Source organism: Sphaerodactylus townsendi, linkage group LG06, assembly GCF_021028975.2.
Source record: "Sphaerodactylus townsendi isolate TG3544 linkage group LG06, MPM_Stown_v2.3, whole genome shotgun sequence".
Lineage (NCBI taxonomy): Eukaryota > Metazoa > Chordata > Lepidosauria > Squamata > Sphaerodactylidae > Sphaerodactylus > Sphaerodactylus townsendi.
The window spans coordinates 121,583,903-121,655,566 of record NC_059430.1 but is presented as its reverse complement, the minus strand read 5'-3'; the positions used below and the strand labels follow the sequence as shown (position 1 = coordinate 121,655,566).

General features: G+C 45.3%; 2 protein-coding genes across 3 annotated transcripts; one reads left to right on the top strand and one right to left on the bottom strand.

Moving 5' to 3' along the window:
- Positions 1 to 987: 987 nt before the first annotated feature.
- On the top strand, positions 988 to 13,722 carry LOC125435487. Its single transcript, XM_048501686.1, has 4 exons — positions 988 to 1,104; positions 4,197 to 4,868; positions 7,198 to 7,812; positions 12,313 to 13,722. The coding sequence occupies exons 2-4, from the start codon at positions 4,222 to 4,224 to the stop codon at positions 13,577 to 13,579; spliced, it is 2,529 nt and encodes an 842-aa protein (XP_048357643.1). The 5' UTR covers positions 988 to 1,104; positions 4,197 to 4,221; the 3' UTR covers positions 13,580 to 13,722.
- A 10,165-nt stretch (positions 13,723 to 23,887) lies between these two features.
- LOC125434529 (interferon-inducible GTPase 5-like) lies at positions 23,888 to 49,168 on the bottom strand. 2 transcript variants are annotated; one of them, XM_048500013.1, is made up of 3 exons: positions 49,073 to 49,168; positions 32,234 to 32,955; positions 23,888 to 25,179 (listed from the first exon to the last, which is right to left on the bottom strand). In XM_048500013.1, exons 2-3 carry the CDS (start codon positions 32,935 to 32,937, stop codon positions 23,964 to 23,966), a joined length of 1,920 nt encoding a protein of 639 aa, XP_048355970.1. In that variant the 5' UTR covers positions 32,938 to 32,955; positions 49,073 to 49,168; the 3' UTR covers positions 23,888 to 23,963. The 2 variants fall into 2 exon arrangements, with proteins under 2 accessions (XP_048355970.1, XP_048355969.1); XM_048500012.1 differs by lacking the exon at positions 49,073 to 49,168 and adding an exon at positions 34,001 to 34,083.
- Between the last annotated feature and the right edge of the window lie 22,496 nt (positions 49,169 to 71,664).

Here is a 71,664-nt window from a genome sequence, read left to right as displayed (position 1 = left end):
GAGCGCAGTGTCATTAAGATTAACTAAAAATCAGAATCTAGATGCAATTTTAGAGATACATGAATGTACATGGGTTATTTATTTATTTATTTATTTATTTATTTATTTATTTATTTATTTATTTATTTATTAATTACATTTATATACCACCCTCCCCCGAAGGGCTCAGAGTGGTGAACATGAATATACAAATAGAGCACAAAATAAAATCAATAAATCTCAGATCATTAAATAAATCATAGTAAATGGCTCTATAGTCTTTGAATCATTAAAACCCCATTAAAACCCCATTAAAGCTGCATATTAAAAGCAGTGTATTAATGTTATGATTTTAACATTGTTCTACTGTATTTTAGAAGAAGAAGAGTTTGGATTTATATCCCCCCTTTCTCTCCTGCAGGAGACTCAAAAGGGCTTCGAGAAGCTGTGACTAGCCCAAGGTCACCCAGCTGGCGTGTGTGGGAGTGTACAGGCTAATCTGAATTCCCCAGATAAGCCTCCACAGCTCAGGCGACACAGCAGGGAATCAAACCCGGTTCCTCCAGATTAGATACACGAGCTCTTAACCTCCTACGCCACTGCTTAGTGTTGTACACTGCCCTGAGCCCTCCGGGAGAGGGCAGTTTATAAATATAATGAATTAAAAAATAAAAAATAAAAAAGAATCTTTAATTTTAACATTGTTTCGACACTTATTTCTAAAGTGGAAGTATGCTCCTTCCTCTTTCTGCAAACCATGACAGACCAACCTGAGTTCTTTATGTAGAATGTACTATAGTGGGAAAGTGGATAATACATAACTCAACTAAATAATAAGAGGGTAGCTGAAGATATAGTTTTCACTTCGGGAGCTGCAAACCAGGCATTTTTTGGTCTTTCTCAGAAGATCTAGACTGTTACTGTCAATTCCCTCCGTCTTCCTGGAATGGTGGACCATACAAAAGGGGAGAGCTGAAACTCTGATCAAACAAAATTTGCTTTCACTTTTGCAACCTGGCAGAAGACTTTGACTCTTCTTTGTCAGAAAACCCAGCAAAGACCAGAGGAGTTTTTAAGGGGGAAAGGGAGAGTCCTGCACCACAACCAAGCAACCAAGTCCACACGGTAAATGTACAGGTTCTGTTGACTCTTCAGCCCCTCAAAGACCACCTTGATCAAGAAGGGTAAGCTGGTCTCTCTTTGCTATTCATCCTCCCCTCTGCTTCTCCTGTTTTGCAGTAGCTGCTGCTCTGTGATCAGCTCAGATAGGATTTTTGAGTACTGTGTTTGTTTTGTTTTTTAAACATGTGAGGGAAGCAGTTTTTACCAAGGGCAAGAAGGACAATCCCTTGGAAATAATGAATCTCGCAGTCCTTTGGAGAGTGGTATGGTTAGATTCTCAGCCATGTGGCAAGCCCTGCTGCCCGAGCTATCCAAGATTCTGTTTCAACAGGGTATTTCAAGAGCATTTCTTATGGCTACTGGCTTAAAAACTGATCAAGACAAAAGTCCAGTGATTGCTTAAATATTTAAAAAATCAGTATGAACTTTTGTAAGTTTGATGAAGTGAGTGATGAAGGTTCATGAAAACTGATACCAGAATGACTGCTTGCCAGAATGAAACAGACATGATAACTAGCAAAGAGCACTGAAGTAAAGAAACTCAGCAACCTTAACTGGAGGTTCCCATAACACAACTGGAAAGTTTCTAAAAGAAAGGGGGAGCATTTCAATGGAAACATCCATTGTGACCCATTGCACTGTGTCTCAGGTAGAATGAAATGTAATGGACAGAGGTGCCCTTATATACCGGTATTGAAAATGAAGGGTTTAGTGCTGTCTCTCAGCCTCAGACTCCAGAGGAAGGTCATAGAAAGTCAGGCCCCTCCCGCACACGCAAAATAATGCGTTTTCAAACCACTTTCACAACTGTTTGCAAGTGGATTTTGCCATTCTGCACAGCTTCAAAGAGCACTGAAAGCAGTTTGAAAGTGCATTATTCTGCATGTGTGGAATGAGCCTCAGAGTGGTAAATAGATCAGGTTGTCTGCATCCCTTCCTTTCTAATTCTAGGCTGCTGTCCCTTTGGCTCATTCAGCACATGCAGAATAATGCACTTTCAAACTGCTTTCAGTGCTCTTTGAAGCTGTGTGGAATGGCAAAATCCACTTGCAAACAGTTGTGAAAGTGGTTTGAAAACGCATTTTTTTGCGTTTGCGGAAGGGGGCCAAGATTCATGGATTGCTATTCTCAGGGGATCTTCCTGCCTCGTGGCTAGCACTTTCTCCCTCTCTCCATCTTGCAGCAGTGACAGCCGGACATGTTTCCTGCATCTGTATCCATCCTTGGTTAGCTAGCCAGCCTAGAATGTTATCTTTGCTCTATCCTGTCTAGAATGAGGGTCCTTACAGTAAAGGACTCATGTTACCTTATTGAAGTAAAAAGGGCTCCATTTGAAATTAATTTCCTTCCGTTGCAGCCTAACACACACTTCTCTATGCGCATGGGTCTTGAGCACTCTGCTGACCCTTATCTGTGCAGTCTGAATCCAGCCCAGCGACAGTTTCCCCATGGCTTGTGGAGAGCTACATTTGCAATGGCCATTAGCCAAAAGAGCCACATCTCTGGTACGAGGGCCTGTTTCTCAAGGAGGGTCACAGCTTACATGTTCTGCTCATCGTACCTTGTTCAAGGTGGGAACCATTTGCTAACTGCAAGCTGCATTGGACAAGTGCCACACTGGGGGAGGGTGCTCAGAAGAGCCCCAGGGGTCATGTCAAAGAGTCAAATGTGGGTCCTGAGCCACTAAGTAAGTGTCACCGACAGGGATGTAGGTAAGGGGGGTTTCATGGGTTCAAACCCCTCCCATTAGATGTCCGGCTTGCTTGAAACAATGTATGGAATAGAACAGCCGGATAGTTGCTCAGTCACAGAACCCACCCCATAAAAATCTATACCTATGGCACTGGTCACTGATCTAGCTTCCTAGTGCATCCTTTGATGGGCAACAAGTATCCGGGTTCTCAGACAAAGAACAGTCTCTCCCAAATCCATCTACTTGAAAGTGACTAAGACAGAACTTGGGACTTGCTTTCACACCAAGCAAATGTTCTGTCACTTCCCTATGAATGACTCTTCTTTTTCTTCCTGAATATAATTAAACAATGCCTATACAGAACCCAAAAGGGAAGCCTGTTTGCTCATTTGAACTTACCTGGATCATGTCTTTGCTTGCAAATTCTCAGAAAATCTGAGCCTTCCCCTGGCTTATGTGCTGTGAGCTCATCCACAACCAGTGAAGTTAAAGAAGGCCAAAATTCAAGGGAAATGGATAATATATTTATAAGGACCAACTAATGTTAAAATACCCTTCAAATAACATAAAATTTATCCTCAGCTCTGTCTCTTAAGAGAACCACCTTGTAATTTCTTGCAGAGAACTTTCCTTTAAAGTTTTCCTGTTTAGGTGTCTTTGTCCTGTATTAGGTTGGATTTAGGTTGACTTGACTGATGACTGCTTTCTTGCTTCAGACATTTTTTTTTGTTTTTTGTAAAAGCAGGGTATAAGTATTTTAATGATTTTTTACTATGATGTTTGCAAACCTGGTTTTCTGCTCTTACAAGGGCCATCAAGGCAGCTAGCAATTTGAAACAGACATGATCAAATTGCATTTCAAAATAATTATAATCAAGTCCCCAACACAGATCACTGAAACAATTAAAAAACAAAGTTGAGATGCATAAAATCAACAATTAAAACATGGGTTAGGAAGGAGAAATCATTGAGAGAATATCCAATGAAACAAATAAAAAAATCTTTACCTGGTGGTGGAAGATCGCAACAAAGGAGTCCAATGACTATCCCTGGAGAGAGAGTTCCAGAGCTTTGGTGCCATGACTGAGCAGGCCTCTTGTGGGTTGCCATCTGCCTGATGTCAGAATGGGGAATCTGAAGCAAGGCTTCTGAAGATGACAGTAGTGGTCCAGCAGGGTTCAGGCGGCGGGGCGGGGAGGGGTAAGTGGTCCTTCAGATGTATTGATCCCAAAATATGTAGGGCTTTGAATATCATAACAAGCAAATGCATCTGATAAGGGTTTATTTTTTCTGCTAATGCTGGAATGTCAGACGTAAATTGATTTTTCCCACACAGCTGAATCTAGGTAATCAGAGGCAAATGACGTGAATATTATGTAGCATATTTGTGTTTATTTTTCAGATCAACTGACTCATCAGAAAGAACCATGGGTGGTAAAAACTCAATTCAACAAGGCCTGAATGCTGATGAAAAAACCACACTTGACATTGCTGTCACAGGGGTGCAGGGTGCCGGTAGATCATCCCTTGTCAAGGCCCTGCGGGGTCTGTTGATTTTTGATGAGGCTGCAGCTGAAATCGGTGTGAAACAACCTGCAGTAAAGCCAGTGGGTTATCCACATCCTGCTTTTCCAGATGTGACAATATGGGACCTACCAGGAATTGGGACACCTGATTTTGAAATAGAGGAATATCTACAAAATGTAAATCATAGCCAATACGATTTCTTCATAATTGTTGCCTCTGAGCATTTCACTATCTATGACATCCAGCTGTCCCATGCAATTCAGAAAATGAAGAAGCAGTTCTATTATGTGCACTCCAAAATGGATGCCAGAATTGAGACTCAAAAACAAAATCCAGAATTCAGTGAGGAAGCAACCCTTCAGCGAGTTAGGAAATATTGCCTTGATACCTTAGTGGAGACAGGTATTGTTCCTTTGCAGGCTTTCCTCATCTCTAGTTGGTACCCGGATAAGTATGATTTTCCCCTCCTGCAAAGGTCTTTACAGAATAAAATTGAAGGACTCAGAAAGTGTATCTTAAGACCAGCTGAAAACAGAAGCCCTGACAGGTACGTTGGGGTTAGCTAAGGGCTTGATGCATGCATTGATATGGTATGTTTTGTGGATGAATAAAAGCTGGATTCTTTTTTTAAAAAAATAGACTCTGGAAGAAAACAACCTGGATGAGTTAAAAGAAATTTGTAAGGTTTGACATCATCATGGTAATTCCCCCATGAACACACACACCCCTCGCGAAAAGACAGCCAATTCAGTAGAACTCAGAGCTGTGATTTAAAACGAATAATAATCCAGTAATATTTTTATTTGCAGATATATTTCTAAAAATGATAGTACGTTGATTTCTATATATTATGAAAAAGGCTAACATTTTATACTACACATATTCTATTTAGCAGCACTACGTATTTGGGTATGTACTGATTATCAACTTGGCAGGTATTCTGGTGTTCTTGGGGATGAAGATTCACCAGAATGGTGTCTCGTGATGTCAAGATATCATTTATGGATGTGGAACTGGAAGTGATGTCACTATGTTGCTGAATGCGCTAGGGTTTACTCAAGACTCTGTGGTGAAACCATAAGGTATTTGGTGAACTCTAGAGTGCCCAGCAGTGCAGTGTCACCACTTCTGGCCACATGGCTGGAAATGACATCATGACCATGCAGGATGCCATTCTGGCCCCTGCCTTCCCCCACCCACTGATCACTGGAGTTAGATGGGAAACAGAGGCAGAGATGGGAGATCCCCAGCCCCAACATGGTCAATGACAACCCTGGTTTTTTTAGATAATTGCTGCTGGACTTCATGGGGTGTGGGTTTTTTTTGCAACTGATAATTTGGGCAAATAAAGTTTTTTTAAAAGTGGGGTTTTTTGTAATCGGTGTTACATGATCAGTCTGTCAAGCTTACCAAGTGACAAAGAAAAGGAAGATACCTCCCCATGAATGAATGACTATAATTTCTGGTAGGTTTCTATTTATTTGTTTATTTATTTGATTTGATTTGATTTTTCTCCTGCCCTAACCCCACGGGGCTCAGGGTGGGTCACAACATAACATTACAATCATTAAAACATAATAAAATCCAAAAATACAACACAAAAATTAGAACAGGATTACTGTAACGCCAAAACTATTAAATCGGTGTTAAAAGCAGATGGCAATACATTATCCCCTCCACCACCTCTTCCCCAGTTTGGAGTAGAAAGTGATTCTTCATTTGAAGAACACTCACTTAACAGGCAGAAACAGAGGCTCATTCCGCACATGCAGAATAATGCACTTTCAAACTGCTTTCAGTGCTCTTTGAAGCTGTGCGGAATAGCAAAATCCACTTGCAAACAGTTGTTAATGTGGTTTGAAAACGCATTATTTTGCATGTGCAGAAGGGGCCCGAGGTTACCAGACAATCATATCCATAACACACAACCTTCTAGATCCAGCAAAAAAGGAATTATTTTATGTTGTGGGGTGGAAAATTCTGCAGCTTGGAAGTGGGGTGGAAAGGGAGAGTTTGGGGAGGGGAGCGAGCTCATCTGGGTGTAGGAATATAGAGTCCAGTCTCCAAACCAAAGCTGCCATTTTATCCAAGGAAACAGATATCTGTCATTTGGAAATCAGTTGTAATTCCAGGAGTTTGCCAGGCTGCACCTGGAAGTTTGCAGCTCTAGCTCTTGGTCTGAGACCACAAGCAATGGCTACAAACGTCTTATTTTCTTCTGCTGTGAGATGAACTCAGTTCAGTAATTTCTTTTGGTCCGGTTTTTTATAACCATTTTGTGATACATTTACAATTTATAGGTTGGTGCCATTTTGTGATAAATATACAATGTATAGGTTGGTTCCTGTCACAGGTAGCCTTTAATATTTTGATTTGTTTTTAGTATTGTCTTAAACTCGTAACGACCATATGCATCTCATGATGGTCCTTTTTTGTACCCAACAGATGAACACCCTAAGTCAAGGGCCCCCCAACCTTTTTGACCACGCAGGTGTTTTTTGAAATTCTGGCATGATATGGTAGGTGCAGCAACAAAATGGCTGCCACAGAATAGCTGCTGCAGGAGAAGGAACCAGCCACAAAATAAGCTGAACCTCAGTAATGCATTGCAGATCCTTGAGCTGGGGAGGCAGCTGCTGCCAAAGCAACATTCTTAAAAAATCTGCACAGTCAATCAAGTCTCCAATAGCTTGTCAGATGTCTTGCAGGGCAAAACTCCCAACTGCCCCACCCACTTGGTTAAAAAAACACCTTGGTGGGTGCCAGAATAATACATCAGTGGGTGCCATGGTGCTAAATCCAGATTATCAAAGGAAAACATCATGCAACATTTATCTAGCTCGAGTTAACTACTACAATGTTATGTTCTTTTTCAGATCAGCCCATCAAAGTCTGAATGTGCTGAACATTGCTGTCACAGGGGTATCAGGTGCTGGTAAATCATCCTTTGTGAACTCCCTGAGAGGGCTGTCCGATTTTGACGAAGATGCCGCCCCAACTGACGTAATAGAGGAAAGAAAAGAGCCGAAGGGTTATCCACACCCCACCTTTCCACATGTAATAATATGGGACCTACCAGGGATTGGGACATCTACATTTAAAGCTGAGGACTATCTAAAGAAGGTAAATTACAGCCAGTATAATTTCTTCATCGTTGTGGCTTCAAATCACTTCACTGAACATGATGCCCAGCTGTCCCGTGCAGTTCAGAAAATGGGGAAGCGGTTCTACTACTTGCGCTCCCAGGTGGATGTCAGCATCAAGAATGAAAAAATAAAACCCAACTTCAATGAGGAAGCAACCCTTCAAAAAATCAGGAAATACTGCCTCGATAATTTGGTGCAGGCTGGCATTTCTTCAACAGAGGTTTTCCTCATCTCCAGTTACTATCGAGAAAAGTATGATTTCCCCCACCTGCGAGAGATCTTAGAGAATGAGATGGAGGACTTTGAGAAACGTGCTTCAGCAGTGGGAAACGAGAGTCGTAAGAGGTATGTTGGGTTTAACTATGCAACAACAGCATCTCATTGCTGACCTGTAATTTGGCAGAAAACCCTGCTTTGGAGGGTAAACTTTATGGCATTATACGCTGCTGTAGTGTGTCGCCTCTCTAAACTCTACCCTCCATAGGGTCTGCTGCCAAATCTCCAGGAATTTACCAAACCAGAGTTAGCAACCTAGGAAGACTATCTGGGTTGCATGGAGAAAATAGCCCAGATTCAATCCCTGGCATCTCCACTTAAAATTATAAAGTAGTATATAATGGGAAAGAGCTGCATCTGAGACTACACTGCCAGTCAGAGTAGACAATACTGAACTTGGTGGACCAATGCTCTGACTCAGTAGGAAGCAACCTCCTGTGTTCATAAATGTATTGAATACTTATAGTCAATTGCAGAGTGCTCGGTCCATTGTGGTAAATGAGAACAATTTGGTTTGAAAACTTGGTCTACTGTTGTCTTTCATAAATTCCATCATTCTCATTTATCAGGAAGAATTCCTAGTTTCTGGACCCTGTATCTAGGGTAGCCAATCTTCCACAATTACAACTGATCTCCAGGCAACCAAGATCCGTTCCCCTGGAGAAAATAGCTGCTTTGGAGGGGGAAATTCTATGGCATTTTTACCTTGCTAAAATCCCTCCCCAAACCCTGCCCTCTCCAAGTTCCATCCCAAAAATCTCCAGGTATTTCTCAACCCAGAGCTGGCAACTCCACTCAGAGGCATGTTACCTAGCCTAACAGGGGTAATAAATTTATTAAAGGGAATCTCCACCAGCTGGTAAGAGTGTAACAGCACACATATGGTTTTAAAATAGCGAAGGGGAATGAACACTCAGCTTTAGCAATGCGAGAGGTGGCTAGGAAGGGATTTTTTAGACTATATATACAGGGAAGTGATTTGGCAAGGAGCGTTCCGCAGAGTAATGCAAGAGTCCAAATTGAGTTTCAAAATATTTATATAAATTTGGTTTAAATTGCATACATACAGCAAGGCATAAGAGCACAAACACACAAGTTCCTAGTATGTAGAAAGGTTGAAAAAATAGGTGGGAGGATAGAGAGGGAATTGGGAAGCAACAGGGTGATATGTTACCTAACAATCTCAAGGAGCAAGCGAAGGCAGGGATTCCACGCCAGCACAGAAACCCAGTTGAAGACAATATCGTGTCTCAAACTGACCAGACCAAGGGAGGCACAGGCTAGTATTGAGCACTGGAGTTGGGGTGCTCACTACTTTTATACACTTTTGCCCAGGTAGGGGTGGGAGCAAGTGAGTTTTAAGTTTCATTTTCCTAAATTCTCTGCAATTTCCCATGCTGGGCTTGCTGGGCTGAGCTAATTAGCAACTCTTCTATTGTTCTAAGTACCAGGAACAATGGGGGTCAATTGCTCTTAGATTAAATCAGGAAGCACAGAATGGCTTTATGCAGAGTAACTCTGTAGAGATACTGCCCAGGTTATTCAGATTTTGCTGAGGCTTGTGATTAGGGAGAGATTGATTGGTTTGGGGAGATTGTATCAATAGGTTGAGGAAATGCAAGGAAGCAACCATTTGTTGCAGAGCCATTTAGCATCAGATACCAAGGAGGTTTTCAGTGTCTATTGTGTCAAACTAGTTCAGTGAGGTGTGGTAATTAAGATCATGTCCATAGTTAATGAGGCTTCCAGATAATTGCCTGGAGTAACTCACAAATCTAATCAGACTGTTTTGCCTTAGGCTTGCTCTCAGTTTGGACACTCTGCTATTCACCCATTCAAACAAGGAAACTGGCATTTTGCAGCACATAGCATAAGAAACAATATGAAATCCAATATTTCATAAGGTAGGGGATGAAGGCCAGGGTTGCAGGCATATCGGGGGGTGGGAGTGCTTGGAGATAACACTTGCTATAGGTACCCACTATCAACCCACACACACACCTTTGCGCTTAGGGGCAGGGCTTGGACGGGTACTGCAGTGCCTGTCCAAGCCCACCCCCACCCCCTGCTGCAGCGTGCCCAGCCTCTCCCCTGAAAGTGCACTTGGCATCTCCAGGGAGATGTTGAGCATGCCTGTGCGGGAGAGGCCAGGTGCCCCACAGAAGGTCTCTCGCACTGGGGCGATTGCTCCACCGCATCAGGCCTCTCTGGAACACATGCACAAGAGGCCTCCCACGGCCTGCAAGGCCTCTCCCCTACCAATGTACCCAGGAGATGCCAGTGGGTGAAAGGCCGGGTGTACTATGGGAGGCCTCTCGCACCAGTGTGATCGCCCCACCACACAAGACTTCTCTGGCGCACCAGCATGAAAGGCCTCCCACGGCCTGCCGGGCCTCTCCCCCGCTGACATGCCCAGGAGATACCTGGCACACCGGCAGGGGAGAGGTCTTGCAGGTCATGGGAGGTCTCTCATACTGGCATGATGCCCCTGCCTCGCATGGTGGAGTGCCCTGGCGCTCGAGGCCTCTCTGGTGCACCCGGCATCTCCCAAGGGTTCGCACCGGAGAGGCCTCGCACAGCACGCTGATGCGCAAGGCTGGGCTTTTTGGTCAAGTACGGAGGGGGGGCATGTGACCAAAAGGCATGTGCCCGGGGACATGAGTGTCCCCATGTGCCTAGCTCCATACGCCACTGACTCTACCTTTATCCATTAAATCACCTGTCACATAATTCTAATATTACAGTTTGGGCCTCTGCCTGTTGGTGGTCTTGAAACAGTTAAAACATATCATTATACACTTTTAAGTAGCAAAAATGGCCAAAAGGTTGCGGATCTCTCTATAGCTTTTGGATAGCATTGCAGTAGTAGGACAGAACTGCAGAAGAAATGGGGATTTTGTTTACAATTAATTTTCTATGCAAAACAAAAAATGATTTTTTTCCAGTTTCATCCTTTGATGCATTTCAGCATTATATAGAAGAAAATTTAACAATAAAAAGATCTTCTTGGTCTTCCATAGGTCTATCAAAACTTTTTTTCCCCTGAAGGTCACCTGGTGGTCACTGGCGTAATGCCCATTGGGCAAGGTGGGCAGCTGCCCAGGGCATCACCTTGTGGGGGGCATCAAAATGCTGGGTTCGTTTTTGGGTATTTTTGTGGTTTTCCATTTTTGGCCTGCAGGGGGCGCAGTTTTTAGGCTAGCGGCATCAAAATTTCAGCGTATCATCAGGAAACTGTCCTTATGCTACTCCCCAAGTTTGGTGAGGTTTGGTTCAGGGAGTCCAAAGTTATGGACTCCCAAAAAGGGTGCCCCTATCCCCCATTGTTTCCAATGGGAGCTAATAGGAGATGGGGGCTACAGTTTTGAGGGTCCATAACTTTGGCCCCCCTGAACCAAACTGCACCAAACTTGGGGGGGTATCATTAGGGCAGTCTTCTGATGAGACCCTGAAAGTTATGAGACTGTGCCTTCAGAAATGTGCCCCCCACAGCCTGCAACCCCCATTGACAGCAATGCAGAAAACTCAATGCAGAACAAAGATTCTTGGGCAAATTTCTAGGATGTTCCTGCAGGGGGTGCATTTTTGGATGTATCGGCACCAAAATTTCAGGGTATCATCTGGAGATGATGGCACCCCCCATGTTTGGTGCAGTTTGATTCAGGGGGGCAAAAGTTATGGACCCTCAAAGTGTAGCCCCCATCTCCTAATAGCTCCCACTGGAAACAATGAGGGATGGGGCACCCCTTTTGGGAGTCCATAACTTTGGACTCCTTGAACCAAACCTCACCAACCTTGGGGAGTAGCATAAGGACAGTCTCCTGATGATATGCTGAAATTATGGTGCTGATATGTCTAAAAATGCACCCCCTGCAGGCACCAATGTCCTGGTGCAAAAAAAAATTTGGTCGTAGTAGAGTGGCCGCCAATGGGGGGGGGGGCATCCAACTCAGGTTTTGCCCAGGGCTACAGTTTGCCCAGGGCTGCCTCTTTACGCCCCTGCTGGTGGTTGTCTTGAAACACTTAAAACCTCTTGATCTGGTAACTTTTCCTCCTGATGGTTGGATTCAATGTTTATAACTGAGAGGTAGCCTGTTCCTCCACCCCTGTTTGGTTTGCCATTACCTTTGTTGCAGCAGTGGCATGGTGGTTAAGAGCAGGTATACGTTAACCTGGAGGAACTGGGTTTGATTCCCCGCTTTGCCATCTGAGCTGTGTAGGCTTATCTTGGGAATTCAGATTAGCCTGTACATTCCAACACATGCCAGATGGGTGACCTTGGGTTAGTCACAGTTCTTCTGAGCTCTCTCAGCCCCACCTACCTAACAGGGTGCTTGTTGTGAGGGGGGAAGGGAAAGGAGTTTGTAAGCCCCTTTGAGTCTACTATAGGAGAGAAAGGGGGGATATAAATCCAACTCTTCCTCTTCTTCTTCTTTCATGGGTTTTCAATGATTGCACTATCATACTAGTTTAAAAAACGTTTTATCCATGTGGCCCTGATTAATATTCTAAGAGAAAGTTCAGGAAGGAATTTCCTAAACCAATATGCATTTTTTTTTAATTTCTTAGCTCAATTGTACAGTTTCCAAGAATTGGAATTCACTGTTTCCTCGCAAATGCAGACTTTATATCAGACCTCGTGAAGCTGAAAGTCTGGGTGGCACAAAAAAGTATTGAAGAGGTAAAAGCTGAAATGTGTCAATCAGTCGATCAATCAATTAGCCTTAATTGGCATAATGAAATGTATCAAGAATTGGAATCAATAGAAAATACCAAGCTTAATATTGCAGTCACAGGGGCTTCAGGTACTGGCAAGTCATCCTTTGTCAATGCCCTGCGAAACATGACTGATCATGAAGATGGTGCAGCCAAGACGGGATCCGTGGAAACAACCATGAATACTGATGGATATCCTCATCCTTTATTTCCAAATGTAACTTTATGGGATCTACCAGGTGTTGGGACAAAGAAATTTCAACCAAAAAACTACCTGGAGACTGTAAATTTTAGCAAGTATGATTTCTTCATAATAGTTTCCTCAGAACGCTTCACTGTGAATGATGCCATGCTGGCCGAAGAAATTCAGAAAAGGGAGAAAAAGTTTTACTATGTGCGTTCCAAAATGGATGTCAGTATAGCTGCTGAAGCTATGAACCCCAACTTCGATAGGGACCAAACAATTGAGGCGATAAGGACCTACTGCTGTGAGAATTTGAAAAAGGAAGGAGAGACTCCTCCAAGGGTTTTTCTTGTCTCCAGGAGAGATTTGAGCTTGTATGATTTCCCACTCCTGCAAGAGGCCTTCGAAAATGACCTGGATGACCTCAAGAGGCATGCTTTTATTTCATCTCTGCCAGTGTTCTCAAAAAAAATCATAAAAAAGAAAAAGGCTGCTATGGAAGACCTTATATGGAAAGTAGCCACCAAATCTTGTACCATTGCAATGGTTCCTCTCCCAGGACTCTCTCTTATCTGTGATCTTGACATCTTGGTGTCAACCATGAAATTTTTCTGCATGGTCTTTTGCTTGGATGAGGATTGCCTACACAGAGTTGCAAAACTGGGAAAAAAAGATTACGACGTGTTGAAATGGGCTATCAAAAAGTCTCCACTGTCTAGCGAGATCACTGCAGAATTTGTAAAGGGCCACTTGGAAGAGTCACTGTTGTGTTCAACTGTGAAGACAGCCCAAATAGTCTTGGATTTTATACCTCTGTTGGGCTTTCTGGCTGGTGGACCTAGTTCTTTTATTACAACATTCCACATGCTGAAAAAGTTTCTGAAAGACCTGGTAGAAGATGCTGAGAATGTTTGGGCAAAAGCGGCTGAGCCTTGACCATTACAATATCATTTCACAAAGATCCAAGTTTGGAAGGTGACTGTCCAAGCACAAAATGTATGAATTGTGCACTAAAGCATGGGAAAGTATGGTTTGAATTTCTTCTTGGATGCTTATTTTTTTCCCCCTTACAGACATAAGAAGAGCACTGCTGGATCCAACCAGTGGTCCATCTCAGTGGTGGGATTCAAATAATGTTGTTTACAAGCACCATTTTAACAACTGGTTCTGCTGAAGTGGTGCGAACCTGCTGAATCCCACTACTGGTCCATCTAGTCCAGTATCCTGTTTTATATAGGAGCCAATCAGCTGTTTTGGAGAGCCAACACACAGGGCAAATGTGCCAAGGCCTTCCTCAGCTGCAGTCTCCGAGCATGGCGGGGGGAGGGGGGATTCAGAGGGTTGCAGCCTGTGAATAGAGTAGTTCCTTTCAGTCGCTATGGCTGGTAGCCATTGATAGCCTTCTTTTCCATGACTCTGTCTACCTGATACCTGGACAGAAGAATATAACTGAGCACCCTCATGTGAAATAAAGAACATTTCTAGATGGTTTTTTTTCAATGCCTGTTTGATGTATGTGTAGAAGCTACATGATCTTTGAACCGTCTTTTGCCACTCCATACTCCAAGCTAGCTAGTAGCTCATTCTTATAATATTTTTTCCTTTCCTTCGCACAATAGATCTTAACCTGTGACAAGCCATCAATCACCTGTGGCAAGCAAATATAAAAATGTTTTATCTTTATTTCTTCAGCTCTAATCTTTTGCATTTCATTAATAAGGCTAACATCTTGTGAAAGCAAATTGTGTGCTCTCATTTTTCTTATGAGAGAGAGAGAGGAAGCGTTCTTATTCCTATCTCTCTTCACATTAATGCCTAAATTCTCAGGTAGCCCCATGTGGCACTTCTCAGTCCTTCTAGGACAGAATTTAATGCCTAAATTCTCAGGTAGCCTTGTGGCACTATGCCTGCCCAGGCTCATCGGGCACAAGAAGGCTTCCCAGCAGCGAGGGTAGGTTACAACACAAAACAAGCCTCCTCAGCACCAGAAAACCCCACTGGGGGACTTACACCACCAAAAAGTGGCATCACTTACAAGCCCCGGACACGGGTGCAACAGGGACAATGACCTAGTGAAAGCCGACTACTCCCCCAGCCATGCCTCACAGACAGGGGCGTAATGAGGCAGCCCTGGGCAAACTGTAGCCCTGGGCAAAACCTGAGTTGGATGCCCCCCCCATGGGCGGCCACTCCACCACGACCAAAGATTTTTTGCACCAGAACATTGGTGCCTGCAGGGGGTACACTTTTAGACATATCAGCACCGAAATTCCAGCATATCATCAGGAGACTGTCCTTATGCTACTCCCCAGGTTTGGTGAGGTTTGGTTCAAGGAGTCCAAAGTTATGGACTCCCAAAGGGGGTGCCCCATCCCCATTGTTTCCAATGGGAGCTAATAGGAGATGGGGGCTACAGTTTTGAGGGTCCATAACTTTGGCCCCCCTGAACCAAACTGCACCAAACCTGGGGGGCATCATCAGGGCAGTCTCCTGATGAGACCCTGAAAGCTTTGAGACTGTGCCTTCAGAAATGTACCCCCCCCTCGCCTGCAACCCCCATTGATAGCAATACAGAAAAATCAATGCAGAACAAAGATTCTTGGGCAAATTTCTAGGATGTTCCTGAAGGGGGCACATTTTTGGATGTATCAGCACCAAAATGTCAGGGTATTATCTGGAAACTATCCTAATGGGACCCCCCAAGTTTGGTGCAGTTTGGTTTAGGGGGTCCAAAGTTATGGACCTTCAAATGGGGTACCCCATCCCACATTCTTTGCTAAGGAGATGGGGGCTACCCTTTTGAAGGTTCATAACTTTGGACCCCCTAAACCAAACTGCACCAAACATTGGGGGTGCCATCATGACCGTCTCCAGATGATACCCTGAAATTTTGGTGCCGATACGTCCAAGAATGCCCTCTCTGCAAGAACATCCCGAAATTTGCCCAAGAATCTTTGTTCTGCATTGAGTTTTCTGCATTGCTGTCAATGGGGGTTGCAGGCTGGGGGGGGCACATTTCTGAAGGCACAGTCTCAAAACTTTCAGGGTCTCATCAGCAGACTGCCCTAATGATACCCCCCAGGTTTGGTGCAGTTTGGTTCAGGGGGGCCAAAGTTATGGACCCTCAAAACTGTAGCCCCCATCTCCTATTAGCTCCCTTTGGAAACAATAGGGGATAGGGGCACCCCCTTTGGGAGTCCATAACTTTGGACTCCCTGAACCAAACCTCACCAAACTGGGGGGGGGTAGCATAAGGACAGTCCCCTGATGATACGCTGAAATTTTTGGTGCCACTAGCCTCAAAACTGCGCCCCCTGCAGGCAAAAAATGGAAAACCACTAAAATACCCAAAAACGAACCCAGCATTTTGATGCCCCCCACAAGGTGATGCCCTGGGCAGCTGCTACCTTGCCCAATGGGCATTACGCCAGTGCTCACAGACCACCTCTACTATGGAGGGATGTGGCAGCTACCCACTGGTAGATCACTTCCCCAGTGTGAAGAAAAAGTAGAGCCCAAATGTATAAATGGATAAACAAACCAAGGTGGGAGAATCACTTTTTATGTGCATTTTGACTCTCCGCTTTGCCCATTTCGTATCTCAAACAAACATTTTGGAACCCATCAGCAAGAAATTTTGGTGTGAGAATTTGCTTTTGGAAAAAATGTTTTCATGAGAGCACTTTTCTCCTCTTACATTATTGTTTCAAGGGCCCTTTCCGCACGGGCCGTTTACAGCGGCCCAGGGATGGCAATAATGCAGTCCCTGGACGGCTGTTCACACAGGAGCAATCCAGCAGCGCCATCCTGGCCGCCTGGGAGTGACGTGAAGCCACTCCTAATAACCCCGTACTGCTGGGAAGTTGGAGCTTTCTCCGTCCCCTCCACTCACCTCGTCCTCCAGCATCACTCTGGAGGCCATCAGGGGCTGTCCACACTGCCCTCTGACCTCCAGGGTCGGAGGGCAGCGTGGCCGGGTCCCTGACGGCCTCCAGAGTGATGCTGGAGGACGAAGTGAGGGGGGGACTCAGAAGAGGTGGCTCCATGTGAAGGCGCCTCTTCTGCGCCGGCTTCTGCAAGGCCGCTCGCACGCTCCCATGCGAACAGCCCCCACCCCTCCATTGGCATAATTTCTGCTGGTGGAGAGGTGCCCTTTCCGCCATGCAGAAAGGGCCAAAGCTACTAAATATTTTAAAGTATGTTATGCAAAAATACTGGTCGATTCCCCACTTCAAAAGTGAAAGTAGAGGGGACCCCTGCTCCACGTTCGGGGTGTGGTTTTCAAAAAGGTGTACTTCCAACCAGGATCCGAAATGACACGCGCTGAGGGGTGGGAGGAGCGGCAGAATCAGGGTGACTGCGTTGTTGCTGCTGGTGTTGTGGGGAGTGCTGCAGGACCCCAGGATATTTGCTGTGAGGAGGGTGCATCTAATGGTGTGTAATGACCCCAAGAAGATCCTCAGTATAATATTAATATTTATTTTACTGCTTTTAAACCACATTGGCCATAGCCAGATGGAAAAAGCACTCCTCTGGTGTAGGTAGCAACACAGTCACTTTAAGGTCAGAATTGTTTTAGCAAAAACTAAGTTACAATGAGTGATTCCTAAAACCACCTGGAGGTCTCATTTGATTGTGTTTGATTGCCACACCTGAATACTGAACTGCTAAAGACAAAGAATGTTGAAGGTCACCTTGACAGCAGATATTGCATTGCATATCACAGATGGAAACTAGATCAGTAGAAAATACTTACTGCTTTACATTTAACCCCCTCCTTTGTTATGGTTCTCCTAAAGCCCTTCACCCTCCCAGGTCCAAAGGTCTCAATCAAAATTTGAATATCTTGGGCAGTGACCCTACAGGGTTAATCTGCATGGGAGCATTGTAGCCTCCCTCATTTAGCTTAACAATGTAAGTTTTACCTTATTGTCACGGGATAGCATTAGGTGAGCTGACTCATCCAGGTCAGTGCCCCAAATCCAGCACAGATGTTGCAGAAACGAGACTCATTCTGATTGGTTCCTGTTCCCGCCAAGGAACGATCTACCCTATAAAAATCCAGTTCACCTGAGCAACCTTGCTCATTGCCACTTGTACCTCTCTTGGTCTTGTTGGTGTGAGACACGAATTTGTCCTTCATTCGGTTTCTGTGCTGGCGTGGATTCCCTGCCTTCTACTTCGCCTCCTTCTAAGAATCGTTAGGTAACATATCACCCTGCAACCCCCATTTCATTTCTATCCTCCAATCTATCTTTCAAACCTTTTTATATACTAGGAACTTGAACGTATGCGCTCTTGTGCCTTACTGTGTGTATGTATTTTTGAACAAATTTATATAAAACGTTTAAATGCAATCTGGACTCTTGCGTTTCTCTGTGGAATATTCTTTGCCAGAATCCCTTCCCCATGGACATAGTCCCAAAGATCCCCTCTGGCCAACCTCTCACTGCCAACGTGAGTTTTATTCCCCTGAGCTACTTAAAAATCCTTAACATGTGCTGTTACACTCTTAGCAGCTGGTGGAGAATCCCTTTCCTAAAAACCCTTCTCCTGTTAGGCCAGTAACAGGTGAGTGGGGAATCGACCACTGTAGGATACCAGAGATTCTGGTGAAAGGCAGTCTCAATCTGGATTCAGGCAGGGGTTGAGCTCTGAAACTACTTTGGTTGCCCTGATGAATGATCTTGTCAGGGAGAGAGACAGGGTCAAGCATCTCTGTTGGTTCTACTCAACCTCTTGGCCACCTTTGATACCATCAAGTGTGGTATCATGCTGAACTATCTATAGGGGATGGAAGTTGGAGGCACTGTTTTATTTGGTTCTCCTCCTACCTCTGTGGGTAGTTCCAGAGGATAGTTGTGGGGGATGTGAGCTTAGAGCTGTAGGAGCTCTCTTGTGGATTTCCTCTGGGCTTGGTGCTGTCCCCTGCACTATTTAAGTTCTATATGAAGCCATTTGGGGAGGTCATCAGGAGGTTCAATGACTTCCATCAATTTGCCAGTGATACCCAGCAGTTCCTCACAATTCCATCCTCATCAGGTGAGACAGTGCAGGTGCTGGAGAGCTGTCTGAAGGATGGGGGTAAATCGATTGAAGCTGAATCCTGACAAAAGGGAGGTATTGTTTGTGCCGGGTTCTAAGGTCCCGTTCATAGAGGGCCACCATCATCTGGATGGGGTGCTTTTGTCCTAGAAGGATTAGGTAAGAGATCTGGGGGTCATCCTGGATATGTAGCTGTCTATGGAGGTGCATGTGGCAGCTATGGCTGGAGTGGTCTACCAACATCTCTGGTCACCAGCTCAACTCATTTCTGGACCAAAATGACCTTGTTGCAGTTGTCCAAGCTGCGGTAATTTTCAAGTTAGACTACTGCAATATGCTTTATGTGGGGCTACCCTTGGTCTAGGGCATCAGATCATACCAGCTACAGCAGGGGTCGGCAACCTTTACCACCCAAAGAGCCATTTGGACACATTTTCCACGGCCTCAAAGATGTACCGAGCCAGAGAGGCTGCCTCCGGTTCAGCCACTCACCTTTCCTTCCAGCACTGGGAGGTGGAGGTGCCGGGCAGGGAAACCCCCTCTGCCCGATGGAGCAGGCAGCTGCCTGCTCCGTGGGGCAGAGGGGGGATGGCATCTGCGGCCTGCCTGATGCCACCACCTCTCACGCTGCAGGAGGCAGTGGCACTGGGTAGGGAAACCCGCTCTGTAGGGCAGAGGGGGGATAGCGGCTGCGGGGATGTCAGGGGGGATGATGGCTGCTCTGGAGGGACACCCCCACTCTACCCTCCGACCTCCAGGGGATGTGGCTGGAGGGACGTGGGCCCTCCAGCCTTCCAGAACAGCGCTGGAAGGGGAGAAAAGCAGCGCCCTCACGCACGGAGCCGCCCTGGTTCTGCCCCTCCATTCACCCTTCCTTCCAGCGCTGCTGAGAAGGGCTGGAGGGACACGCCCACTCCACCCTCTGACCTCCAGGCCACATGGAGCCACAGTATAAGGCTGAAAGAGCCGCATGCGGCTCTGGAGCTGCGGGTTGCAGACCCCTGAGCTAGAGTGGTCTCAACTCATAACTGGAACTAACAACGTTACCCAAAATTAGAGACTTTTGGCTGCACAAAACATGGATTGTGTGATTTACTTTTACCTATTAAATCGTTTACACCCCACATTTCCTTGTTGTTCCAGGAAACTTACAAGAAAAATTAAAACATTTTCATTGAAAAGCAAATCGAATAGCAAACCCTAAATCGCTTCCTCTGCAAAGATGCCTGCCATTCAAATCCTCTCAAAAGCCTTGGCAAACAGGCAGGTCTTGCAGAACTTCCTATAGATCTCCAAAAAGCCGCCCCATCTTTTCAGGAAGCCCATTCCATGGAACCAGAGCCACAATAAAAAAATGTTCAGGCTTTAATTGATGCGAATGGGCCACCAATGGATAGCCAACGGCTGGTTGCCTGGCCACTGTGGTTGGCATGCGGGGTGATATGGAAGAAAACAGTCCTTCAAATAATGGAGAAGGTTTTAATATTTAAGTGCAGAGAATCAAACTAAATCCGGTTATCACGCCAGTGATGATCTGTGTTTACTAAATACTGGAATTCAAGATATCTTGAATTGACTATGATTTAAAGAAAACAGATCTTGGTTATGTTTCAGAATGTGTTCAAGCAATTAGATGCTTATTTTGTATGCAAAGGTACAGGTTGCCTGTTTTTCTGTGTTTTTTTTAATAAAAAATAAAATAAAAAATAGTTAATGGAGAATGAATGTCTGGAGGAGAAACTATCTGTCTCCTGGTGGAGTCTCTATAACAATTACTACACCTTGGCGTACAAAAGCTCGATACTTGAGTCATGAACAAATGATTTCCACCTACCCTGTTAAAATGGTGGATCCTGGTGGAGTCTGACAGAACCAGGAGATGATGGTGTAAGATAAGGAAAAGATAGAGTTAGGGCCTTCAGGACTGAGTTGTGCAATATGTAAATAATCACACTGAGTTCCTTCATTCGAGGCTGGGACTAGTTCTTGGGAAACTTGGTGGATTACAAGCATCTCAAGCTCCCAAACCCTTTGGGCTGGCCCACTTGGCATCATGAGGGCAGCTATGCTGTGATAGAAAAAGGTTAATTCTTTAGAGTCACAGAGCTGGAAGAGATCACAAGAGATCATCAAGTCCAACCCCCTGCCATGCAGGAATACACAATCAAAGCACTTCTGACGGCTGCCCATCCAGCCTCCTGTTTTAAAAATCTCCAAAAGAGACTCCACCACACTCCAAGGTAGCATATTCCACTGTCGAACATCCCTTACTGTCAGGATGTTCTTCGTGTTTAGGTAGAATCCCTTTTTCTGTACCTTGAATCCATTACTACATGTCCTCGTCTCTGCAGCAGTAGAAAACAAGCTTGTTCCCTCTTCAATGTGACCTCCCTTCAAATATTGAAACATGGCTGTCATGTCACCCTTTAACCTTCTCTTCTCCAACTAAACACACCCTGCTCTTTAATTCCCTCCTTGAACAGCATGGATTCTAAACTTTTCACCTTTTTGGTCGCCCTCCTTTGGACCCGTTCCAGCTTGTCAGTATCCTTCTTGAATTGCGGTGACCAGAACTGAGCACAGTATTCCAGATGAGGTTTGACCAATGCAGAATAGCCAGGTACTATTACTGATAGGTCTCAGACCTTTAATCAATAAACAAACTCTGTATTGTTGATCAGCAGCGTTTATTGGAAGGCAATGAAGCACCCAGCTTATAGAAAGCCAGTTCTGCTACACCTGACTTTTGCGCCCCTCTTTATCAAGACTGAATTCCCCCTCCCATTTTCCCAAGGAATGTAAGAAAGCAATTATTTTGGAGCCAAGGAGCCCCAAGGTCAGCGACAGTTAGAGATAATGCCGCCTGGACTCCTACCCTCAGAGCATCAGGCACTTCCTGCTTCCCAGGAGAGTAGAAGTGTTAGGGGTAGCCTAGTTATCTACAAAGCACATGAAAGAGAGATCAAGAACAAGTCCCCTTACATATAGCAGAGCAGTTACATATATCATGAAGCAGTTACACTGAAATAGAAGAGGATCTCAATCAACAAGTTACAATCACTGTCAATGTAATTTGTTGCAAAACACTTGAGCGAGGAATGTATCTTGATCACCAGGCACTCCCTGACATTTATATCCCTCAGTCTAGATACTATACTCCTGATGATGCAGCCTAGAATCACATTAGCTCTCGGGTGCCACATCACACTGCTGACTCATGTTCAGTTTGTGGTCTACTAAGACTCCCAGATCCCTTTCACACGTACTGTTGTCAAGTCAGGTATATATCTGTCATCGTATATCTGTGCACTTCATTTTTTTCTGCCTAAGTGTAGTATCTTACATTTATCTCTATTGAAATTCATTATGGGGATGTGGAGAAATGGCTTCCCTCCTCCCTTTTTTCCTCCCCTTCTCCAACCAGGCACCATAGATCTGGAGGACTCAGATTGGAGGGCAGAAAATGCAGTGTGCCTGGCAACACCGGTAGAGGGCGCCAAAAAGGGTGGTGGTAATATAAAACCAGCCAGAAACCTGTGTGAGAGGTTCTTCCTGTGGTTCTTGGTTCTGAGGAGAGGAGAGCTCTTGCCTGAGCTGAGAAGGCAGCGGCCATTTTTCTAGGCCGTGTGCACAGCCAAGGGATGTGAGCTTCCTCGCAGAAGGCAATTGTTTAAGCTGAGGACCTACCCTGCTTCTACCATCTATTAGGCAGGGTATGTTTTAGGGGTAGGGAAAAGGGGATTTGTGTTTTGTCTCCTTTTATTTGGTATTCCTTGCTTTATCTGGGTGCCGAAAGGTTCTTTGATTGTGTCTCTGTTAATAAATATGTTTTGTTCAAACCTTACTTTTGGAGGACAGTTCTCTGTGCCATGTATGCCCCACTGTCTGGGACATGCTATCTGAATAGGGAACTGAGGCAGAGGCCTTGCAACTGGCAGAGGAAGCTGGGAAATCCTGGTCTTTCCCAGTGGGTAATCCTCAAAGGACCAGGTGGTGGCAGCATACCCTGAGAGAAAGGTAGCCCTCTCCCAGGAAAAGTTGGTAAACCCTGGGAGAGTGCAAGCAAGCCCGTTTCGGCACAGTGGCTAATGCTGGGAGACCTCCACTCTAGTTGCCAACTGATGCCCAGCTGTTGGCACAAACCAGAAGTGACGATGTTGCATTGTGGATGACACCCAGCCCAAAATTTGATGGATGCCACAGAGGTTGGGGATGAGCATAATGCCATTACTTCCAGGTCACACTGGAGGTCACACCAGAGGTTGTACCATTGGACAGGGATGAACTCCCTGCCCTCAGTAAAATCCCACCTCCCCCCAGTCCCAGGCCGTGCCAGTCAGCCCTAGATGGAAACAATATCTCATGAATGAGCTATCAGATAGTATGCAATCATTCAACAATGCTGTACAGAACTGTGTCACTCATGCTGTTCTTCACAGTCCCAGATCTGGTACTCCAATAGCAAAGATCCTTCAAATGGCCTCCAGGTGTCCAAAACACTGAACTTTGAACTTACATTCTTGACAAAGTCTCCTTCTTGAAACATCTTCTTTCACATAAGGGATCAAGCATATTGCCCACTTTGGATGCTGGTTAAAAGGGGGAAAAATCTCAACAGAAATGCTATTTTTTCTTTGGCCCTTTCCACACCGCAGCAGAAACGAACCTCCATCAGCATAAATTATGCTGGTGGAGGCTCGGGGACTGTTCGCACGGTAGCGCGTGAGCAGCCCAAACTTTCTCCCCTGCTAGAGAGGCAGCTCCGCACAGAGCTGCCTCTCCTTCAATCCCCTCCACTCACCTCTTCATCCAGCATCACTGTGGAGGGATGGAGGGACCCGCCCATGCTGCCCTCCAATCTCCAGAGGTTGGAGGGAAGCGTGAGCAGGTCACTGCTGCCCTCCATGGCGATGCTGGATGAAGAGGGGAGTGGAGGGGAGTGGGACAGTGGCATCTTCCCGCCGGTGTTGTTCGCACCGCTCTGGTGGGAAGACTGCGCTTTGCAAAAATCTCGCTCAATAAGCGAGGTTTAAAGCGGCGCCTTCGCGCCACTTGGGGGAGGTGCGGCCGGTGCTGCTGCAATGCAGCAGCACCAGCTGTGCAAACAGCTGTGCAAACAGCATTTTGGCCGTCCCTAGGTCGCTGTATTCCGCTCGTGCAGAAAGGGCCTTTCTCTTGCTTGAGTTTTGGTTTTGTATGTTCATCTATAAATCTGTTCCTCGGACCCGCTTCTCAAATGAATATCTTGGATCTTTAATGGCTGGTTTGGGAAGGCTTAAGGCTCAGCAACTTTTGCCCGGACGCTCTCAGCATCTTCCACAATGTCTTTAAGAAAGCTCTTCAGCATGCAGAATGTGGTGACAAAGGAGCTCACTCCTCCAGCCAGAGACTCCAACTCTAGTACACAATCAAAGACATGTTCAAAGACTGTCAGAGTCCTACACAATATTGATTTGGTCAAGAGACCAATTACAAACTCTGGAGTGATCTTGCTGGACATTGGAGACTTTTTGATAGCAGATTTTAACACCTCGTAATCTTTGTTGAACTGTTTTGCAGCTCTGTGGAGGGACTCTTCATCTAAGCCAAAGACTTTGTAGAAATGGAGCAGTGTTCCTACTAAGGTGACAAGATCACAGGCCAAAGAGAGTCCTGGGACAGGAAATATCCCCAAAATGTAGGACATAATAGCAACTTCCCATATAAGGGCTTCCATAGCAGTGGTTTTCTTTTCCAAGATTTCTCTTGAGAAAACTGGCAAGGCCAGGATTAAAGCATGTTTCTTGAGACCATCTAGTTCCTTTTCCAAGGTCTCTTGGAAGAGAGGGAAATCATACATATTCAGATGCCACCTGGAGATGAGGAAAACCCTTGGAGAAAGCTCGCCTGCCATTCTCAAATTCTCACAGCAATAGGTCTTTATTTTCTCAATTACCTTGTTTTCGTTGAAGTTGGGTCTCCTTCTCTCAGAATCCATACACAGATCCATCTTGGAACGCACATAATAATACTTCTTCTGCATTTTCTTAATTTCTTGGGCCAGGAGGACGTCATTTTCACTGAATCGTGCTGAGGCAACAATGATGAAGAAATCATATTGGCTAAAATTGACCTTCTTCAGGTAATCTTCTGGTTTAAATTCAAGTGTCCCGATTCCTGGTAGATCCCATAAAGTTACATTTGGAAATAAGGGATGAGGATACCCATGGATATCCATAGTTGTTTCGATTACTCCTGTCTCGGCTGAACCTTCTTCATAATCTGTCATGTTCCGCAGGGCGTTGACAAGGGATGATTTGCCGGCACCTGACACCCCTGTGATGGCAATGTCAAGCTTGGCCTTTTTGAAGACAGTTAATTCTTGACGAATCTCATTTGCCACCTTTTCAAGACTTTGTGCCGTAGCTTCTTTCAGCTTCGCAAGGTCCGTTTTTAAGGATGCTTCTGAGAGGAAAACACAAATTCCAGAAATTCCTGGTGTTGCAGTGGATCTAGAAATGGAAACACACATTTATTCAGGACATTCTTACACCACTTCTGTAACTTGACAGGATTCATGTTATAGGCTTTCTTACATCTGATGTACACTACATGAATTTGCTGTGCAAAAATCAGTCTTCTAGTAGTTCAAAAGCCATTATGGCATTTGTTCTTTAGTTTCAATACATAGTAGGGCAACTGAAAAATCTGCCAAAATGATATCATTAGTGCAAAATGTATCTTAGCAGCTACAGAATATGTAAAACAGCAGGCTTTGCAATGCGCAGAACCTTAGCTTTTCATGTTGCAACAGGTACCTTACCCTTCCAATGTCATCCAGGCAGGGAAACCACTTACTGACCAGGCTTATCAGATTTTTCCTGGCTATTTCCTATCAGAGACAAGAATGGTAGTGTTTGGTGAGAAGAAGCACTTTCTCTCAACCCTGCTGTACTCGCAGAAGGTGGAAGAAAGACTGTTATTTTAAAAACTTCCTTGGTAAACCCCTTTTATAAGGCACACCTAAATAATAATACCGAGGTAGAGATAACTTAAACAGAATAAAATATTCATTTTACTAGAGAAGAATAGGAATGGGAATGGCTGATGACTTGAGGAAAGGAATGGATAAGGAAGCAGAATATGTTTTGTTTTTGCTTTCCGGCACAGACTAAAATAAGTTTGGTTCGTTTCAGTAAGCTTAGATGTTCTTAATACAGTTCCTTATATAAGACAAGATGGCTAATGGAATACTTCTCATATGTACAGGGTCTTATCAGGCTTGTTACATTAACTTCAGTACCCTCACTCAGCCCACACAGATAGAAAACCCTCAAAATAAAACACAAAACACCCTCTTGAGGAAAACAAAAGCAAAACTCAATACCCCAGACTAGCTGGTATTCAGGATTCTTCCTTCTTCCTGGAAGATATATCCCCAACTGGTTAAATATTCCGACCACTAGAACACTCCACTCTATGTGTAATTTGCTAAAAACACAGCACGCAGGACTGTCACCACAGGAGAGAAAGACAGAACCTCACATTGACTTTCATTACTTTCCCCAAATAGGTAATGTTTTGTCGCAGAAAAGGCAAAATAGCTTTTTACCCCAGAAACTTCAACTTCCACAAAGCCTCTCAGATTGTTCAGTCAGAGAGTTAACCTCCTCCTCCCTCTGTAACATCTAGCCCACGGGTCGACAACCCATTGCTCGCGAGCTGAAAACGGATCTTTTGTGCTTGTGCTGCCCCCTACCCCTGAGGGAAGGGGAGAAAAAAGTGGCCGCCAACTGCAGGCTCTCCGTCGGAACAGGGAGCGTGGGGAGTCCCCCACCCCTGCAGGGGAGGGGAGGAAAAAGTGGCCGCTGGCTCAGGCCAGGCTGTTGGTTGCACGCTCTCCGTTGGAATGGGGAGCTTGGGGAATCCCCCTCCCCTGCAGGGAAAAAGCATGGCAAAAGGTCTGCAATGTTGCGAAAGCAGTTCACTGGCTACTATGTATCTACGTGCGATGATCTCTCACTTCTGCCTCTGTCACTGACTATTAAAAGAGACCCCCACACCCCTCGTTGCCAAAGCGTAAAGGGAAAAACCAAAATACACAGTGTCATCTTCATTTTAAATGTCAAAAAGTATTTGCGGCTGCAAGTGTTTTCGTTTCCTTGGAAAATGGGTCCAAATTGCTTTTTGAATGTAAAAGGTTGGCCATGCTGGCAGGGGTTGATGGGAATTGTAGTTCCTGAACATCTGGAGAGCCGCAGGTTCCCTACCCCTGATCTAGCCCTTAGGCAAATCAGAGTGAAGGATTCCACAGCCAATCTGGCTTCCTTTTTCCTAGGCCTCTATGCCTCACTTTGAACAATAAACACATGAAACAATAATGACTGCTGACAGAACTGCACTTTTAAAAATTATACTTTCTTCTGCAGTCCTTCACACATGTCTGCATTAATTTAGGAAGACTCAAGATTTAATAGCCAGAGATTTAAACCAGATCTGAATTTTGAAGAATGTCCACATACAAAGCTCACATTGACAACCTTTTTAAAGGAACCAGAAAGTAAAGACTACCCCCTAATCAGAAAGTAAAGACTACCCCTAACAATTGTTGTGCATAATGATGGTATTGGACCAAGTTCTTAAACAAGATTCTTATTTCCCTCAGTAGACTGAGTAGCCAGACAAGGATCCAAAGTTTGTAAACAGGTCAGGAAAACTGAGTGGTTTGGGGGTTAAAGTGTTCAATAGGAAGACCTGAGTTGAAATTCCACTCTGTTGCCATCCAGCCTCCATTTTTGGTTTGATTTTCTCTTCAGTTTGATGCAGGATGAGCTTCTTTCTGCTAGTCTTAGCAAACAAGTTTACATCCATACTCACACCAAAAGACAGAGAACTAGCAGAAGCTGCACTCATTGTACGTACTGGAGAAAGCGGTCAAGCTATGCCCGATCTTTGATTATTAGACCCCTTGAATCAAGACCTCTTCCTCACTAGGGTGTAAGCCTCACCCGCAAAGGGAAGCTTCACAACACTAGGTGCCAGATCCCCATTCTTACCCCGATTAGGAATTCCAAAATCCAATAAACTGACAAGTAAAGCTTCACTTTGGAAGAGGACTGTCCCCCAAGAACTGGCAGATCACCTGCCGCACAGCTTACTGGCTCAAACAGGGTGATGATGCTCAACCTTTCACAGGACAATGCTACAGTGTAAAGTTGGGGATGAGCAATTGTGAGCACTGCTACTCTCTACTTGGAGAGTATCCATGTGAAAGGAAGAGACATAAGGAGAAACGGTCTGTAGAGCATCACTGAACAGGGCACAGGATCCCAACAAAAAGGGAAAAGAAAGGTGCACTACATTGGGTTATCAACCAAACTGGTGGTGGAGGAAAGTGTCATGCTGACTTGTGGAGACCCCATAGGTTTTCAAGGCAAGAGGTGAACAGAGGTGAATTGCCAATGCCTCTGTGTGCTTGGCAAACTCATACTTCCTTGGCAGTCTTCCACTGAAAAACTGGTAATGACCCTGCTTAGCTTTGGAGATCTGACCAGATCAGGCTAGCCTGGACCATCCAGGTCAAGACATACAGTGGAACCTGGGTTTTTGTTGGTAATCTGTCCAAAACGAATCAATGAAAACCGAAACCGATGAAAACCAAGGCAAACTTTTCCATAGGAATCAATGTAAATCCAACTAATCCGTTCTAGGCACTCCAAAAAACATACCAAAAACACATTGTTTTGATGAATAAACAGAGTGTTTAATGCTGAAAACAGTAACAAACAATAACACCAGGACCAGCTTCAGAGCTAGTGGACCAATGTCGCACCAGGAAGCTGTCCCAAGAGGTCTGTTTCTGACGCCTCTTTAAGATTTGTCTGAAATGGGGCAAGACATTGTCATTAAACAAGTTGCAGACACAGCCTGCGACAGCTTTGTCCGGGTGATTTTTCTCCACAAACCCTTGCACCTTACTGCAAATCGATGAAAACCGAGGCAAATCAGTGAAAAGCGAGACAAATTTTTCACTGAAAAAAATCGATGAAAACCGAAACGGATGAAAACTGAAGGCAATGAAAACCGAGGTTCAGTGGGGTACCTGCCTAGGGACAGGGGGTACCCTATGTCCCCGGGCGCCCCCCATTTGGTCACGTGGGGGGCGCCAACATTTCAGGGTCGTTTGTGTGTTTTTAAAATTTTTAAGTTTTTTACATTCCGGCCTGCAGGGGGCACATTTTTAAGGCTAGCGACACCAAAATTTCAGGGTAACATCCGGATACTATCCTGATGATACCGCCTAAATTTGGTGATGTTTGGTTCAGGAGAGGAAAAGTTATGGACCACCAAAGGGTGGTCCCCCATCCCCATTATTTTCAATGGGAGCTAACAGGAGATGGGGGCTATCCATTTGAGGGACCATAACTTTGGTCCCCCTGAACATAACTTAATCAAACTTGGGTGGCATCATAAGAATAGTTACCAGATGATACCCTGAAATTTTGGTGTTACAAGCTTTAAAAATACACCCCTTCCAGGCACCCCAAGAAATTTGCCCAAGATTCTTTGTTTTGCAGTGACTTTGCTCCATTGTAGCCAATGGGGAATTTCTGAGTGTGTAGGCAGGCTGCACATTTTTGAAGATAGAGACACCAGACTTTCAGGGTGGCTCCAGGAGGGCCTCCTGGTAATAGCATCCAGGTTTGGAGACCTTTGCTTCTGTGGGTTCAATTTTATGGGACCCCAAAAGGCTTATGGGCCCCCAAGAGCAGCAGTGGCGTAGTGGCTAAGAGCAGGTGCACTGTGATCTGGAGGAACCAGGTTTGATTCCCAGCTCTGCTACCTGAGTTGTGGAGGCTTATCTGGGGAATTCAGATTAGCCTATGCACTCCCACACATGCCAGCTGGGTGACCTTGGGCTAGTCACAGCTTTCCGGAGCTCTCTCAGCCCCACCCTTACTCCTTACAGAGTGTTTGTTGTGAGGGGGAAGGAAAGGGAGATTGTAAGCTCCCTTTGAGTCTCCTATAGGAGAGAAAGGGGGATATAAATCCAAACTCTTCTTTCTATGCCATTATTTTGTTTCCCTCGCCTCCTGCACATGAAAGCCTTCATGGGTGAGTTCTCTCAGAACTCCCTCTCTCAACTCACTTCCACTCCAGAAGTAAAGTCCTCACCAAGTTTGGATGCTATTACTCATAAGGTCTCTTTGAGCCACCTTTGAAAGTCTGGCGCCTCTATCTTCAAAAATCGTGAAGTTAGTGTTGGCTATCATATTCTCTCAGACTGGGTTAAAGTCTGTAGGCTCTTCAGCAAGTTCTGTGGGGCTTAGACTTCAGTGGGGCTTTCTGTTATGCCCACATGGCTCTGTGGTAGAGGTTTCAACAGGAGGCACTGTGGTAGGGGTCTTGCTCTGGGTGGAGACATTTCCTGTAGGGCTGCTGGTGTCAGTCTCCTGAAAGGAACCAGCCAAATTTGCTAAAATGTGTGTAGAAGAGGAAAATGCTGTGGGCACCGAGTTGAAGGTAAACCTGATGCCCACTTTGTGCATTCGCTGGCCATCACATAAGCAAACTTTAGCAAAGTTATTGGTTCCTTTTCAGGTAGACTCCACATCCAGCAGCCCTGCAGGAAATAAGTGCCCCCATCCAGAGCAAGACCACTACCACAGTGCTTCCTGTGGAAACCTCTACCACAAAGCCAGCTGGGCATAACAGAAAGCCCCATTGAAGTCTATGGTGGGAAAAATATTTTTTCCCACCACAGAACTTGCTGAAAAGCCTGGCAGATTCTGGGGAATTTCTGAGTGTGTAAGCAGTGACCACACATTTTTGAAGATAGAGGCGCCAGACTTTCAAGGTGGCTCCAAGAGGCCTTGAGTAATAGCATCCAAGCTTGGTGAGCTTTGCTTTTGGGGGTGAATGGGGCGCTGAGAAGTTCTGAGAGAACTCAGCCATCAGGCTCCATGTGCAGGAATGGGGAAACAAAATAAGCCTTTTGGGGGCCCATAAAATTGGACCCTCAGAAGCAAAGGTCTATAAGCCTGGATGCTATTACCAGGAGGGCTTCCTGGAGCCACCTTGAAAGTCTGGTGCCTCTATCTTCAAAAATGTGCAGCCTGCCTCAGAAATTCCTCATTGGCTGCAATGGAGCAAAGTCACTGCAAAACAAAGAATCTTGGGCAAATTTCTTGGGGTGCCTGGAAGGGATGTAATTTTAAAGCTAGTGACAACAAAATTTCAGGGTATCATCTGGTAACTATTCTTCTTCATAAGTCTTTATTTGGCATAAACAGTAACTATTCTTATGATGCCAACCAAGTTTGGTGAAGTTAGGTCGGGGGGGACCAAAGTTATGGTCCCTCAAATGGGTAGCCCCCATCTCACGTTAGACAATGGGGATGGGGGCATTCCATTTGGGTGTCCATAACTTTGCTGCCCCTGAACCAAACATCACCAAACTTGGGTGGTATCATCAGGGCAGTCTCTGGATGATGCCCTGAAATCATGATGCTGCTAGCTTTAAAAATGAACTCCCTGCAGGCCAAAAAACACCAAAAATACCCCCCAAAAGCCCAAATACCTTGCATTCGCATTTTTTCATATTTGGGCAGGACATAATTGGACAATTTTTGTCCGAATATGCCCAAATTTGCCCAGATTCCAGCCGAATCTGCTATTTGTTTCATCTGAATCTCCAACCCTCAAAAGTGATGCTGTTTCAGGGAGGATCCATCCCTCAAACAGCATCACTTTCACTTTTGTTTAATCGGGGACCCTGTGATTCTCCCTTTAAGGTGGATTTAAAAGAAGAATCTGAGCTCCCTAGTTTAAACATCATTGAAAGTGATGGTGTTTGGGGGTGGATTCCACTGGAGAGATGATGCTGACATTTGTTTGTGAAAGATGATGCTGACATTTGTTTGGTAAATGTTTTGCTGGGGGTGATTTGTGAGAGATTTACATGCTTAATACCGACTTGCATGGGCTTGGAGTTGTTTCTCAGGCTAACAACCTACCTCATAGGGTTGTTGTGATTAGGAAATTAGGAAAAAAGTTGGTGGGGAGAGAGCCATATATGTTTTGCTGGGAGTGGGAGGTGTTTTGTGAGCTGGTACAAAAAATCATTGTTTGGTCATGGTGGGGGAGGGTGGCCGTCCATACGCCGGGCCGGGGGGGGGCACCAAACTCAGGTTTTGTCCCTGGGCGCCAGTTTGCTTAGGTACGCCCCTGCCGAGGTTCCACTGTATTTGGTGACGGTAGAAAGTGCAGTCAAGTTGAAGCCAACCTATGGTGACCACATAGGATTTTGAAGGCAAGAGACAACTACAAGTGGTTTGCCATTTGCCTGCCATTGCATATCAGTCCTGGACTTCCTTGGTGGTCTCCCATCCAAGGAGGTCTCCCATCCAGGTGGACTTCCATCCACGAATACTAACTAGGGGCAATTCTGCTTAGCTTCTGAGAGATTATGAAATCGAATAACCTGGGCCATCCAGATCAGAGCTCTCAACCAAACTGCACACCACCAAAGAAAATATTGTTATGCTTTAGCTAGACCAAACATACCTCTCGTGTTTCTCCTTCTCTGATCTTAAGGCACGTCTCTCAAAGTCTTCCATTTTGTTCTCTAATGTCCTTTGCAGGAGAGGGAAATCATACATATTCCTGTACCAACTGGAGACAAGGAAAATCTCCGGAGAAGAAATACCAGCCTGTACCAAATTACGGAGGCAATATTTCCTGATGTTTTGAAGGATTACTTCGAAGTCTGGTTTCTTTATTATATTGTACATACAGTAATCTATTTTAGAGCGAACATAATATACACGCTTCCCCATCTTTTGAATTGCACAGGACAGCTGGATGTCATGAAGAGTGAAGCGCTCAGAGGCCACAAGGATGAAGAAATCATACCGGCTGTAATTAACCCTTTCTAGGTATTTCTCTACACTGAACTCACGTGTCTCATTTCCTGGAAGGTCCCACAACGTCACATTTGGAAACTGAGGGTGTGGATACCCCTGCGGATCCTCCATGACTTGTATCGCATCAATTTGGGCTGCACCCTCGTCAAAATCTGAGAGACCTCGCAGAGCATTGATGAGGGAAGATTTGCCAGCATATGACATCCCCGTGACAGCAATATCAAGTGTGGTTTTTTCTAATATACTGAAATCATGATGAGTTTCACTTAGCAACTCTTTTTTGCGATCCGTCGTCATCTCATTGTACCCATGTTTTGCCTCTGGAGTTGAGTTACTGCCACCCATGGCTGCTCTTCAGTTAACCTAAAAAATAAACACAAACACTGTCATTGTTCATTCCTATTAGATCCTGTTCATATGAGATTTTCCTCTGATAAACTGGATTTAGCTGTTTCTTGGGAGATCAATTTACTTAGGGCATTCCTCTATGCCAGTGGTTCTCAACTGGGGGGTCGGGACCCCTTTGGGGGTCGAACAACCCTTTCACAGGGGTCGCCTAAGACTCTCTGCATCAGTGTTCTCTGCATCAGTGTTCTCCATCTGTAAAATGGATAAATGTTAGGGTTGGGGGTCACCACAACATGAGGAGCTGTATTAAAGGGCCACAGCATTAGGAAGGTTGAGAACCACTGCTCTATGCATAGAGAAATAGACCACTATCAGATGCTTTTGGTGGTTATGATGCCATTTATTGAAATACACACTGAAATTAAAAGAAATGCACATAATCTGGCTATACCTCTGCATGTAGTGGAAAAGGGTGAGATGAGCTAGTTGAAAGTTCATTCTGTGCTTTGCCTTTGAACACATTATCATCATGAGTAATAGTCAGGGAAGCCAACTTCCAGTCGGGCCTGGAGATCTCATCTCTATACCACAGATACTTTGGAGGGCTTGGCAACCCTAACCCCCCACCTTCTGTGGGTGGCCTGGGCTACCTTATTTACAGTCCACCTTTCTCACTGGGATGAAAGGAAGATTGCATGCAGTAAGAACTGATTGATAATCCATCAACAGATTATAAAATACAGCATTATGGTCTAAAGCTTCCTCCCAAAAGCACTGTAACATTTTCTAAATGCATCCTTGAGTTTATTAGCTTCCCAGCTGCATTCAAAGAAGCACCAGGAAGGATTGAAAAATTTCTTTATGGAGGACTGTCCAAATACAAGCCCACATCAGCCAGGGGAGGAAAAATACCTTTGGAATGGTGCATGAAAGCCCATTGGGTGAAATGTCACTATTTGTTTGTTTATACCCCCATTCCCGGCCAAGGTTTGGCTCAGCACAGCTTACAACAAAGTCAAGCACAGTCAATAATCTTATCAGATTTATATTAAAACCTCACATTTCAGTGCAGCATTATTTGTTCCAATCCAGCCGAGCTAGATTATAAAACCTCTTGAAGAATGGGCAAAGAAGGTGCATGTGATAGCAGAGGATGATTAAGGAGTTTCAAAACAAAGTCAGGCCACCAGGCAACAACTCAGGAGGAGGAGCTTTGCCCAGTATTTTTTAGACAAAGGGCTGGCAAACAGATCCAGCAGTTGAACTTCCGCCTGTTACAAACATCCCCTTTAATAAACAAGTAAATGTCTCCGTCAAGCATAGCTCTGTGTGCCAAAGGCACAAAGAATTTAGGATTCTCAAAAAGGTCACCTCTTAGCCCAGTATGGATACAATCTTCAAGCTCTTATAACACACATTTTTTTTCAAACAAACAAACCTGCCTTTTGCACGTATCATACAGTGGGTCTAAGCCCTGATCTCTCTCCTTGCTATTCTTATCTGAGAAAGCAGCCCTGTCGAAAGTTAGATCCAGATCACCCCTCGGTTTTACAGCGTCCAAAGGAAGAGGTTTCCCCCTCCCAAACTGTTGTGCTTTGGCCATACTTGGCTGATCCTCTTCTCCATTTTAAGGGGCAAACAGCAGCCTTTACATACCTTGCAAGATCTCTCTGTCCCCCTCTCCTTTTTATGCTTTTCCTGCACTCCCTACTTTAAAAGAAAGTTCTAGGGGGCACTGGCGTAATGCCCATTGGGCAAGGTGGGCAGCTGCCCAGGGCATCACCTTGTGGGGGGCATCAAAATGCTGGGTTCGTTTTTGGGTATTTTTAGTGGTTTTCCATTTTTGGCCTGCAGGAGGCGCAGTTTTTAGGCTAGCGGCACCAAAATTTCAGCGTATCATCAGGGGACTGTCCTTATGGCACCCCCCAGGTTTGGTGAGGTTTGGTTCAGGGAGTCCAAAGTTATGGACTCCCAAAGGGGGTGCCCCTATCCCCCATTGTTTCCAATGGGAGCTAATAGAAGATGGGGTCTACAGTTTTGAGGGTCCATAACTTTGGCCCCCCTGAACCAAACTGCACCAAACCTGGGGGGTATCATTAGGGCAGGCTCCTGATGAGACCCTGAAAGTTTTGAGACTGTGCCTTCAGAAATGTGCCCCCCCAGCCTGCAACCCCCATTGACAGAAATGCAGAACAACAATTCTTGGGCAAATTTCGGGATGTTCTTTCAGGGAAGGCATTCTTGGATGTATCAGCACCAAAATTTCAGAGTATCATCTGGAGACTGTCATGATGGCACCCCCAAGGTTTGGTGCAGTTTGGCTCAGGGGGTCCAAAGTTATGGACCCTCAAAAGGATTAGCCCCCATCTCCTTAGCAAAGAATGGGGGATGAGGCACCCCCTTTGAGGGTCCATAACTTTGCACCCCCTAAACCAAACTGCACCAAACTTGGGGGGGGGGGGTCCCAATTGTGACAGCTCTGCAGATGATTCCAGCTTCCAGTTACTCCCCCCACGCCTCTGCTAGCTGGGCTCAAAAAATCTCTGCTGGAAAGCCTTGTGATCTCCCCTCCCTCTTTAGCAGCTAAAGAAAAGCTGCTATAGCCAAGCACTTTTCTCAAGCTACCGAAGCGGCCGGGCCGCTAATTTCTTGCCTGTTTGAAAAAAAAAGAATCGGTTTCCCCAAAGCCTTTCCGGGCCCGGGGAGGCGATTTTGGGGGGAGCGAAGTCCGGGGCTCAGCCCAAACCTTTGCTGGGCGAAGGCTGACTGCTCCAGACGGAGCAGCGGATGCGGAAACGCAGGCAAGGCGGCGAAGGGCGAGCCGAGGCTGTTTACTGGCCACGGTATCTAGAGGGGATCCCCAGGGCGGGGGGTGGGTTGGGAACTGGGGCAGGCCATCTCTCTCGCCCCACCTTGCAGAGCCTCTCTGGCCGTTTCTGCATGGGCCTCTCCATAGTGCTCTACTGCAAGAATTCTGCTCTAAGTAGTGGAGGCCGTCACATCTAAGTGAGCGGCTCCTCAGCAGAGGCTGTCAGAGGAGAGTGCTGCCCGGCATGGAAAGCCGCTTTCTTCTTTCTTTCTCCCACGCCAGCCACAGCCAGCTGGCTCTCCTCAAGCTCCTCACGCCAGTTCCTCCGGGACCTCCAGGGGTCGGGAGGACAGTGAGGAGAGGGGCTCGGAGGCCAGGCAGGCCAACCACGCGACGGTAAGTGGGAGAGGGAGAAACAGCGCAGCCCCCCCGGGCGGTGCCGTCGCGACAGCGCCGGAACATCGCTGTTTTCACAAAACAACCCCTTTAAAGGGTTACTTTGGAGGGCGGCCTGACACTCTGGGGAGGGGGAGGGGAGCCAGGTCGGCGCTGCTGCGCTTCAGCAGCTCGCTCAGGCGAGCGGCTCCCCTTGGGGACGGGCGCTTTGTTGGGTCCTCCCAGGGCTGTAAATGGGTCATAAGGAACGGCTCCTGTGCCTTGCTGCACTTCCGATGATGGATGGCGCTCTTAGCTGCTAAGAGCGAAAGCGAAAGCTGCTTTGTGTAGTTTGACGCCCCTGGAGGAGGACGCTACTGGCTGGCCGAAAGTGTTGTTTGTATTTGCTCGCCTTTCTCAAATTCTGAGAAGACTGGAACTGGGGTGGATCTTAACAGAGCAATAAATATAATGGCCTTTAGGCACTAGAAATAGGCATTTTGGGGAGGAACATCGCATTGTGGCTCCTGCTAAAAGCGACTTCAGTTTGTTATATTCCCTTCTACCCTGGTTTTTCTTCAAAAATGGCTTTGGGCCAGCCATCTCTTTGCAAAATCCTGGGTTGGGAGATGCCATCGCACAGGAACAGGAGTTAGGCAGGAGACCTTGCAGGCAGATACACTGATGCCCGGCAAGGATGTAGGTAAGGGGGCTTTTTTTCCCGGGTTCAACCCCCCCCCCCCCATTACATGCCAAAGCTCCACCCATTTGTGGGTTTTTTGTATTTTTAAGTGTGGTTTTTTTAGTTTTTGGCCTGCAGTTGGTGCAGTTTATAGGCTAGCAGCACCAAAATTTCAGGAATTTTGCAGGAGACTCTCCTGATGATACCACCCAGGTTTGGTGAGGGTCCAAAGTTATGGACTTCCAAACAGCCCAGAAAATCCACCACAACCAGTCCCCCAAGCACGTTTCCTCCCCATAGTAGTGATTCTGTCTGTCATTTCACTCCTAGATCTGCAGCAACAAATTCATCATTGCCGAGCAATTACAAGAAAGTCTCTTTTCTCGCTCTCTGTCTCTTTTTTGGGTGTTGAACATGCAAAGGTATGCAGGTACAGCCAATTGGATTGCAGGAAAACCGGAATGGTTGTGAGTTCTCATTTCTGCATGCCTTCATAGCTAAGCATGAGTTGTAAACATTTTTTATAAAAGCAGTGTTTTTTGTGAAAAGGCATGAAAACAACCTAAATTGTTTCCATTGTCTCAATTCTCCTCCTGAACACATTTTTGCACCCCTCTTTATCAAGGCCAAATCCCCCCTCCCATTTTCCTAAGAAATGTAAGAAAATAATTATTTTGGAGCCGAGGCACCCCAAGGTCAGCAACAGATAGAGATAATTCCACCTGGACATCTATCCCCGCCGAGGAAGGGGACCTGGCATCTGGACATGACCCACCCACCCTAGCGGAGGGAGGGGGAGGGGTGGCATGCAACAGGAGGGAGGGAGAGGTGGCATGCAAGAGTGGAGAGGGAGGGGGCCCAACATCTGGACATGGCCCACCCACCCTAGCGGAGGGAGGGGGAGGGGTTGTTATGGAAGTTTTTACCCATTAAAAACTCCACACAAGGATGGCTAATAGCAAGCTAGGTTTATTGACATGCAGCATGGAGAGAGTGGCACCTTAGTACCAACTCTCTGAAGTCTGTATAGCAGTACAGCTCATTTTAAGGCATCTTGGACCAGTCCCCCTGATCACTCTTTGACCAACTCCGAAGCGTTCTGCCTACGTCCACGCAGGCTCACAATCTTGACGTATTGCAGATCAGCACATTCCAATATATATTTTTAAATGTTTACATTCAGTGTTAAAAGCACATTCAGCATCATCTGACTGGGTCTCCCATGTAGCTACGTATATTTTCTGTCCAGTAAGCAGAATCAGCAAAAGCCTAACTAGCATGGTTACAGATCTCTATATGCTTCAAAGCCCTAGGTTAGTGCCTACTGCTGTCCTTTCACCCAAAAGCAAATATCTACTGATTCTTGCAAAAGAACAAATGCAGCAGTCACATTGCTCCCAGTTTCTGATTTCTTGAGTGCAACCACAAAATGTATTTTCAACTAAGAATATTTCTCAACTGTGGTCTTGCAACAAGCATAACTTTATAATTTTTATATCAGGGTGGCATAGAAGGGTAGTGAGGGGTGGCATGCAAGGCGCTTCCCGTCTCCCAGGGGAGTAGAAGTGTTAGGGATAGCCTAGTTATCTACAAAGTATGCAAAAGAGAGATCAGGAGGAACAAGTCAGAGCAGTTACATATATCATGAAGCAGCTACATTGAAATAGGAGAGCATCTCAATCACCTAGTTACAATCACAGTCAATGTAATTTGTTGCAAAACACTTTAGCAAGGAATGTATCTTAATCACCAGGCACTTCCTGACATTTACAACCCTTGATCTGGATACTATACTCCTATTGATGCAGCCCAGAATCACATTATCTCTCTTGGGTGCCACATCACACTGGCTGACTCATGTTCAATTTGTGGTCTACTAAGACTCCCAGATCCCTTTCACATGTACTGTGCACAAATCTGTCATTTCATTTTTTTTCAGCCTAAGTGTTGAACCTTACATTTATCTCTGTTGAAATTCATTATGGTGCTAATGGTGGAAGACCTCCTCTCTGGTTGCCAACTGATGCTCAGCTGTTTGGCACAAACCAGAAGTGACAATGTTGCATTGAGGATTACAATCTAGCACTCAGCCCAAAATTCGATTGATGCCACGGAGATTGGAGATGAGTGGTAGATCACTACCCTGGCACAATGCCATCACTTCCAGGTCACACTGGAGGTCATACCAGAGCTTGTAGCATTGGACTGGGATGATCCCAACTCCCTGCCCCTAGCAAAATCCCACCTCCCCCCAGTTCCCAGGCATCCCTAGATGGAAACAATATCACAAGAATAAGCTATCAGGTAGTATGCAATCATTCAACAATACTCTACAGAACTGTGTTGCTCATGCTGTTCTTCACAGTCCCAGACCCGGTACTCCAATAGCAAAGATCCTTCAAATGACCTTCAGATGTCCAAAACACTGAACTTTAAACTTACACCCTTGACAAAATCTCCTTCCTGAAACATCTCCGTTCACATAAGGAGATCAAGCATACAGTTCCCTTTGGTTAAAAGGGAAAAATCCCAACAGAAATGATATTTTTTCCCTTTCTCCTGCTTGAGCAGCAGTGGCGTAGTAGTTAAGAGCAGGTGCATTCTAATCTGGAAGAACCGGGTTTGATTCCCCGCTCTGCCACCTGAGCTGTGGAGGCTAATCTGGGGGATTCAGATACATGCTAGCTGGGTGACCTTGGGCTAGTCACAGCTTTTTGGAACTCTCTCAGCCCCACCCACTTCACAGGGTGTTTGTTGTGAGGGGAGGGTAAAGGAGATTGTAAGTCTACTCTGGAGTCTCCCCTACAGAAGAGAAAGGGGGGATATGAATCCAAAACTACTACTTCTTCTTGAGTTTTATACCCCACTTTTCTCAACCTTAGGGAATCTCAAAGCACCTTACAAACTCCTTTTCCTTTCCTCTCCCTAGAATAGACACCTTGTGAGACAGGTGAGGCTGAGAGATATCGGAAGAACTGTGACTAGCCCAAGGTCACCCAGAAAGCTCCATCTCTAGGAGTGGGGAAAGAAATCCAGTTCACCACATAAGAGTCCACTACTCATGTGTAGCAGTGGGGAGTAGAACCTGGCTCTCTCAGGGGTGGATCTTCCAGAGGGACATGGGGAGTCACGTGTCCCTAGGTACCTCCCATTTGATCAGGGGGGTGTGTGTGCAAAATTGTGCCTCCATGTGATCAAGCTGCCATCCCCAACCTCTTTTGGAGGCCACCCCCAACCTCTATTGGAGGCTCCGGGCCCAACTCCTGGCCTGCCACCTGCTTCTGCCACCCCCCGCCGTCTATCAGAGGCCTCTGATAGAGGTGGGGGGCAGGCACCTGACCTGATAGGCTCCCAGCCTGACAGCAGCCAGCACCAGGCCAGGAGTCTTCTGTGGGACTCCAACAGAGCACCCTCAATCCCAGCAAGTCCTGCACCCGGCCCAGGCTGATGGGACATGCTCCCAGCCCAGCAGCTGCTGCCGGCTCCCTACATCTATTAGAGCCTAGGTGGAGAAGGGGGTTGGGAGTGCAAAAAAAGGTCTTGCCTCGAGTGTCAATTTATGCCAGTATGCCTCTGGGTTCTCTAGATCAGAGTCCACCACTCCAAACCACTTCATCACACTGGTTCTCATTAGAGCAATTTTTAAAACAACCTTTTGAAATCAATGACTAGCAGTCATGCTTCTGGTCTTTAAGGTGAGGAATTAGCAGCTTCTAAGCTTCCTCAAGTGTCCCTTTTCTAAGCGTAAAGTCTTGCCTACATGTAAAAGTACCCATTAGATCTACATGTTCCCAAGCACCTCTCTGAAGCTGCTAAGGATTGAGATGGAGAAAATGGAGGAACAGCAGAAGTCTGTTGCTGCTGATAGAGAGCATATAAGGGCCCCTGTTCCCAAAGAGGCTCTTCAAATTCAGAATCTTGGGGGGGGTATGTTGAGCTGCCTCGGGAGCTAGTTGATTCCTTGCTCATAGTGGTTTGAGTCTGTCCTAGTGGGATCTAGTAATTCAATGGAATGTGAGGGCTTTATTGTTTTCTGCATCACCTTTTCCTTTGTGAGCTTTGACCTGTAGTAGTTCTACCTATTTTTGATTTTCTTTCTCCTTAATGAACCTTTTCTTGTTTACACTGCCTGAGTCTCTCACAACTGAGATTTGGCCAACTGGGAATGGGTGCGGGCAGAGAGGATGTTCTGGGCTTCCTCCAGTAAAGTCCTACTGCAACCAGCTTCCAGTCCTGGGGAGCGAAACTTAGGCATGTAATTATTGAGAGAGTTCCTGTCTGGTGAAATCTGCTCAGGACCATGCACCGCACCCTGAGTGTTACTTCGGAGCTTTGAACTCGGAAACACTCCCTTTATTGGAAGTGACTGAAGCAATAATACACTACAAAAAAGTAACCTGTAATGATATACAACCAAATGGTAACAAGAGTGAGAATGACCAAACATAAGTACAGGGACGCACAAGGCATGCACTGCATGAACATATAAGTGTACACACAATTCTAAACCAATTCCCGAAGAGGGACATACGGTAGTGTAAAGAGGTGTCCCAAATCATGCCACATTGCAAACACTCTTCCAGATAAAAGGCTGCAAATAAAAGAGGTGCTAATGCTTGTTAGCAACTGTAAAGCATGCACGGCCATTGGGGTTACCAATCTCCAGGGTGAGGGCTGGGTGGATCTCTTGGACGAGTATTCACTGGTCTCAGACAACAGCATCCAGTTCCTCTTTTCTCGAGGGGATATGGCTGCTTCAGAGAGTGGAGTCTATTGTAATATACTTTGCTGAGGTTGATTTCCATGTATTTCCCAAGCAGGAACTGGTGACCTTAACTAGTCACCACCCTAACACCCTCCTGCCCATTTTGCTTCAGGTCAGTTCCCTAGCAATACATTGCAAAACAAACATTCTCACAGCTACCAATCCAAGGATCCAGAAAACGTGGTAGGACAGGAACTTCCACCAGCCTTGTGAGTCTATCAGTCATCAGACTCCTGAGAACAAAGTGGGGAAAGGTCATTGGAAGCCTTGGGAGATAGCAAACCATCTTATAAAGTCTACTGTCCATTCACCTTCCTCTTGGACTTTCTCTACATTTCCAGTGGTTGGTAATATCATGATGGTATGGACAGAAGCATGAACTTAATTTTTCCTCTGTTGAATGCTTGCTTTGGTATCCGGGGGGCTGGAAAACCCCATTCCTCTTAACTTCTTCCCAGAACAATATGCCAGTTGGAGCTCTCCTGCCTGGGTCATGAGATGGCAGGTCATCTCAATGGTTTGCATGCAGTGAGCACAACTCTGTCCAGGAGACCTCTTTGGCTGTCAAAGGCAAAAAAAAAGCAGGAAGCCTCCCTCTCTTGGGGGGGATGCCTTCAAACAGTTTTGGGGGGGGTCTGAGGAAAAGGGTATCCCTATAAAACATGGTTCTGCTGGCAACTCATTCTGGGGTCCCCTTTAAATGTGGGAAGCCATCCTGCACAATCGGGTTGCAAGGAATCACAGTTTCTGATGCAACAGGAACCTACAAATTTCCCTTGGCATTGCAGTCACCAATAAACTGAAACAGCACAATAACATTTCAGAATGCAAGCAAAAACAGCATCTGATCATAGCTTTACACAGAATAGCCGAAAAACAGCACAAAGCTATCATTAAACTTAGAACCCTGTGTTTTTCCTCCCAACAACGTCTGCGCTTTTCAAAATAAGTGGACGAACCCAATTTTCAAGAGGATTCCATTACCTGTAAGTTCTTAATTTAAAGGGAAATTGCTGTAGTACAATCAGAAAGAGTGACAGTAGAAGAGTGCTTGATCTCTAGTTTAGCTTGAAAAATCAGCAGACAAAAGCTACTGCTACACTCCTCTTCCCCTCGATTCTCCCTACTCTTGTGGGAGGTGGGGCAACTACATTATTGAAACCTTTATGCTCTTGGAGCCTACCAGCCACCATTTTCCTGCTGAACAGGCATGTGGAACAAAGAAGTTAACAAGGCAAAAACAACAAATAGATGAAAAACTATAAGGGGCCGTTTCCTTGCAAGATGCGCGGAATATGGCGCCTCCAGACGCCAGCTAAAACGCCGCCTCAGGTCAGCCATTCGCATTAGGCTTTCAGTTGTGTCGCGAAAGCTGCCGCTCTCGCTACTCGGACTGCCGGGTTTTCCAGCATTTCCCAGCACTTCAAAGACTCTTTTGGGGTTAAATGGCTTTGCAGCCGCTGCCGAGCTTAACGGGCAGCAGGCTGTAAGACGCTTCCCACCCCAGCACTTACCTTGTTCCTGGCTCCTCCGCGCTGTCAGCCGAGGCCTGGGGACATTTCCGCTCCCCATGCTCGCTGGAGAAGCGCTAGGGTTGGTAATGGTGAGAACCCTTCAAGTCTCCCAGTGACGGGCTGGATCTGGAACATTAACTGGTCGGCGGGCTGTTTCATGGCCAAGGCCCCGCCTCCAAGGGACAGATCCATGCAGACAGTCCTAGCGTGCCAATGGTTAGTTGGTGCTGACCATACCGAATTAGGCCAAGCCTCATCGTCAAGGAAGCGGACCAGAGAGAATATAATAAACAAAACAAAAGAATTAAATTTCAAGAAATTAAGAGGGAAATAAAGAATGCTCTAAAATCGGGGAACTGGTGCTCCACTAGTACACATATTATATTACCCTTCTTCATTAATATCGAGATATCCTACTCTGGATGCAAAGCGTAATAATATTAAATGTGATGACCCATGGCAGAATTTATCCTCGCTTGTTGAAGAGCTAGAACTAAAATATCCTTCAACTGAAATTACTATATTGGGGATTCTAATGCGAGGAAGTGGGTAATCATCTAACCTCATATTTGGAACGTGAAGGTTATGATGATAATGACTATGTCTATTCACTCTTACTTCCATCAGAGAGTCATTCTGAGGATACCCAGACCAATTACACTGCCAAGCAATCTGACAGAATTTGCCAGTCAAAACCACAACATGTTACACCACCATGGTTTAAAGCGTTACGAATTGTTCTAATAATTTCACATTAGTAATGCTTGGGGAATAGTAATATAGATTATTGTTTTATGTCACCAAAATTAAGAATTTTAGTCCAGTTCTTTTAAGATGGGAGACCTTCTACTAAGGAGATCACCTCTCACTTAACCTTGTTCGCCTCCATCAGGAAGAGGGGGGTGGATGTTCCTAAGCGAATACATCCAAAGAGTATTTTACTCCACGCTTTTCTGGACATCCCATTTGGCCCTTACCGCCAATGAGCTAATTAATTCTCAGTATCTAGGTCCGCTTCCCGTGACGTGGCATCATATGACGCCGCGGAGCGAAAAAAGAAGCGCCGCATAGCGAGCTGCTCGCGACGCTGTGAAGGCGAGCCTAACGCCGTCAGCGCCGTCAGCTGAACGCTTTAATCGGCGCCAAGATCATGCATTATTCAAAAAACGCTTTTAAAGCCGTTCTTTTCCCATCGCATGTGACGCTCGACGCTTACGCGACTTCGGTGCGAACCGCCACCACGGAGCCGTCCTCAACAATGGCGACTGCCAAACGGCTGAGCTCGGTCACCATTCCCCCCATCCCCCCTACACGTGTGTCCCTGGTGATTTCCCTGCATGGTCAGGCACCTTCCCCAGATCCATGTCGCCTGTGCAGATGGTGGCTGCCCATACACACTCCGGTCTCACAGGTAACATGAACTGGGACTGACAGTAGCTGGGAGGGGAGGCACTGACGGATGGGGGACGGGCAGGACATCAGGGCAGTCACGTTGGCCTGCGCGGCTCTGCGAGTGCGCAGGCGCAACGTGGCAAGACGCCGTTTCCGCAGCGCTTCCGTGCGAACCGTCACATTTCTGCGGGGCTCCTGGCGCACGCAGCTCCGCCTGTCTGTGCTTAACGCTTTTTGGCAAGGATGCTGACTATTTGCGGCCGATCATCGCGTCGCTCCTTTTGCCCGTGCGGAAACAGCTTAGGTAATCTCTTAAGTGCTTTTTATAATGCAGATTCGCCTTGTGTGGCAATTGGCAATTTTGAAACATTAATCAAGTATATCACAGACTATCTCATAAAATCTGTTAAACAGAAACCTTCATACAGCACTAAAGGTGCCCCCTGGTTTGACAAAGAGTGCCATAAATTAAACAAACTAATTTGTGCATCCTACCAACAATTCAAGAGATTTAGAAATCCTGTGTCGCGCAACCAGCTAGTTCAATACAAAACTACTCTCCATTCTTTAATGAAAGAGAAACAGGTCCAGTATGCGAGGAGTCAGTGGGACCGCTTATATCAAGCTGTAATCTCCAATGACTCAAGACAGTTTTGGGCCTTGACAAACAGACTTGACTCCAATAAAATGAGGGCGTTTTCTTCTATTCTCCCTGAGGTTTGGATAGATCATTTTGCGAAGCTGTTCCGAAAGGAAGAGACCAGTAACATTTATCATCCATCTCCATCATTAGACGACTCCAAATGGCCTCCTGTTACAACTCAGGAAATCATGGATCTAATAACTGAATTGAAACCCTGTAAAGCCCCTGGCCCAGATATAATTTCTCCAGGGATACTGAAGTCGCATATAGAGTGGTGGGCACCTCTTTTGGCAAATCTATTCACCCAAATCAATGACTCAGGCCCCATTCCTAAACCTTGGCTATCTGCAGTCATTGTACCTATCTATAAAAAAGGTGACCCATCGGATCCTGCCAATTTCTGCCCAATTAGTTTGACATCAGTCATTGGGAAAATATTTGCTAAGACACTTCTACCCAAACTACAGGCCTGGACAATTCATCAGAACATCATTGGCCCAGAGCAAATAGGCTTCACGAGGGGGAAATCCACATTAGATCATGCTATGCTTCTTACACATTTGGTTAATAAATACTCCAAAAGTCCAAGAAGCAAACTTTAAGCTGCCTTCATTGATTTGAAGGCAGCTTTTGACACAGTCTCTAGAGAACGTCTTTGGAATAAATTGGCTACACAAGGAATAGACAATAAACTCTCTTTTTTTCTAATCAGGGCAACTTTTCCTTTATACCGACACAAACTGGGCAGAGTTAAGTGCACTCACTTGAAGGGCTCACGACTGATTCTGTTTCTACCTTTACGCCCCAAGGTTATTGAGGTAGCGAGGCTGTGTGTTAGGCAATTCAACCCTTTTCAATTTATTTTTGAGTGACCTTTCCGTCAGCCTTATTGAAAATTACCAATAAACCATGCCCCCCCTAAATTAGGCTCTCAAGCTGCATTTTCCAATACTCCTTTTATATGCTGATGATACCGGTCTCTTCTATCTCAGCTCAAAAGTTGGACTTAGTCGAGCTGCTACGAACAGATGTGGGCAGTACTGTACAGATAATGGACTGAAGTCATCAATTATCAAAAGAGCATTCAAGATTTTGTTGATCTCTTGCCAAAACAATACAAAAAAAAAAAACACTAACTGGGTGGATTAATAGAAAGTGCCAGTGGAGCAGGTTAACCAATATAAATATCTTGGAATTACATTTTCTTTATTCAACCTCTCCTGGATTTACTCCCACAAAAAAGCTAAGCTATTGCAGCTTCTACTCATCAGTTATTCTGCCATTGCACGCGGCTTTTATGGAAAGGACCACTCCCTTGTCCCAGCAGCACTAAAAAATCTTTTAACTCTAAGATAGAAGAGCAGTTACTTTATGGCGTACCTATCTGGCTCCAAGCAGTTGACGACTCCTTGAATACTGTCCAATCCAAATTTTTCCATAAAATTCTAGGCCTGCCAAATTGTGTACCATATGCTGCCCTCTGTTTAGAACTGGGCCAAAATTCATTCATTTATAGAGCTTGGTTGAGAGCCTTTAAATTCTGGCTTCGCCTGCATTTCTAGCATGATGAACACTCGCTGATTCACCTACTTTTGTCTGATACTCAGGCTAATCCATGGTTCTCTCTGATAGAAAGAAAGATTAGCAGATCACTTGGTATATTCCTCTCTCAATTCTGCTTCCCCGGGGCTATCTAGGTTCCAAAAAAATCTTACAAACTTGTTAAAACAAAAATTGTTGGAAAGCGAATGGATTAATCTCTAATTAGGGCTGCTATGAAAAACTTTTGTTCACCCTTACATCTTTCAATACCCCTACATCAAAACAGGATGGCTCCCTATTTGCATTTTTTGATCTAATCCTATGCAGTAGGAAGAGTCTCCCTCACACTTGCTTGCTTCCAATGTGTTTCCCGCTCTCGAGCTTTGTTGGGTTGCAGATTTAACAACTTGGAAATGAGCGAAATGGTATGCTCTTGTGGTGAACAACAAATTGAAACATTGGCACATCAACTGCTTTGCTGCCCTAAATTTGCTAATATCAGATCAAAATATTCCAATATTTTTTCTAAGATACCTAGTGAAATGGGAGAATTAGGTAGACTTATTTTCCTTCTGGACAATTCTGACAATGAAACTTGTGAATTGGTAGCACGATTTTTACTGGAGGTGATGCACAATCAATAATTTATATTTTATCTTAAACCTTTGTATTTGTGTACCTTTTATCTCAGGTTTTTTATTGTGTTATGATTATTTTTATGCCAAATAAAGGCTTATGAAATTAAAAAAAATATTACCCCTTCCAAAAGGACATTAAAGGTTCCCTTTGATGATACATTGCTGAGGGGAATCGATACTGATGAGCAAACTGTCTGTGAGGGAAGTTGGACAACACTGTCTCATTGAGGAGCTTCTGGTCAGTTTCTGGAGGGGCCAAAAATTGAAATACAGTTTCCTTTTCTGTTGCAATGAAAAGGCAGCTCTTACCAAAGACAGTACCAGCAGCAGCTGCTGACAACCTGGAGAAGTCTGATAACAAGAGAGATTTGCTGACTGAGTTTAGCCAAGGGTTCCTTTAGAAATCAGAGAATCAGTGACCACTAGTTGTCTGATTGGATGGACTTTCCCCACTGGCTCCTACAGACACTATCTTATCTTCTCTGTACTTGATAAGATGCTGAAGTTGCACTGAAAAATGAAAGAGAAAATATATATCTTTCTTATAAGTTTACAGCCAATATTTTACTGTGGCCCACCCAAGAACAAGGGGGTGATTTGCCACAAGTTTGATATTTATCAGCTGCTGCATTAATCTTCAGTGCCCATTATAAACATTATTTCCTTATTGAGCCCAAACAGAAATATGCTGTGGATAAGCCTTTCAAAGATGAAAATTGGTTTCAAGATAAGCAAGCATAGTAACAAGATGGACTAGTAAGAAAATGCATAGTAAGAAAATGCATGGAAATGTTCCAGTTCCATTCATAGAACTCCCTCAGCTCTGGCTGCCAATAAATGTGAAAGCAATGGCCTTCTGCTGCTGCTGCTCCAGAGTACCTGGTCTGCTAAGGCATTTGCAATCTGAGATCAAAGAGGATCAAGATTGGTAGCCATAGATTGACTTCTCCTCCATAAATCTGTCCAAGCCCCTTTTAAAGCCATCCAGGTTAGTGGCCATCACCACCTCCTGTGGCAGCATATTCCAAACACCAATCACACGTTACGTGAAGAAGTGTTTCCTCTTATTAGTCCTATTTCATCCTCCCAGCATTTTCAATGAATGTCCCCTGGTTTTATTATTGTGAGGAAGAGAGAAAAATTTCTCTCTGTCAACATTTTCTGCCCCATGCATAATTTTATAGACTTCAATCATATCCCCCCTCAGATGTCTCCTCTCCAAACTAGAGTACCAAACGCTGCAGCCTCTCCTCATAAGGAAGGTGTTCCAATCCCTCAATCATCCTCATTGTCCTTCTCTGCACTTTTTCTATCTCTTCGATATTCTTTTTGAGATGTGGCAACCAGAACTGAACACAGTATTCCAAGTGCGGTCGCATCATTGCTTTTTACAAGGGCATGACAATCTTTGCAGTTTTATTATCAATTCCTTTCCTAATTGTCCCCACCATAGAGTTTGCCTTTTTCACAGCTGCCATGCATTGAGTTGACATTCCCATGGAACTATCAACTAAGATGCCCAAATCCCTTTCCTGGTCTGTGACTGATAGCACTGACCCCTGTAGCGTGTATGTGAAGTTTGGATTTTTTGCCCCTATGTGCATCACTTTACATTTTGCTACATTGAACTGCATTTGCCATTTCTTAGCCTGCTCACCAAATTTATAAAGGTCTGCTTGGAGCTCTTCGCAATCCTTTGTGGTTCTTCTGTTGAAAGACTGAAAGACTGCAATATCCACAAAGAAGTTTGCTACCAGGAGAAACCAACTTACCCTTTATAGTCAAGTGCCGCTTTGAGAAGCCGTTGGTGGTGAGCTGTTGGTCAGGATTCCTTCCTTCTCTGCTCCTAGAAATTCTCTGGTGTCCTGAGAAAAGCCTGAATTCTGACTGGCGATGAAAGCAAAAGCAAGCCTGCTTTTATAGAGTTCAGTTACTTAACATCCTGCTATGAGGGTGAGGGAACTTGGAATAAATAAATCACATGATTTCTTGAGTTTATGGTTGCTGAATACTTTTGACTAAGCCACTGGAAAAACAATATAAAAGCTTTTTAATTTTAAACATTTTTTATGTTGAAATGTTTGGATGTTAGCTGCCTCATGAACCCTATTTAGGTAGAAAAACAGAGTTTTAAATATAAATAAATAAAAAAACACCCATTCAAAAAGCAAGCCAACTCAACATCCACAACGAATGCTGGGATAACCAGGTCTTGAGAACCTGCTATTTTCCTCAGTTTTTGTTTGTTTTGATTTGCACCTGGCCCAATGAAGAGTTCTGGTGAACTACAAAAGTTGAACAAAGCTATTGTTAGACACTGAGGAGGAACTTATTAAATCCAGCATGGTAGAGTGGAGTAAAAGCTTAGATAGAAACTTAGTTTTAGAAGAGTGGGAACAAATATGGAAAAATGCCCATAAAAATATAATATGCATAGATATAAGAGAACATAGATAAACTTATACACAGATGGTATATCACTCCATTGAAAATATCTAAAATAAATAGTAAATATCTACCTCTAGCTGGAAGTGCGGTAAAGCGATAGGCTCATTTTTTCATACTTGGTGGTGTGAAAATATACAAAAATTTTGGAGAAAGATTCATAAGAAAACACAGCAAATACTGAAGTTGAAATTTGATATGTTACCAGAAATTTATTTATTGGGGTTATATAATGATAAAAAACTTATCTGTCATTCAAAATTATTAACCTACATAGCATTAACAGCTTGTATTGAATTAGCAAAACATTGGAAGACATCTCAACTACCTTCTCTCCTGGACTGGTATACCAAACTATGGACTTATATGGACCTAGATTTATTGACTGGGACATTGCAACTCAAGCAGGGGCGTAACGAGGCAAACTGTAGCCCTGGGGCAAAACCTGACTTGGATGGCCCCCCCATGGGCGGCCACTACACCACGACCAAATTGTTTTTGCACCAGGACATTGGTGCGTGCAGGGGGTGCATTTTTAGACATATCAGCACCAAAATTTCAGCGTATCATCAGGAGACTGTCCTTATGTCCCCGAAGTTTGGTGAGGTTTGGTTCAAGGAGTCCAAAGTTATGGACTCGCAAAGGGGGTGCCCCATTCCCCATTGTTTCCAATCGGAGCTAATCCCCAAATTGAGTGCCCTATGCAGCCCTTTGTCTGGAGTTAGGTCAAAACTCCTTGGAATCAGCCGCTTGGCTGAGGGCTTTTAGATTCTGGCTGCAAATTCATTTTCTCTCGGACTGTAATTCCAAGGTCCACCGTCTGCTCTCTGACACCCATTCCAACCCCTGGTTTTCCATAATTGAATAAAAAATGGCCTCTATTGGACTGTCAGTGGATTCACTTTGCCCTTTGTCCTATTCAGAAGCTTATAGAAAATTAAAAGGTAAACTATTGGATAGAGAGTTCTCTACCCTAATCACTGCAGCCAAGAAAACATGCTCCCCCCTGTATTTTTCTCTCCCATTTGAACGGGGTCACTTGGCACACTACCTGTATTGCTTAATAAACCCTGCTCAAAGGAGAGCCATAATGCTCACCAGGTTTAATGTTATGCCTTCTGCCTTGTTACATGGCAGATTTAATAAGCAAAAAAAGGCTAAAAGATTGTGCCCATGTAATGATGGCTCAGTTGAATCTCTGGTCCACCAATTACTACACTGTCTCAGATTCAAGGAAATCAGATCCAAGTATGTCAATCTTACTCCTTTACATTTACCAGACCTCCCCAATTTAATTAGATTACACTACTTGTTGGACAATCCTGATCCTTCTCTCTGTATGATAGTGGTAGACTTTCTCCTGGAAATTACTAAATGCTAGTAGATTTCCTTCAACCTAACATTTATTTCCTGTATTGTATATGCTTTTTAATCCATTTTTATTGTTGTTGTACTGTTGCAATGGGAGCTAATAGAAGATGGGGGCTACAGTTTTGAGGGTCCATAACTTTGGCCCCCCTGAACCAAACTGCACCAAACCTGGGGGGTCTCATCAGGGCAGTCTCCTGATGAGACCCTGAAAGTTTTGAGACTGTGCCTTCAGAAATGTGCCCCCCACAGCCTGCAACCCCCATTGACAGCAATACAGAAAACTCAATGCAGAACAAAGATTCTTGGGCAAATTTCTGGGATGTTCCTGAAGGGGGTGCATTTTTAGATGTATCAGCACCAAAATGTCAGGGTATCATCTGGAAACTGTCCTGATGGGACCCCCCAAGTTTGGTGCAGTTTGGTTCAGGGAGTCCAAAGTTATTGGACCCTCAAAAGGATAGCCCCCATCTCCTTAGCAAAGAATGGGGGATGGGGCACCCCCTTTGAGAGTCCATGACTTTGGACCCTGCACCAAACCTTGGGGGTGCCATCATGACAGTCTCCAGATGATACCCTGAAATGTTGGTGCTGATACGTCCAAGAATGCCCTCCCTGCAAGAACATCCTGAAATTTGCCAAGAATCTTTGTTCTGCATTGAGTGTTTTGCGTTGCTGTCAATGGGGGTTGCAGGCAAGGGGGGGCACATTTCTGAAGGCAGTCTCAAAACTTTCAGGGTCTCATCAGGAGATGGCCCTAATGATACCCCCCAGGTCTGGTGCAGTTTGGTTCAGGTGGGCCAAAGTTATGGACCCTCAAAACTGTAGCCCCCATCTCCTATTAGCTCCCATTAGAAATAATGGGGGATAGGGGCACCCCCTTTGGGAGTCCATAACTTTGGACTCCCTGAACCAAACCTCAGCAAACTTGGGGGGTAGCATAAGGACAGTCTTCTGATGGTACGCTGAAATTTTGGTGCCACTTGCCTAAAAACTGCGCCCCCTGCAGGCCAAAAATGGAAAACCACTAAAAATACCCAAAAATGAACCCAGCATTTTGATGCCCCCCACAAGGTGATGCCCTGGGCAGCTGCCCACCTTGCCCAATGGGCATTACGCCAGTGAACTCAAGGATACACAAAAAGACTGGATGTTACTGAAAGAATTTTTTGGGACATTTCAAGTATAATTGTGTATGATTGTATCTTTTGTATCTTTGTAAACTTACCTGTTCTTTTTCCTGTTCTGTCAAAGGATTGAAGACTACATTATAAGTTTAAATTAGTATAGAAAAATAGGCTAGTAGTTGATATCTTATTTAAGTTTTGAGATATGAAATAACGATTGGTTGAAGTCTAAGTTGATTGAAGTATGATGAGTTAGTATATTAAGACAACTCCCAAGTAGGGGTAAGCATTAAGTAATCTACTCAACTGCTTTTTAAAACGCTATTAGCATTTTTTGTATGTAATTATATGATATGAAAAATTCAATAAATATTATATTAAAAAAAGTTGAACAAAGCTTTTGGTCATTCTGAATGGTCCAAATAAAAAGTTTTTTATGATTTTTTTGAACTTTGATTTTGTGTAGGTCAACATGGCTGACTACCAACTTTTGTACAAGTTAAAACCCTATTCCCAGTACCAGTATCTATTTGCAGTTTCTTTTGCAATAGGCGCTTGGTTCCTTCCTCACTGGCTTGGGGCTGGATAGAAAATGCTATGGTGGAGATGGTTGCTCCAGTTGGGATGATGTCACACTGCGGGGCTTTCTCTGGAGCCTTCTGTACATGCAGAATAATGCACTTCCAATCCACTTTCAGTGAACTTTGCAGCTGGATTTTACTGTGTGGTATAGCAAAATCCACTTGCAAACAATTGTGGAAATGGATTGAATGTGCATTATTCTGCATGTGCGGAAGGGGCCCTGTCTCCTGCTGTCCTATTTCCATGCTGATTCTCCAGCAGGTCTGTGAACTCTGTAGTTGTTGTCACCCTGCTGGGATTTCTTGTCTCATTGCAATCCTTTGGATGCACAGAGAGGATCTCCAAAAGCTTTTCTTTCACCATTACCTTCAAAGGTTGCTTCCATAAAACACCTTTTCTTATGTTGGCTTGCAGTGTGCAATTACAGGAAATACTATTGTGGCTTAGGCAGCTTTGGCTTGTGTTGCACTCTGTTGGAAGAGTATTACCTTCTTCCACACTGCATGTTCTGAGGCCTCATTGGCCGTACAAGAGTAGGACTTGGTACTAGCAAAGGTAAGAGAGCTTTGAATCCTGTGTAGACAATCCAGTTCTAGAGGTGAATGATTGCTTGCAGGAAGGAATCTTGAAAACCATGGCACCCACCAACCTGGTTCCTGGAACCGAAATGTTGTAAGAAAGTGGGCAGGGCCAGGTAAGGTTTTTGTCCAGCTGGTCTTCTGGTTGGCCATTGTTGTTCTGAGGAGCTGTGCAGATTTTTTAAAAAGTTGCTTCTGTAGCAGCACAAAGAACTTCACAGAAACTTAAGGTTAGCACTGTATGTGTTAGAAAACACTTGGAAACAACATGTTCATTTGAAAAGTCTTCCCAGTAAGCAGATCTTCTGCCTGAAATGATAAAGAATTACTATTGGAGGTATGCATGGCATCCTTTCTTGATATTTTATGGTTACTTCTGCCTCTTGTGGCAGCCATTCTGTAGATGCACCCACCACCCTGTGTGAGACTTTTGTAAAACCAAGATCTCAAGCTTGCCCAGAGACCTTGTATTGCTATGTTTTATTATTCTATCTTACAATGTTGTTCACTGCCCTGTGTCTTTGGGGGAGGGCGGTATACAAATTAAAAATCCAATCCAATCCTAATATCTCTGGACACCTCTCGGTGTTATTGATCCACAACACAGTCATAGAGACTTCTCACCATTTCAGGTAACACTAGATCTCCCTGCTCCCTCATCTCTTTTTCTTTTTTTTTCATTTTCTTCCTTCAATCCCAACTGGTGTGTTTTTACATTGGGCATGCCAATTGTAAAGATTTTGCAAGGGACTGTGTCCTAGTTGTAAAACATCTTTCTGAAGTAATATACTGTGTTTCATTAGTGGCATTTATCTTCTGGCATGGGGTACAGTCATGCTAGTTATGGGGAATCACACCAGAGAAAGGCCTGACCTCGATTTACTGTCCCTCAGAGCCTGCAATACAAGGGGCAGTTTCTCCATCTGTGAACAACAGTCCTTGCATTTAATCTCCTATGACTGAGGAATTCAGCTTCAATGAAACAGAAAACAAGAGTTGCCATCTTTTGTTCCAGCAGGGCTCCTGTACTTGTATCTGAAAGAGGCAGAAGTAACCATAAAAGGCTAAGCTGAAAGGGCGGCATGAATCCACCTGGCTCACACAACCCATGGATCAGGACCTCAACCTGGAGTGGAACCTAGAGGTGCAGGATGAGTGGTCGAGAGCCCAGGCCCAGGTGGGGACATGGGCCCCCGAGCAAGGAGCAGTCTCTTGACGGCAGGAGCGGGACAAGATGCAGCAGGAGCTACACTTCCTATGGCGCAACATGGAACTCCTCTTGACCTGCGCTGAGGCAGGGTAGAGGGAACGGCAGGCGCTGCTGCTGCTGGATGGGGCGCTCCAGCCAGTACTCCCAGCTGTCGTGCCGCCTGCCGATCAACTGGAGGCACCCCAGCACCGCCAGGGCTGCCCGAACCCCCACTACTGACTGCGGCCCCACAATGGAGGCGACATCTTATAGCCCGCTTCAATGGGGCAACTGATGCGTTGCATTACTTCCTGATGCAAGTGGAAGTGCACATGGAACAGCACGAAGATGAGGATGAGGACAAGATCAAGAAGGTGCACGAAGTATGGGCCCTTCTGGGAGGGGAGGCGGCCGGCCGGCCAGGCGCCTGAGCGGAACTCCTTCCCCTGCTTCACGTTGGCACTGCGGCGGCAGTTTGAGAACCCTTTCCAGGAGCCCATGGCCGACTATGTTTCTGAGTTTTGCCAGCTGGCCGGGGTGATCCAAGATTGGCCAGAGCCAGTAAAGATCCACTTCTTTAAGGAAAGGCTGCATCCTGAGGTGGCCCAGTGGGTGACAGTGGAACCGACTTCCCTGGCAGTATGGTACATGCGGGCTGGGGAAGCAGAAATCCTGCTGTGCAGGGTGCAACTACTCAAGCAACGGAGCAGCCCCCTGCGCGAGGCCCCACCGCCGACTCCCTGCTGCTCCCCACTGGGTGGAGTGGCATCTGGCCACCGCAACAAGGGGGCAGCAGAGTCCCTTTACGCCTGCCACTGCCGGCTGGGCCTCTGCCTGCATTGCAGAGGGGAGAGGCACCTAGCTGCCGTGTGCCCCAGTAAGTGATCCAGCCCGTCAGGGGCCCCCTCGGGTGAGACGAAGAAGTTGGGGGAGGCCAAAGGAGCAGGGAAGAAGCCTCTTTTCAACAATGGGATGGGGTTTCAAGTGGAACCGTGTGAAGCAAGTTCTGCCTCTGAAGAAGTGGCTGACCTGGAATCCAGTGAGGAGTTGGCGGGAAATGACAGCGACCTGGACTGAAGCGCACCCGTGGCCTGGTCACATCCAAGGGCACAGACCTAAGGTGAGTGGCACCACTCCCTGTAGTGGTTTCCAACCAGGCTTGCAGGGCTAAAATGCAAACGCAAGCACTGGTCAACTCAGGCTGCACCCGTTGCCTAATGCAGCCGGCGCTTGTTCACTAGTTGGGGCTGAAGCGGATCGCTCTGCACCATCCCATCCAATTTGAGCAAATGGACAGTGGGATGTTGGGGGTGCCCCGACCATGCATAAAACTGAGCCTGTCTTGCTCTGCTGCGGGAGGCATTGGGAGCGGTTCTCTGGATGCCCTGGCCATCCCCCCCCCCCTTATCAGGACCTCTGGAGAGTGTTTGAGGAAGGGGAGTGCGACAAGCTACCGCCCCATTGCAAAACGGACTGTAAGATCAAGCTTTTGCCAGCTGCCAAACTTCCCAAGAGTTGTCTCTACCCCATGAGTCATTCTGAAGCTCAGGTGCTTCAGGAGTTCTTAGACAAGAATTTAAAGCGGGGCTGTATAAAACGGACTACCAGGGACTTTGCGGCTCCGGTGCTATTTGTGAAAAGAGAAGGATGGCGCCCTACGGTTATGCACTGACTACCGGGGGCTGAATGCAGTCTCCGCGTGTAATAAATACCCGTTGCTGCTGATCAAGGATTTCTTGAGCTGTTTGGGGCAGGGCAAAATCTTCAACAAGTTCGACTTGAGGGAGGCTTACTACCGGGTGCGTATCGCCAAGGGCATGGGAAAAATGACAGCTTTTAACAAAAGAATGGGCCAGTTCGCTTACCTTGTGCTCTCGTTCAGATTATCTGGAGCTCCTGGGTTTTTTATGAGCTGAATTAATGAGGTGCTTCAGGAGTTTTTGTTCAAAGAGGTGGTGGTGTATTTGGATGATGTGCTGATATACTCCCAAATGGAAGTGGAGTATGTGGCCACCGTTAGAGCTGTCCTACAACAGCTGCTGGACAATGACTTGTTTGTGAATCTCTCTAAGTGTGAGTTTCACAAGGAAAAACTTGACTTTTTGGGGTTCTGCATTTCCAGCCAGGGGTTGGAAATGGACCCAGGGAAGGTGCAGGATGTGCTATAGTGGCAGGAACCTTGCAATAGTTCTTTGGCTTTGCCAACTTTTATCATGACTTTATCCTTGATTTTGCCCATTTGGTCCTCCTCCTCACCGACCTGTTATGCACCAAGGATATGGGGGGGGGGCAACAAAGCCGGCGGCCCCGCTCTTGTGGTCTCCTGAATGTCAAGAGGCTTTTCGGGTGCTTAAACATGCCTTTACGTCCGAGCCCAACTTGCACCACGGTGACCCCACCAAACCCTTTGTTGTGCATGTTAATGCCTTGGACAAATCTATGGGCATGGCTCTGCTTCAGCAGGGGGATGATGGGAGGTTGCACTCCTGCACCTACCTCTCCTGCTAATTCTTGGGGGCAGAGCTGCATTGGACTGTAGGTGACAAGGTAACAGGGGCGATCAAACATGCCCTGACGGACTGGCGCCATTGGTTGGAGGGCGCCATTGGTTGGAGGGTGTGGATGGACCACAAGAATCTAGCGGTGCTCCGTGCGCCTGGGAAGCTCTCCACCAAGCATCTCCATTGGGATGATTTTTTTCCCAGTTTCAATTTCTCACTTCATTTCTTCCTGGGGATGTCCAATTGTTTGGCTGATGCCCAGTCTCGCTTGCCCGTCCGCTCCCTGGTGGCTCCTGTTCAGTTTGGGACTGTGTTCTCCCCTACCCAACTGGGATTGGCAGTGACTACCTGCAGTCGGGCGTTGCTCCGCACCGCTCCCCCATTTTGCCAGTATCTCTGGAGGATGCCTAAAAGGAGGCGGGAGACCTCCTGGTGACCCCCAGGGAGGACAGTGACTAACTGGAGAAATGGGGTGAGTTCTGATGGAAGGGGGATCAGCTCTATGTGCCCCCATTTGCACGCCTCCTCACATTGCATGGGACCCATGATGTTAAATCAGCAAGGCACTTCAAGTTTGTGAAAACGTTGCAATTCGCCCAAAGGCAATTTTGGTGGTGAACTTAGCAGGGGGACGTGAGGGTGTATGTCAAACGGTGCCCCATGTGTGCGACTGCCAAGCGGGCACAAGGGAAGGTGCCTGGCCTTCTCCAGCCCCTCCTGGTACCTCCCACCCCCTGGAAGGTGATTTCCATGGATTTCATCACTGATCTCCTATCCCGCAAGTGGAAGTCTGTGATTTGGATGGTTGTGGACTTATTTTCGAAACAGGCTCATTTTATCCCGTGCGCCTCACTGCCAATAGCGAGCAAACTGGCCCAAATGTTTGTGACTCACATTTATAGGCTCCACACTGCCCCTGACAAAATAATATCAAACTGAGGCAGCCAGTTCGTATCCAGTTCTGGCAACATTTCCTTCAACTGCTAGGCATGGAACAAGCCCTTTCCTCGGCTTACCATGCAGCCACGGATGGGCAAAGTGAATGCACAAATACTACCCTGGAACAATATCTGCAGTGTCACATTAATTACCACCAAGATAATTGGGTGGACTTGCTCCCCTTCACGGAATTTGCGTACAACAATGCAGTTCATAGTAGCATGGGTGAAAACACCATCGAGGTTGTTTCGGGCCAGTTGGCTAAGCCCTTTCCATTCCTGGGGGAGGGGAAACAAGGACCAGTAGAGCTCCAGGAGTAGGTGCAGTTTATCCAGCAAGCATGGGGCCCCATGCAAAAAGCACTGGAGAAGGCTGAGCAGGGACACAAGTGGCAAGCCGATAAGAAGCAACGCCCCATCATTCTCACAGTGGGGGATTAGATGTATTCATCTACCAGAAACTTGAGGGGGGTGCAGGGGTGTAGGAAACTGAGACAGAAATATATTGGACCTTTCCCTGTGCTTAGGGTAATTAACCATGTGACTGCTGAACTACAGCTGCATCAAAATCTGAGATTCATACACCCTGTCTTTCATTGCAGCCTCCTCAAGAAGGGCCCCCCCCTCAATGACTGGCATCCCCGGCCAGAGGTGCTTACGCCAGTCCGCATGCAGGGTGAGCCTCACCAGAAATTGGATGCGATCCTGGACTCCAGAGTGCACCAGAACCGCTTGCAGTATCTGATCGCCTGGACCCATTTCCCGGACGGGCACAATGAATGGGTGGACTCGAAACATATGCAACCCCCCCCCCCCGTTTAGTGAAAGCTTTTTATTGGTGTTACCCTGACCAACCTGGGGGGGAGGTCTTAAAGGAGGCAAAGTGTCAAGACTGAGCCTGACGGTGATGGATCAGAGGCAGAGCAGGGAGAGGTGGTTTACCATTTCTTGATAATGGGCAGAGGTCTGGTGCCTTCCCCTCACCACCCCAGGACATCCCGGACACAGATCTTATAATAGGAAAGTGTGAACTGTTCCCAGGCTAGCAATGCTTTGTAGTAAATGCTTTGTAGTTTGTAGTGGGGATAGTAGAGCCATTTGGCTCGGTAGGAAGGCTTGATATAGTTGGTGGGTTTCAGCGGGAATCGCCAGATTGCTCTTTGGCAATGTGACCCTACCGTCTGAAATAAAGGCTTTAGAGCAAATCTACAGTTTCTGCTGATTCCAGATCCAAGGTCTGACACACTATCAGCTAAAGTTCATTTGAGTTATCTGGGAACTACTAAGGATGATATTTCTGGCCCACAGAGGAGAGACTCAATGCTTGCAGAGATTCCCATAAGGTGCTGGGGAAGTTGTGAAGTGTCATTTCTGCATTTGAGTTGCTTTGACCTTTCATGTCTATTTGCAAAACTGCTGTGGATGTTGAGCGTGAGAATCTCTCTCTTTGGTTGGAGAGGCTCACCACCTTGGTACACAGAATCCTGCTTTTGTGGCTGTGAACAGCAGTTTTATCTGCTTCCTTTCGTTTGTGAGCTTGCTACTTTTTTGTCTGGAAACCCCCCCCCCCACACACACACACACACTGTATCTCTTTATCTTTGCTTTCCAAACAATTTTTAAAGGCACACAAGTAAGCCAGATTGTTAGCCTTGCTCTGGAGAAAATCCTGTTGTGACTGGACCACAACTGCAATAATATTCTCCAACATTTAGCAGATGGAAAGCAGGAACTACTGTAATAATTAGGACACATTATTGTCTGAGTCCCCAAAGAAAATACCTGTTTGCACAGTGACTGATTAAAAAGTACAGTTCACTTTCAGGGGATGCTGTGGTGGCCAAAGCAGCTTTGAAACAGAAAAAAACCCACTGGAGAAGTATAGTAATGTGAACAGCTAATTAAAACAAAAACTACTATCCACAAAGCAGTTCATAGAGTTCCATTGCTCTTGAATACAATTTTCCCCACAGTTTAATACACCAATATTATTTAATCACAACAACAGAAATACTTCATAACCACATTTATAAAAGAAAAATCTCTGCAGGCCAACCAATTTATTCCTTCATTTCTTACTCTAATTCTTAACACCGCCATTTTTGACAACCACGTGGTTGTGTATCTGTAAAAGCAATTTTTATATCCATCCCATGTTTTAATAAGGATTTCCAGACATAATGTTCCCCAAAGTTGCTATTCTTTTTATTAGGTTTTGGCCAGGGTCTTTCATGCCATCGTGAGGCTGGGTTGGACCTTTCTAGTGCCAGCAGATTCTTGTTGTTTGGTAGGATCCATTCCTTGGAGATATGCATGACATCATTCCTTGATATTTTGCAGTTACTTCTGCCTCCCGTGGCAGCCATTTTGTAGTTGCCCCCACCACCCTGTGTCAGAATTCCAAAGGTGCTCACAGGGTCAGAAGGGTTGGGGGCTTCAGCCTGAGTGCAGTAGCTGTAAAATAGACAACAATATATCACTGTGTCCCTTGTCTTCACTCTTATATATCCTTAAGTCTGATGTGCATTCAGTGTAAGTTTAGGGAGGCCCCGAAAGAAATGGATGAGCATGGTAGAAAGTTGAGTTGAGCTTGAGTGGGAGGTTGCTGGCACAGGGACCATGTGGCTGTCCAGGAGGGGTCAGTGGCACGTGTAGAGCTGGACCAGCCAAAGTTTCCGTGTGGGGCAGCTCTCAGCAGAAAACAACAGATGAACGATGGCCTCTGAAAAGATGCTGAGGGGAAAGGGCATGCCTCTGGGCAAAACCAGTTCTAGGTTTTCTGGATTCTGGACAGATAGTGCCCAGGGACCTTCATCTGAACCCCACCAAGCAATTCTGGATCATATTTTTTTCAGTTTTATCTTATCTTTTTTTCCCCTATGTTTTATCTTATGATGTTGTTAACTACCCTGAGTCTTTGGGGGAGGGCGGTATACAAATTAAAAGTCCAATCCAATCCAAATCTCTGGACAGCTCTCTGTCTGTGGTATTGATTCACAACACACAGTTCTTCTACCAGAGCCCAAGCACAAGGTCACTCAGCTTATCAAACCATTCCTCTTCAAGATCAGGGGACTATAACACTTCCCCAATTCCCTCATCTACTCCATATCTGTCCCCTCACAACAGCTTGTGTCCTAGGATCTTTTGTTCCAGCAGGGCTCCTGTACTTGTATCCTACAGTTCAGCCTTTTATAGAATTACACCCTTTGAAATCCATTCAATTCAATGGGGGGGAAAGGGTGTAACTCAACGAAAGACTGCATTCTGACAGGCAGTGAAACAGGAGGGAATTCAACAGCAGATGCTTTTTGCTGTTTGCGTGTGTTTTTGTGGGGATTTATAGTCAATTTTGGCATTTAAAATGTGCTATCCTGTCTCTTCATGGATGTGCAACATATTCTAGAAGCAACCTGAATAGAGCTGCATGCTTGTTTCACTATCAGCTAAAGTTTTTTTCAGTTATCTGGGAACTACTAAGGCTGATGTTTCTGCCCCGCTGAGGAGAGACTCAATGCTTGCAGAGATTCCCATAAGGTGCTGGGGAAGTTGTGAAGTGTCATTTCTGCATTTGAGTTGCTTTGGCCTTTCATGGACCTGAGGGTCTATTTGCAAGACTTCTGTGGATATTGAGCATGAGAATCTCTCTGTTTGACCTAATTAGATTATTAATTAGGTGCTCTTTCCCCTCAGCATCTTTTTAGAGGCCATCATGACCTAATTAGATTATTATGTTTAATACAGTATTAGTCGAACCATTCTCTATTGCACTTTGGAACCTTGGGTTTGGTCAGAGAGATGGTCTGTAATTTCCTAACTAGACCAGAGGTTAATCGTCCGAAATGATATGTTCCCAGTTCCGGGGTATCAGCCAGTATTATATCCTCCTTTAGTTTAACTATTATAGGGTAACTGAGCAATGTTTCTGTGGGGCTTGTACTTAAGGAAATTGTCCTCACCAACCTTTACCTTGTTTGAGAATGTTAGTGTTAGTGGTAGATGGTCACTAAGTAATGAGTCCCCAATACTAAAAGAAATAACGAACTGATATAAATAAGGTGAGATTAAAATATTATCAATCACACTAGAGCCCAGAGGGCTTGCCAAGGTGAAACAGTCTGCTTTCCTATGATGATTAATACCATTTAACCACAGTTTGTTAAATTTAATAGCAAGTTTGATTAGCTGAATTCCTGCTGTATTCACATGGGAGTCTTTAGAGGAGCAAAGAGCAGGAAGTAGGAGAAGCTGTGCATGGTTGTCATCAAGGTTCAGCTGGGCCAGAGTAGTAGATAATTCCACACTGACCCTGGCATTAAAGTCTCCTGCCAGGATTATCTCAATATGAGGGTGTTTGCTTTCTAAATTTTCAACAAATGATGACAAACTGCTCCAAGTCTTCAGCAACGAATCTCGTGTCTGTCCAGGGGGAATATAGAGGTTGACTATGATCACAGGCAGATCTTCCCCTCTACCAAAACAGCCTGGGCAAAAAGTGGGCAGGAGCCCATTGGAGTAGATTTGCTACTGTTAGCAACTAACAATGAGAGGCCACCAGTATAACGGCAGAACTTGGATACTCTTGTAGCTAGAAGAGAGTATTGTTGGTAACCCTTTAAAAATAAATCTGTATTAGACCAGCTTTCTTGTAGGGTTATGAACATGATTTTTTTTAGGTAGGTGATGAAGTCACATTTCCTGCATGCTTGTTTCACTATCAGCTAAAGTTTGTTGTGGTTATCTGGGAACTACTAAGGCTGATGTTTCTGCCCCGCTGCAGAGAGACTCAATGCTTGCAGAGATTCCCATAAGGTGCTGGGGAAGTTGTGAAGTGTCATTTCTGCATTTGAGTTGCTTTGGCCTTTCATGGACCTGAGGGTCTATTTGCAAAACTGTGATATTGATTCACAACACATAGTTCTTCTACCAGAGCCCAAGCATAAGGTCACTCAGCTCTGCTCATCGTACCATTCCTCTTCAAGATCAGGGGACTATAACACTTCCCCAATTCCCTCATCTACTCCACATCTGTTCCCTCACAACAGCTTGTGTCCTTGGACACTTTTGTTCCAGCAGGGCTCCTGTACTTGTATCCCACACCCTTTGAAATCCATTCATTACAATGGGCTGAAAAGGGTGTAACTCAACTAAAGACTGCACTTTGACAGACTGTGAAACAGGAGGGAATTCAACAGCAGATGCTTTTTGCTGTTTGTCCGGAGGTGATTTATAGTCAATTTTGGCATGCAATGGACAGGTCGCACATTATAGCAAAGTTCAGTTGCAGTCTTTCTCCAATCTTTTTGCCAATGCCTCTTTCCCCATTTAAAATGTGCTATCCTCTCTTCATGGATGGGCAACATATTCTATAAGCTACCTGAATAGAGCTGCATGCTTGTTTCACTCTCAGCAAAAGTTTGTTTCAGTTATCTGGGAACTACTAAGGCTGATGTTTCAAGATTCAATGCTTGCAGAGATTCCCATAAGGTGCTGGGGAAGTTGTGAAGTGTCATTTCTGCATTTGTGGATATTGAGCGTGAGAATCTCTCTGTTTGGTTGGGGAGGCTCACCACCTTGGTACACAGAATCCTGTTTTGGGGCTGTGAACAGCAGTTTTATCTGCTACCTTTTGTTTGTGAGCTTGCTACTTTTTTTGTCCGAAAACCCCCCACTCTTTATCTTTGCTTTCCAAACAATTTTTAAAGGCACACAAGCAAGCCAGATTGCTAGCCTTGCTCTGGTGAAAATCCTGCTGTGACTGGACCACAACTATAATAATATTCTCCAACATTTAGCAGATGGAAAGCAGGAACTACTGTAATAATTGTCTGAGTCCCCAAAGAAAATACCTGTTTGCACAGTGAATGATTAAAAAGTAGAGTTCACTGCCAGAGGATGCTGCGGTGGCCATAGCAGCTTCGAAACAGAAAACAAGAACTGGAGAAGTATAGTAATGTGAACAGCTAATTAAAACAAAAACTACTATGCACAAAGCAATACATAGAGTTCCATTGCTCTTGAATACAATTTTCCCCACAGTTTAATACACCAATATTATTTAATCACAACAACTGAAATACTTCATAACCACATTTGCGGGCAGATGTGCAGATTCTTGTCTTGCTGAAATAATCACAAACAACTGCTTGGATAAAAATGGGCTACAGCCCTTTTATTAACTATATAAAAAATAACATGGAGAAGCTGGGCAACAAACAAGAGGAGCGCATTCAGTTGCCGGTCAGACATCTCTGGCCTGACCCCAGACACCACATAATAGCAAAGCAGCCGGTTGAGCATCTCAGGCCCAACCCCAGACACTGTCCCCCTCCCTATTGGGGAAGAACAGGGGTACCAGGCCCACAGGGTGCTCAACCCCAGACACTGCCCCCTCCCTATTGGGGAAGAACAGGGGTACCAGGCCCACAGGGTGCCCACCCCCTGTGGCCCACTTGCTGGGGTGTCGAGCTCACTTACATGGCCTTCACAGCTTGTAGACTTGAGCCCACCATACCCTAAGCCTCATATGGAGGCCCCCCCAGCAATGGGAGAATTCGGTGTGCAAGCTTGTTCCCCCCAAAAGCACTTTTCCACCCAACACCACCACAGAGCTGACCCTTCAGCTCCCACCACAGCTTCGCCAGCCCTCAATCTAACCGGACAGTTTGATGTACTGCCTCCAGCCACTAGTCAATGCCTCGCTAGGACAAATGGACCCTGTCTGTCCAGAAGAAGGACCAATCTTGTAAAGTGATCCCCGAATGGGGAATAACACTCCCATCAACCTCCTGCACCACCTTAGCCACTGCCTTGCAAACTTTTCTGCAGGCTAAATCAACTTTTCCGGGCTCCCGTGCATTCTTCCACACCAACTGGGGGAGCAGGTCAGAGCAGAACAGGCGTACACCTGGTAACAGCTCTCTAATCTCCCTCAGGTCATCCACCATCTGGTGAGAGAGTTCCAAACCTGTTATGTTAGGAAGGTCATTCTCACCCAAATGAAGAACTAGCTCATCTGGAGCTGCCATCCCCTTTAATGCCTCCCACAACGCTGGCAGCAGGGCATCCCATAACACCCCTTGTGTCCCATCCATATAACATCCACATCTGTGCTGAGGCCAAGGTCTACACCCCAACTGGACGACTTGGTACAGAGGCCAGTCCAGTGGACAATACTGTGCCTGACAATCCAAATTTGTATCAGCCTGTATCTGGGCAGGGGATTGACCTTCGCAAGCTGCCATGGTGGCAGCTCCGATATGGAAGGAATGCAATCCGAACTCCTCCCCAGGGAGACCCAAGGCCTTCAATCCCATTCTCAATACTGAAGCAAATTGGAAGTGGGCCAATGGGCTACCATCCCGGTGTACCAAAAACAAGCCCTGCACAGCAGGCCGCTGACCCATATAGGTCTGTGTAATAGCCACCTGACCTGCAAAACTTCTTTCGAAATAGGCCTTCAGGTGTCTACATCATGATGGTTATCTCTTCGCCAGCCTGCTAGTGTTTTCCAAGCCACAAAAGAGCCAGTGGGGTCCCAAGTCCCAACAGTTTTGCAGAAAAATGACAATGCTGCCATGTGGACCCTCATGGACCAATGTGACAATCCCTTGCCCCATAAGGAAGCCAAATAATGCAAAAGGAGACCTTCAGGTATTGGCTGTCCCATCTCCAAACCCTACTGGGAGCCAAATTCCAGGAACAACGTGACAGCCCCTTCATATGTCCAACGTTTCGCAAAGCGAGGGACCGCATGAATCCCTCTGCTGTCGTTCGTTGTCAAGGCTCCACAGCTGGTCCAGGATGATCTCTGGGTACATGACCATCTCTGGGGCTAGGGAATGGAATCGCTCCACCTGGCAATGAGACAATGCACCAGCAATTGCATTGTCCACACCTGGTATGCAGACAGCATGGAAATAAATATTATGGGCCAAACACACCAGCACCAACTCCCGCATAAGTCCCATGACCCACAGGGAATGACTGTTGTTCACAATGCGCACCACCAACAGATTGTCACACCAGAACTTAACATGGTGATCCCGAAAGAGGACCTTCCATAAACAAGCTGCCACCAGCAATGGGAACAATTCCAGAAAAGTCAGATCCCAGAGTATGCCTCGCTCACCCCATGCCGGGGGCCAGACACACCACACCCAATGCCCAGTGAAATACACCCCGAAGCCAACTGCCCCAGCTGCATAGGTGTGAACTTGAAACTCTTCTTGCAGTTCCATCAGGGTCTGCCATAACATGACCCTGTTATACTAAAAACTTCACCCAAACTTTCAGGTCCTCCCGCACTTTTGCTGAAACCCTTACTATATGGTGGGAGGCCGAACAGCCAGAAGAGGAGCATGCCAAGAATGCACTAAAGGCTCTTCCCAGGGCCACCACTCAGCAGGCAAAGTTCAAATGACCAAGTAAAGATTGAATATCCCGAAGCCCTTTCGGGGAGGGCGGTATACAAATCTAATAAAATAAATAAAAATAAATAACCTTCCTTTTGCTAACCACTGATTGAAGCAAACCCTGTAAGGCAAGCAACTTATCCACAGGCAAAGATGATGTGCCTGCCACTGTATTTAACAAAACACCCAAATAAACCAAGCTGCAAGTAGGGCCCTCTGTTTTTTCAGCCGCCAGCAGAATCCCCAGGTCCCTTGTCAATTCCTGAAAGACTGCCAACACCCTAGAACTATCAGGCATTTCCTTGCCACTGACGAACAAGTAATCCAAATAATGGGTCACCATGGACCCAGGCAAGCGCCGCCTCGCTGCCCAATCCAGGAAAGAGCTAAACGTCTCAAAGGCAGCACAGATGGAACACCCCTCTGGCATGGCTTTGTCAAAATACCATGCCCCGTCAAACTGGAAACCTAACAAATCAAAATCTTCTGGATAAACTGGGAGCAACTGAAAAGCCAACTGCACATTGCACTTGGCCAGCAGAGCTCCCTGGCCAGCCGACCTAATGAGCCATATGGCATCATCCAGTGACACGTACCTAACTAGGGTCATAAACCAAGGTCAATCTGATCATCGACCGAATCACCCTTCGGGTACGAAAGGTGATGAATCATGTTGTACTCCCCGGGAGCCTTCTTCAGCACTATCTCTATTGCTTGAATTACTTTTTAGTATTGTTTTGTATAAGCATGATAAAACACATGCCAACAGTTAATTACTGGGTTAAAAACCGGGATGTCAACTATTGAATTTTGTAAAATTGTAATAGTTGTAAAATTCAATAAAATTATAAAATTCAATAGTTGACATCCCGGTTTTTAACTGAGTAATTAACTGTTGGCATGTGTTTTATCATGCTTATACAAAACAATACTAAAAAGTAATTCAAGCAAATTCATAATATGATTGCTTACAAATACTCTCCATAGAGCTGTTTTCAAGCAAATTCATAATATGATTACTTACAAATACTCTCCATAGAGCTGTTTACCCTGCACTTGGCTGAAATGCTGTAATCTACTGGCTGAAGGACAAAGTTTTATCTGAATACTAATGTCAACTATTGAATTTTACAATGCACAGAGTAATGTATGAATAGGAGTCTCTTGTTTGTATACATTGCTTTCACTTTGTAGGTGCATATTATGTTGTAATGTTTACAGAACACCTGCTTATTTGGCTATAAAAATATTGCAAGAGGAGTTCTCTGAAGAAAAGCATTCTCGAAAAAGTCAATACGTACGAGGAGTTCAGAGTTTTCTTTCATGCTGGATACATGCCCATACGGACTCACCCTTTCAGCGCTGAGCCTCAGATAAGGGTTCCGTTGGGTTTACATTTGTCCTCTTCACTCCACGGATGCTGGAGGCTTATTATTATTTCTTGTTATTGGATAGAAACTGATAACATTTGGAAGATTGTTTGAGCAAGAGCCTTTTTTGATCATTATTGAACTTATGAATGAACTTATTTACGAATGAACTTATGTGAATCAATTTATTTCTTCTGGCCATTATACTCCAGGGACGGAGTCACTTTATGTTATACTAGCCATTCAAGCTGTTATTGGTATATCTTTGATTGAATATTTCACATTACTATTGCATATTATGCCTATAAGTGCTTGTGCACTAGAATTTATAAAGTGGCCATTTCATTTACATGTTGATAAATATTGAGTTGCCAGAGCCAAGTGTGTGTCACATTGCATTGTCCTCCTGGTCTTTACTGACACGGACAATCTGTTGTTCGAGTGCTGAAACTGTGCTGAACTTCCACATTCAGAGGCAGTAAACCTCTGAACACCAGTGTCAAGAGGCAACATCAAACTTTGGCCTCTATGCCTTTTTGTTGGCGCTCTAGAGTAACTAACTGGCCACTGTGTATGACAAGATGCTAGACTAGATGGACTACTAGTCTAATCCTGCAGGGCTTTCTTATGTTTTTCACTAACTTCTTTTTAAAAATAAAAAGTCAGTTGAAATATTTTGTAAATTACCTGAAAATAAACTCACTGTCACCTCCTCTTCCATAAGGGACCCATACTATCTTCACCCACATGTATACTACTGTTCCTAACTGGCAATTCAAGAATGCGTGTGCATAGGTAGAAAAAAGAGCCAGTTTAGAATTCATGATAAAATGAAGTTATTTTGAAATGTTTTCAGAGGCTGCTCATCGTAACTGATATCGAATTACAAATTGATTGACAACCTTTAACATTGTTTCAAGATTCCAGTCTGTGCAAGCTTGGATATAATGACAGAACAAAGAATCTAAAAAAAGAAATATTGGTAAGCCTAAAACAAAATACGACCTTCATCTTCTCCTAAATGCTAATGATACATATACCTCTAACTATCTTAATTTTACTCAACTCTCTTTTTCTGACCTCCATTTAGTCAGAAGGATTTACTGCTGAATGGCTGGATGCTGTAAGCAGACTTAACGATCCTTTTTTTATGCAATAGCCTAGGTTTGTATTAGGTTAGGCTGCGTGTTCCTCCTGTGCCCTTAGGGTTTGTTTAATCAACATTAAACAGAGGTCTTTCTGGTCTTTCTCAGATCTGCACTCCCTAAAAAGAAAGACTCAACTAGATTGTTACTGTAAATCCCCTCCTCCTTCCTGGAAGGGTGGTCCACACAAAAAAGGGAACCTGAAACTCTGAACAAACAAAATTTGCTTTTGCTTTTGCAGCCTGGAAGAAGACTTTGGCTCTTCTTAATCCAGCAAAGACCAGAGGAATTTTTAAAGGGGAAAAGGAGAATCCCTCACAATAGCCAATTACCCAAATCCACATGGTGAATTTATAGGCTCTGTTGATTCTTCAGCCCATCAAAGCCCACTTTGATCAGGAATGGTAAGTTGGTCTCTCTTTGCTATTCATTCTCTTCTTTGCTTCTCCTGTTTTGCAGTGGCTGCTGCTCTGTGATCAGTCACGAATATTCCCATCTTCAACTACCCTTGGCACCTCACTCTGACTGACTGGGTAGAAAACAGGAGATTACTGGTTAAAAAAGGAAACTGCCTATTGGGAAATGTCTTAAAGGGACAGGAGCAAACTGAAATTCCCTCCCTCAGAAGACTTAACAATGAACTAAAGCCCTACTAACTATGGGGAAACTAAAACTTAATGGGGAAATAACAAAAGCCTCTGTGGGGGCATGACAGTGTCTTTTTTTTTTACTTACCTCCTTCAATGGGTAGCTACACAGCCATGCACATATGGTCCCCCACAGCCATTATGATGTCTCGGTATGACTGTTTGCACCTGTGTGGCTATGCAGCTGAGGGGCAGGAAATAAAACAAAAAGAAAGTGTGGCTGTTTAAAGAACCTCCCACTCAGGGCTGTTCACTCACAAGTGAGTGCAACCTGGGATTTTTGAAAAGGTTCACGGATAGTGCGATTCTCAAGTAACCCACTTCAGGATAAATACCACAGGCCAGACTCAGTTCAGGGGTGGGATCTGTGCAAAGTTCCCTCTCGCAATGGATTTTATCCCATTCTTAACCTGTATTAAATGACCTGTGCAAAGTGGGCCAGAGAAGAAGACAGACTATTATAAGTAACATAAAGAAAAATAAAACACATTTACTTGTTACCCCTCCTGACTACCTCTCCTAATGAGGTTCAATTTATTAGGAGAAACTTTTGCTGAATTTATACTTGTCAATTCGATTCAAATACCTTTAATGGCATATAAATATTCCAACATCAACAACAACATTTATACTTGTCATGTAGGTAGCATGTTTTCAAACTTCTTTCTTTTTTTTATACATCCACATTGCCTCTTGTAGTTCCTTGGTAGACTTTCCTCTCTTTAATGTTAGGCAAGAGAACCAGTATGCTTCAGCAGTTAAGGTGTTGGACTTTGACCTGGAAAGCCCAGTTAGAATTCCCCATTTGCACCATGAAAGCTTGCTGCATGACCTTGAGCCACTCTCAACCCTGACCGTGACTAGTATTTGGATGCAAGACGTCCAAGGAATACCCGGATAATGTGGACACAAGCAATAGCAAACTGCCTCCAAATTTCTCTTGCCGAAAACCCTACAGGGTTGCCATAAGACAGAAAAAAAAGTTAGGCGAGCAATCAAAGAGCCCTGAAGTGAAGAAACCCAGCAACCCTAACTGGAGGATCCCATAATGCAGCTGGAAAGGGAGAGCATTTCAATGGAAACATCCATTAGGACCCATTGCACTGTGTCTCAGGTGGAATTGAATGGAATGGATAGAGATGCCCTTACATATTGGAAATGAAGGGTTTTGTGCTGTCTCTCAGCCTCAGACTCCAGAAGGGGGTCATAGAAATTCAGAGTAGTAAATATATCAGGTTGTCTGCATCCCTGCCTTCCTAATGCTATGCTGCTGTCCCTATGATGTGTGGATTGCTGTTCTCAGGGGATCTTCCTGCCTTGTGGCTTGCACTTTCTCTCTCTCTCCCTCTTGCAGCAGTGACCAGAGGCATATCTAGGCAAACTGGAGCCCATGGGCAAAACCTGAGTTTGGTGCCCCCCCCATGGGTGGCCACCCTCCCCCACCACAATCAAACAATGATTTGAGACATTTTGGCACCCTCCACGTGACTGAAATCATTGTGCCTGTGGGCAAGTGACCCCCCTTGTCCATAGGCAGATACGCCACTGGCAGTGACAGCTGTACATGTTTCCTGCATCTGTATCCATTCTAGGTTAGCTAGCTAGCCTAGAATGTTATCTTTGCTCTATACCAGTGGTGGCAAACCTTTGGCACTCCAGATGTTATGGACTACAATTCCCATCAGCCCCTGCCAGCATTGCCAATTGGCTATGCTGGAAGGGGCTGATGGGAATTGTAGTCCATAACATCTGGAGTGCCAAAGGTTTGCCACCACGGCTCTATACTGTCTAGAATGGGGGGTTCTTACAGTCGAGGACTCATGTTGCCTTATTAAAATAAAAAGGACTGACAGATAAATAAACTTCTATTTCGTTCAGCAGCAGCCTAACACATACTCCTCTGTGCACATGTACCTTGAGCACTCTGCTAAGCCTCATCAGCACAGAGTCGAAGTCTTTTTTTCATCCAGCTCAGCAATAGTTTCCTCATGGCTTGTGGAGATCCACATTTGCAAGGGCCATTACCCCAAAGAGCCACATTTGCATTCATCTTTGGTACG

Excerpts from the sequence above, each read along its gene's own strand:
- LOC125434529 (XM_048500013.1), bottom strand. The coding sequence starts at position 32,937 with ATGGGTGGCAGTAACTCAACTCCAGAGGCAAAACATGGGTACAATGAG. Across the intron at positions 25,180-32,233 it reads GAGAAGGAGAAACACGAGAG|ATCCACTGCAACACCAGGAA; the intron begins GTATGTTTGGTC and ends TTCCATTTCTAG.
- LOC125435487 (XM_048501686.1), top strand. The coding sequence starts at position 4,222 with ATGGGTGGTAAAAACTCAATTCAACAAGGCCTGAATGCTGATGAAAAA. Across the intron at positions 4,869-7,197 it reads GAAAACAGAAGCCCTGACAG|ATCAGCCCATCAAAGTCTGA; the intron begins GTACGTTGGGGT and ends GTTCTTTTTCAG. Across the intron at positions 7,813-12,312 it reads GGAAACGAGAGTCGTAAGAG|CTCAATTGTACAGTTTCCAA; the intron begins GTATGTTGGGTT and ends TTAATTTCTTAG.